Source organism: Garra rufa, chromosome 25 (genome assembly GCF_049309525.1).
Source record: "Garra rufa chromosome 25, GarRuf1.0, whole genome shotgun sequence".
Classification (NCBI taxonomy): domain Eukaryota; kingdom Metazoa; phylum Chordata; class Actinopteri; order Cypriniformes; family Cyprinidae; genus Garra; species Garra rufa.
Genome location: NC_133385.1, coordinates 16,198,497 through 16,270,585, shown reverse-complemented (window position 1 = coordinate 16,270,585; position 72,089 = coordinate 16,198,497). Strand labels below are relative to the sequence as shown.

General features: G+C 34.4%; 2 protein-coding genes and 1 long non-coding RNA gene across 3 annotated transcripts in view; 1 reads left to right on the top strand and 2 right to left on the bottom strand.

Annotated features, from left to right (window-relative positions):
* snrkb (SNF related kinase b) overlaps positions 1-7,283 on the bottom strand; it is a 33,759-nt gene extending 26,476 nt beyond the window's left edge. Inside the window, exon 1 of the mRNA XM_073832078.1 lies at positions 7,071-7,283. The gene's annotated coding sequence lies outside the window, so the exon portion shown is untranslated. The remainder of the gene's footprint in view (positions 1-7,070) is intronic.
* Positions 7,284-16,578: 9,295 nt separating this feature from the next.
* LOC141301768 (probable D-lactate dehydrogenase, mitochondrial) lies at positions 16,579-25,198 on the top strand. The gene is given in 11 exon segments (XM_073831963.1): positions 16,579-16,751; positions 17,036-17,148; positions 18,670-18,811; positions 18,979-19,120; positions 20,092-20,318; positions 20,320-20,527; positions 21,624-21,752; positions 21,867-21,994; positions 22,857-22,947; positions 23,037-23,148; positions 24,572-25,198. Coding segments are annotated over 11 exon segments (1,542 nt in total). The 5' UTR covers positions 16,579-16,667; the 3' UTR covers positions 24,738-25,198.
* A 3,440-nt stretch (positions 25,199-28,638) lies between these two features.
* Positions 28,639-47,558, bottom strand: LOC141302062 (uncharacterized). Its single transcript, XR_012342287.1, has 4 exons — positions 47,462-47,558; positions 33,396-33,501; positions 32,512-32,602; positions 28,639-29,858 (listed from the first exon to the last, which is right to left on the bottom strand). It is a non-coding gene; the product is annotated as an uncharacterized lncRNA (long non-coding RNA).
* Positions 47,559-72,089: the final 24,531 nt, after the last annotated feature.

The following is a 72,089-nucleotide window of genomic DNA, read 5'->3' as shown; positions in this document are numbered from 1 at the left end:
CAAACAACAACCTACAAAACAGGACAAAAAAAATAAACAAATAAAATAAAATCAAATGAAATAAAAACGCACAAAACATAACAAAATAAAATGCACAAATCAGGATAAAATAAATAAAATACAATAAGAAGCAACAACAACAATGTACAAAACACAGGACAAAAAAAATAATAAAATAAAAAAGATAAGATAACAAACAACAACCTACAAAACAGGACAAAAATAAATAAACAAATGAAATAAAATAAACAACATTACACAAACGCAGGAAAAAATTAATTAAAAAAATAAGATAAGAAACAAAAAACAATAACAATGCACAAAACACAGGTCAAAATAAAATAATAAAATAACGCACAAAACACAGGACAAAAAAAAACAAAAACAAACAACAAAAAAAAAAAAAAAAAGAAACAAAGCACAAAACACAGGACAAAATAAAATAAAATGAAACCGCACAAATCAGGAAAAAAATAAATAAAATAAAATAAAATAAGAAGCAACAACAGCAATGCACAAAACACAGGACAAAAAAAAACAAGGCACAAAACACAGGACAAAATATAGTAAAATAATAAAATAACAACAACAGCATTGCACAAAACAAGGGACAAGAAACATAATAAAACAAATTAAAATAAAATAAAAACAACAATGCACAAAACACAGGACAAATAAAATAAAATAAAATACTCACAGAGAGTTAATTAAGGGAACACTAAAAAAAAACGCTCTGATGGATTGGACAAAGAGAAGAGTGAAAAAAGAGGGGAGCGAGAGGAGAGGAGTGCATTTTGGGACCTCGCGTCAGAGGAGTCGGGTGACAGAGGCATAGCACAAATGGTGTAGATCAATACCTGTAATGCGATATCATTATTAGGGTGTGTGTGTGGTTTGATAAAAGGAGCTGAATAGTTAATGAACAATGATAGAGGTTGAACAGGGCACTAATGGTATGATGCTCATGTTATTGTTAACTAAAACCAAAATCAAAACTTATAAAAAAAAAAGAAATCATAAATATTAGGTGAAATGTTGACTTTGCAACTACCTGTAAATAAGCAAAATTACAAAAAAAGAAATGAATAAAATAAAGAAAAAAAATAAATAAAATTGAAATGCCAATTCAAATTATTAATAAATACTACAATAATGCATGCTCACACTCGAGCACACACATGAAAATGAAGTGTACTCAAAGCTTTTCTTGTCTGTTGGAAACAATGCTGCTAATAATAACCTGCCTTTTGTCTGACAGACTGAGAGTTTGCGGTCGATCGGTACACAATTACACACAAAAATGTTATTATTCACTAATCTCTCATATACGCAAATATTTACACTTCGCATGCGCATTCTACTTGGGAAAAGCTGCGTTTATAAATGACATATTGTGTTTTAAAGCAACAGCTCACCGAAAAATGAGAACTTTCATTGTAAGGAAAAGAGCAACATGAACATTCTTCATACAATTTCCTTTTGCGTTGCCCATTTGTAATGCACTGAGGGTGATTTAAATGACCGTATTTTCATTTTTGGGTGAATGATTTATTCCAGAACCAGTTTGGTTTGAATTCAGAGCTTCCTGGTGAGCAAAACTTTGATGTTTTGTCGCCTTTTGTGAGATGTATTTATTTAGTGGTTTAGAGCGAAAGGAAAAAAGAGCCCGAAGACAAATAAAAGAGCAAAAACAGAGTACAAACGATGTAACAAAGACCGGTTGGCCTCCATATTGAGGAAGGATAGGGCTGTCCACCCTTTCTATGTTCAGCTCTACAAAGCATGGCAGGGTTTCCTAAAGGGAGCAGGGAGCACACACTGTGCTTCCTCCTGATAGCGCTCAGGCAGACACCCAGCATCCGCAGTTTAGGACGACTCTCGCAGTTACACAAGACGCATACACGCAAACATACACAGACATGGCATTTCCTCGCCTTCCTGCGAGCGAGGAACTTGCACATCGAGGAGATGGGAATCCAGCAGGCTCAGCGTTTCTAAAAGAAAATGTCTGCTGCCTGAGACGCTGGGGTCTTTTGTCACCGAGCGTCAAAGGCAAGAAAACAGACCCCGACTCATTTGTACGCCGATACGGAACACACAAACCCGTACGAGGGGCTGACAGGAGGCACCAGGGGAGAGGTGTGAAAGGATGAGTCATCCCGCTCTTGCTTTTTAAGGAGGGAGGGCTGATGGACGAGCGAAGTGAAGAGATGTGAAAGAGATGCAGAGTTGGGGAGAATATAATGGGGTTGCCTTTAGATATGATCTCATCGCCCCATGTTCCCATCATGCAACATTCATGGTGATGAGGTCAGCCCGGCGCAGTGGGAGCTTGCGTGCCTGCTGTTCCAAGTGCATTAGCGTGTACACTCACACAAACGGTAAAACATTTAAACCTCTGGTCTATCCGTAAAAGTCATACGCTTGCACCAATATGCGCATATTCAGAACTTTTTTACGAATAAACCATGATTTACGAATTTAAATTTTATAATATTCTTTTAAATAAAAAAAATTGTAAATTAATTTAAAAAAGTACAACTAACACTACCAGTCAAAAGTTTTTGAACAGTAAGGTTTTTAATGTTTTTTTTTAAAGAAGTCTCTTCTGCTCACCAAGCCTGCATTTATTTGATCCATAGTACAGCAAAAAGTCAAATTTTGAAATATTTGTACTATTTAAAATAACCGTTTTCTATTTGAACATATTTTAAAATGTGATTTATTCCTCTGATCAAAGCTACATTTTTAACATCACTACAACATGCTTCAGTGTCGCATGATTCTTCAGAAATCATTCTAATATGCTGATTTGCTGTTCAAGCAACATTTTTTTTAATTATTATTTTTATTATGAATATTTAAAACAGTTGAGTATATTTTTTCAGGAGTCTTAGATGGATAGAAAGATCCAAATATCAGCATTTATCTGAAATAAAAAGCTTTTGTTACATTATACACTATACCATTTAATATACTGGACTTGGAGTCAGTATAATTTTTTGGAAAAGAAATTATAGAAATTAATACTTTTGTTTTATAAGGATGCTTTAAATTGGTCAAAAGTGGTGATAAAGACATTAATATTGTTACAAAAGATTTCTATTTCAGATAAATGCTGTTCTTCTGAACTTTTTGTTAATCAATTAAGAAACCTAAAAAAAATCTACTCAGCCGTTTTCAACATAATAACAACAACAACAACAACAACAATAATAACAATAAAAATAATAAATGTTTTTAAACAGCAAATCAGAATATTATGATTTCTGAAGGATCATGTGACTGGAGTAATGTTGCTAAAAATTAAAATCACAGGAATTAATTACATTTTAAAAATATTCAAATAGAAAACTGTTGTTTTAAATAGTAAAAATATTTCAAAATTTGACTGTTTTTGCCGTACTTTGGATCAAATAAATGCAGGCTTCTTTAAAAAACATTAAAAATCTTACTGTTCAAAAACTTTTGACATAATCTGGGTAGCTTTATAATTATGGTACATCAAAATGAAATTTTATATACAGATAGACAGACTTTCACAGACTTTCACAGCATCATGTTTGCTGATCCTCAAGAAACAAAGTGAATGAAAAGTTGTAACCAATGAGCTAACGTTTTGTGCACAAGACGGCTTTCTATTAATGAGTCGCTAAAGTTAAAGGGATAGTTCACCTAAAAATAAAATTGCCATTAATTAATTATTCACCCTCATGTCTATTAACTAATATGTTAGATTTATATGTAAAATATTTATATATAATATAAATTATATATAAATCCTTTTTAAAATATAGACATATGTGTGTGTATTTATATATACATATAGTATGCAAACATAAACTTATTTTAAATCGATTAATCGTGACTAATCGTTTTGCAGCTCTACTTATGAGGTTCCATGACTAATAGGATGCTTTCTTAAAAGGCAGCTGCCTAAACAGGGAGTAGACAGTGAGGTAGCTTGCTTCGTTTTGTACAAAGCCCATGTGGTGACTTTTTTTATACGCTCTTTTTATTACTTGTCTCTCTCTTTCCACTCGGTTTTAAATTTTAAAGCTAAACCCATAAGCTTAACCCACATAAGTTTCCAGTGACATGCAGTCTGTCTGTAAACACAAATCTGCTGCGCTGCGTGAAAAAAATCTCAGTCAAATGGTAGAAATGTGGTCCCTTCAATGTAACTTGATCTAGGTGACCTGTGCTCCCCTCTTGTCCTGATTCCCTCAGGCCTACCTTGTGATGGAGCTGATGAGTCTTAGGACACTACTGTGACACACACACACACACACACACACACACACACACACACACACACGCACACACACACACACGCACATGTCTTCTCCTTTTTAATCTGAGGCACAAAAGAATCACTGTGAAACCCACAAACTTGGTGGTTTCCCAGCATGCACACACAGCATATTCTTACACATATGCTCACACACATGCATGTACACACAAACAAACACACTGCTGAGTCTAGGGCTTTGGATGCACGCTATATATATATACACAACCACTCAAGTATTTACAGTGATGCAGAACATGGAAGACCATATAGATAAGAGTCTAATGACTTTACCCAGCATCCTTCGGATCGTATTACTAAGAATCTCACCTAGTATTCCATTTAAATTCCACAAAACCTCTCAGTTCAACTATAACAACTTGGATCCTCAATGCATCTTCTCTTACATATCTGTTTTCATTGTCACAGCAGTCCTACAGTTATGGAAGAAAACCTAGCTCATTAAATTTGAATAAAAGATAGACATAGAAATATAAACAAATATATATTATAGCTAATATTTAATCAAATATAATAAATACATTTTTATTATATATTTAACTTATATATATATATATATATATATATATATATACATAATAAAAATATATAATGAATATTTTACATATATTAAAATGATAAAAAAAATACATAATGAATGTACTTATAATAATAAAAATAATAATATTTACATATTTCATGAGCTAGAAATATATCTAATTATATATTATAGCTAATAAAAAATAAATAATAAATGGAATTTTATTAGAAATTTAAATATTTCATGAGCTAGCATTATATAGAACTATATTTCATAACATACATCAAAAATATACAATGAATTTTACACACATATTAAAATTAATAAATTGAGCTAGAAATATTTTATGTATCATAGCTAATATTTAATGAATTATATATTTAAATATTTCATGAGCTAGCAATTTATTTCTATTTCTAGCTCATAAAAAATATAATAAATGTAATTATTATTATCATTATTGTATTTAAATATGTCACGAGCTAAAGAATATATTTAATTACTTATTATAGCTAATATTTAATGAAAACATAAATGCAATTTTTATAATATATAGTAAAATATTTCATGAGCTAGCAATAAATTTCAGCTTATAAAATATATAATAAAAATATACAATTCATATTTTACATATATATTAAAATAATGAAAAATATATTATAAATTTAATTATTATTATTATTATTATTATTATTATTATATTTAAATATTTCATGAGCCAAAAATATATAATTATGTATCACAGCTAATATTTAATGGAAAATATAAATGCTATTTAATTATATATTTAAAAATTTCATGAACGAGCAATATATCTATATAACTATTTCTAGCTCATAAAACGTATAGAATATATAATGAATGTTTTACATATTCAAAATTATTAAACATATATAATGAATGTAAGCATTATTATTTTTATATTTAAGTATTTCATGAGATAGCAATATATATTATGTATCATATCTAATAAAAAATATAATAAATGCAATTTTTATTATACATTTACATATTTCATTAATAAAAAGAACTCTATTTCTAGCTCATAAAATATATCATTCATATTCTACATATATTAAAATAATTACAAATTTATGAATGTTATTATTATATTATATTTACATATTTCATGAGATAGCAATATATAGAACTCTATTTCTAGCTCATAACATTTATAATAAAAACATATGAATATTTTACATATTAAAATTATTAAAAATACATAGTGTAATTATTATTATACTTAAACATTCCATGAGCTAGAATATAGCTAATATTTAATGAAAACATAATAAATGCAATTTTTATTATATATAGTAAAATATTTCATGAGCTAGCAATATATAGAACTCTATTTCCAGCCTATAAAATATAATTTAAAATATACTGCATATTTTACATATATATTAAAATGAAAAAAAAAAATAATAATAATCTGATTAACTTATTATATACAATAAGCCTTTAATGAGCTAGGAAATGCTCTTCGTAAGTGAAAAGTTATGAAAATTGACTAATTTCTATGACCCTAAAATTTCCTTGACCACAGGAACACCGTTTTCTATTTTAATGTTTCATGGGCACAGCAAATCTTTGTACATTCGTATTGCCAAATGCATGCAGTAAAACTATGTAAAACAAACAACAGACATACTAAATTAATACAAAATAAAAAACAATCTGACCCCTTCTCATTCTCTACTCTTGTCTCTGTCTCTTTGTCTTGTTTTCTTTCTCCTACCTGCTGTGTGCCATGCTGTCAGATGCCCCTGGATGTCTCCAGGGCTAGGACTACATAGAGCGGAGGATAGGGTGACTTCCATACTGAGTGTGTGAGGGAGAGAGAGAGAACCGAAAATGCAGGCCAGCACAATGCAAAAGCCTCAGACTCAATGTTTGTCAGCCAGCTACATCTTCCAACTCATCTTTAATCATCCAGTCTCTCTAATAGCAAAAATAACCTGCCAACTATATGGAATGACACGTATAAAACAATAACTACATACCTAAACTAATTAAAATCACCATTATTAACCAGTACACAAACAATAACATCAAACTATTAGACTCTGGCACGCTTTCAATGATCCCAAATGAAACTCAACGGAATTAAACCGAGCATTCATACCCTATATATATATCATACCTAATAGATCACCAAGGACGACTTCAGTAACGTTACTCAATTCAACAAATAGTTAAATACACTAAACGCATTTGTATTCAGTAATAACTTACCATATAAAGTGGTACGCAGCGTTTCATGCGTCTATACGTGAACGAGCATCCGTTGGAAATATTCTCAGCTTCCCTCGCGTATTTTTCTGGAGGCTACGCGAACAGTTCGCTCCTTAACGTCTTCGAACGTCCGCTCGCTGTTGTTTTTATCAATAAATGATGCCCGCTGTCCGACCAGGACGAAGCATGTAGTGGTGCGCGCGTCGCTCCGCAGTGCCCGCGCGCTCACTTGTGCTCTAGCGCTCGAGCGCTCTCCCTCCTCTGACGTCAATGCATTCCAGCTTACCCGGACTTGAGTGAGTGAGAGAGTGAGTTGAGGCAGGGCCACATGAAATGTTTCTGAAGTCTCAAGAACACTATTATGCAACTGGCTATAATTAGGTGAAGGGACTGAATGGAAAAACAGCACTCGGACTAACATTCCGCACATTTATGTGCGGTCTGGATCACTTTAATGTCAGAATGTATATGCAAATAAGCTGAGTCACTTTTGCAGGCTGAACATTCTTCGCAAGTCTGTAATGAGCATACAGGAAAAAGCAAATACAATCAGGGCTCTGAACCGGTTCAAGGAACGAAAACGAAAACCGAAAACAAATGACATTGAACAGGAACAAAAACAAAAACGAAAACAAAATCAATTTTAATCGTTCTGAACAGAAACGGAAACAGAAATTCCAAATTAACCGGTTAATAACGGTATTTTTATCGTTCTCTTTATTATATCAATTTGGCAGACCAAAAACATGAATTCAAATTGTGTGCGCAAATGCGACGGTGACGCATCACCGTGAAATGCCCGCGAAGCAGACATAAGCAGAGCCCTTTCTGATGCGACGAGCTGGTTACCAAGCACCTGGCTGTTTCATGTGCAAAGGTATGTTTAGGTTTAAGTTATTGTAGCCTAATTAAAACTTGTAGTTAAAATTATGCATTACGTTTTCTTTTGCTTTTATGCATTAAATGTAAAAGCATAACTATCTGGAGTTCTGTTTTGTTTGAGTGAAAATAGCCTATAATTGGCTATATTAGGTAAGGAATATGCCGTAGCCAGCTATGAGGTCACCGAGGTCTGGACCTCGGTCATTTTTGTATATTCAAAAATAAAATGCCAAGCTCTCTGAATGATTATTTAGCCGTTTAAACCACCTCATATCACATGAGTGTTTGCAATTCATGTTGATGCGAGAAGCTAGCGCAGTGAACGAGGCTTGAGAGCGCGTTGAGTGAGAGCGCGTATGCAGCCTCCGTTTGTTGCCAGATCCACCTATTATACGTGTATTTTGACTCATTTTTCCAATTTATTGTGACACTTTGGGACGTTTATAAAGTGGAAAGTTGAACGTTAGTGTTACTGATATATTAATCTTATTTACAAAACACAAGATTTGAACTTATTTTGGATATCTTTTTCTTTATTTTTGTAATTGCTTGTTTTTCGTAGCAATATCCGGCAACATTGTACATTCATAAAAAAAATCTTTTAGACAATCTGTAATTTAATTGCTGACAGGAAGATAACACAATCGGTAAGACAAACGCAGCGATCATCGTTAATATCTGAAAGAAATGTATAACACTATCAAAAACAATAGCATAATACAAATCTGTTTGTTACAGAATGAAATAGGCTACTATGACAAATAACGTTACCGTTACTGGCCAGCAGGAAGACGTCTCATGCTCTTTAGTCAACGTTAAGTCATCAAAAAAACATTAATTAAAGCGGTGTTTCTCAACCTTACTTCGGACCTCACTAATTTTCAAACCCTAGTTACGGCCTTCAGGTGAACTCGTTTACTTTCGGTTTTGACAAGAAGTTCAGATGACACGAACACGGAATTTGGTTGAATCATTTGTTAACATAATGCCAAACATGTTATTAAAAGGCACACACTATCTATCTATCTATCTATCTATCTATCTATCTATCTATCTATCTATCTACCTATCTATCTATCTATCTATCTATCTATCTATCTATCTATCTATCTATCTATCTATCTATCTATCTATCTATCTATCGCGCCGTGTAATAAAATAACGTTATTAACCGGTATTTTTTCTAGAAAACCGTTCTCGGAACGTATTGTTTAATGAGGAACGCAAGAACAGAAACGTTATAATATCGATTCTGCTCGGAGTGAACCGAATGGATTTTTTTTTTCGTTTTTAAGCCCTGAATACAATACACTTAAATAGTTTTTGTTCAACTTGCAGTAAAAACATTGCTGTTGCAAAGAATTAATTGCTGTTCTTTCTTTTCATCAGTGAATGCATCACTAAAATGTTTCTACAAAAATATTAGGCAGGACCAGTTTCAGCACTGAAAATAATAATAAATGCGTATTGAGCAGTAAATCAGAATATTATAGAATGATTTCTGAAGAAACATGTGACAAGACTGGAGTAATGGCTGCTGAAAATTCGGCATTGTCGTTGCAGGAATAAACTACATTTCAAAGTTTTTTTTAAAACAGAAAACAGTAATATATTGTAATATTATAAAGTATAATACAGAATCTGTGCAAACTGCTGTCCCACACCCAAATTTTTTTAAAAAGCATTTAAATATTAAAATCTTAGATTTTTACTAAGATCATTTTATTACAGTGCCTTGCTAAAGTATTCATACCCCTTCATTTTTTTCACGTTTTGTTGCAGCATTATGTTAAACTGCTTTAAATGAGTTTTTCCCCACATCAATTTACACTCCATACACCATAATAATGACAAAGCAAAAACCATATTTGCAAATTTTACAAATGTATTAAAAATAAAACACTGAAATAAGCACATTGCATAAGTATTCATACCCTTAACTCAGTACATAGTTGAAGCACCTTTACAGCCTCAAGTCTTTTTGAGTATGATGTGACAAGATTTGCACATCTGCATTTGGCAATTATCTGCCATTCTTTGCCTCACCTTTTCACCTCTCAAGCTCTGTCAGCTTGGATGGGGGCTGGCAGACATTTTCTAGAGTCCTAGTTGTTCCAATCTTCTTCCATTATGAATTATGCTTCTGTGAACCTTCAATGCAGCAGATTTTTTTCTGAACTCTTCCCTAGATCATTGCCTTAACGCAAGTCTGTCACTGAGCTCTACAGGCAGTTATCTTGACCTCAGGACTTGGTTTTTGCTCTGATATGCATTTTCAGCTGTTAGACCTTTTCTGAAAGGCGTGATTTTCTAAATCATACTCATTCAAATGAATTTGCCACAGTTTAACTCCACTCGAAGTGTAGTAACATCTAGAAGCAATATGAATGCTCCTGAGCTAAATTTCGAGTGTCCCAGAAAAGGGTATGAATACTTTTGCAACGGGATCCTTTCAGTTTTTTATTTTTAATAAATTTGCACAAATGTTGAAAACATATTTTTTGCTTTGCCATTATGGAGTAGTGAGTGTAGATTGATGTGGGGAAAAAAGTAATTTAAAGTAGTTTAACGTAAGGCAGGAACAAAACAAAATGTGAAAAAAATTAAGGGGTATGAATAATTCCGCAAGGCAGTGTATCTATTGAATCCACAATAATATTTAAAGCTTAATACATACAAAATCATCATTTATTGGGTACTTTCAATTGGGAGATGCCTGTCCCGAACCCTAACCCCTAAATTTCGATTTATGAAACCGATAATAAAATATTTTTTGCATTTTATTCCATTGTTGTTTTCAAAAATATCTTTTTAAAAAAACATGTCCTGCATTTTCATATCACTACTGAAAGTGTATGTTTTAGTCAACTGGCTGAGAGTGGTTTTAACTACACCCCTACATTTATTATCCGAAAACATTCCTGTGTCACTCGCTCTCATAGCAAGGTGTGAGTAGATAGGCCTCATCATTTTGAGGTAAATATGTTTAAAAGTATGAAAAAAATTAGTGTGTAACTTTAAGGAACGTCGCTACCGAACACCATTTTTCTATAATCAAACACACTTTTTTAGGAGTTATTTTATAACATTTGTTTTTATATGTATGCAGCTGTTCAGAACTGTGCTAGGTAGTCATATGCTGATTAGTATCTTTGAGCAAGGTTCCAAAGTATCTAAAATCGAAACAGTCATGACCGAAATATTAGGTAAAGTTTTGGTAGTGACCAGCAGGGGCGTCGAACAGGGGATAATAGTGGAACAGAGTAACAGGGGCCCTGAACGTGATATTGCGATCATGAATGATTTTGAGGGGGCCCCTTAGCAGAGAATAAATGCTTATTGAGAAGTCAGAATATCAGAATATTATAGAATGTTTTCTGAAGAATCATGTGACAAGACTGGAGTAATGGCTGCTGAAAATTCCTTCCTAGCAATGCCCCTGGAAACCAGCGTTGGGGAAAGTTACTTTTAAAAGTAATGCATTACAATATTGTATTACTCCCTAAAAAAGTAACTAATTACATTACTTAGTTACTTTTTATGAAAAGTAATGCATTACATTACTTTCGCGTTACTTTTGCATAACTTTTTAAATCTGGGCAGGGCTTGCTTGTTTGTTTTTATTATATAAAAAGTTAGATTTTTTAGCAAATGTAAAAGCCCTTCGCCCAAATGTTGTTCAAAAATGAAGCACAAATGTTAGTTAATCTAAAGTAAGTTTTTCTTATTAGTATGGTTGAATTGGATCAACAAAGGTCAGCAGCAAAGACACTGGTTAATAAAATAGGATTAAAAACATTAAGGAAACAAAAAGTAACTGGTGTTACATTTTTGAAAAAGTAACATTTTCTTTTAAATCAAAAAGTAATGCGCTACTTTACTAGTTACTTGAAAGAAGTATTCTGATTATGTAACTCGCGTTACTTGTAATGCGTTACCCCCAACGCTGGTGGTGACTTTGTTTGTTTTTTTTGGGTGTTTTTCCATTAAATTCAGTTTTTAAGTGTGTACAACTGTTCAGAACTGTGCTAGCTAACCTAGATAATTAGCATCTTTGAGGTAGGTCTAAAAGTATCTAAAATTGTCACTACTGTAACAGTCACAACAAAAATATTAGGTGACGTTTCAGTAGTTACAGCTTTGTTTTTTTTGGGTGTTTTTCCATTAAATTTAGTTTTTATGTGTGTACAACTGTTCAGAACTGTGCTAGGTAACCTAGATAATTAGCATCTTTGAGGTAGGTCTAAAAGTATCTAAAATTGTCACTACTTTAACAGTTCAAACCAAAATATTAGGTGACGTTTCGGTTGTGACAGCATTGTTTTTTTGGGTGTTATTCCATAAAATTTGACTAAAAAAAATGACAAATTGGAACACATAATCCTATATTTGGGGGAAATAAACAAGTATTTTAGTATGTCTTCCCTGATAGCACACGTACATCTCAGAGACGTCTATTTGACGTCTGCATTGACATCTGCAAGACACAGTTGTGTCTTGTGTCTCAGCAATTGTCAAATAGACGTCTATTAGATGTCTTTAAGATGTTTATGAATTAGAATGTATGTAAAAGTGACATTTTACAGACGTCTGCTAGATGTTTGTACACAGCAGATGCTTTCCAGATCAAGAGATCTTTAACAGATATCTTGCAGACATACGTGTGCTATCTGGGATTGGACGTTTCCTATCAGATGTCAAATAGACGTCTATTAGATGTTTTTAAGATGTTTATGAACTAGAATGTATGTAAAAGTGACATCTTACAGACGTCTGCCAGACGTTTGTACACAGCCGATGCTTTCCAGATAAAGAGATCTTTAACAGATATCTCGCAGACATACGTGTACTATCTGGGATTGGACGTTTCTTATCAGATGTCAAATAGATGTCTATTAGATGTCTTTAAGATGTTTATGAATTAGAATGTATGTAAAACTGACATCTTACAGACATCTGCCAGACATTTGTACACAGCAGATGCTTTCCAGATTAAGGGATCTTTAACAGACATCTTGCAGACGTACATGTGCTATCTGGGATTGGAGGTTTCCTATCAGATGTCAAATAGACGTCTAATAGATGTCTTTAAGATGTTTATGAATTAGAATGTATGTAAAACTGACATCTTACAGACGTCTGCTAGACGTTTGTACACAGCAGATGCTTTCCAGATCAAGAGGTCTTTAACAGATATCTTGCAGACATACGTGTCCAATCCCAGATAGCACGTTTCCTATCAGATGTCAAATAGACATCTATTAGTTGTTTTTAAGATGTTTATGAACTAGAATGTATGTAAAACTGACATCTTACAGACATCTGCTAGACGTTTGTACACAGCAGATGCTTTCCAGATCAAGAGATCTTTAACAGATATCTTGCAGACATATGTGTGCTATCTGGGATTGGACGTTTCCTATCAGATGTCAAATAGATGTCTATTAGATGTTTATGAACTAGAATGTATGTAAAAGTGACATCTTACAGACGTCTGCCAGACGTTTGTACACAGCCGATGCTTTCCAGATAAAGAGATCTTTAACAGATATCTTGCAGACATACGTGTGCTATCTGGGATTGGACGTTTCTTATCAGATGTCAAATAGACGTCTATTAGATGTCTTTAAGATGTTTATGAATTAGAATGTATGTAAAACTGACATCTTACAGACATCTGCCAGACATCTGTACACAGCAGATGCTTTCCAGATCAAGAGATCTTTAACAGAAATCTTGCAGACGTACGTGTGCTATCTGGGTTAGTTATAGTATGCGAGTTCAATTCTGTAATGTGATATGGTCGCTACCAAAACATTACTGTTACTACTAAAATTGTGCTGTCACAACCAAAACATGGGATGTTTTGTCAAAAATCAAGTATACTGAATTATGAACTAAGATTTTATGATAGTTTTTAGTTCAATGTATACTCAAACTAATGAATCCTTAACTTTGAATTCAGTATGATCAACTTTTTTCCTTTTACAAAGAAAAATTAGATTCAAAATACAACAAATCTCATAAATCACATTGAAATATTATTAAAATTGTAACTGTTATTGATTTACCTCTGAAAACCTTTTAATAAAATAGCAAAAAATATATATTTACAAGGTAGATGTAAGCAAAATCTTAATAGGTCAATATAACCCTTCTTATTAAATTACATAATTGTGTTTTAGTAGTGACAAATTCGGGGAGAGGACAAATGTTCCAAAACTTTCTGAAAATACAATGAGAATTACTAGAAATGTTTACCTTGGATATTATACAACTTGCATACATACACATCTGTGAACAAATAAACATTTCAAGTTGTTTCCAGCTCTGACTTTGGACCAATTCTGTAGAATGGCCCATATTCAGTAAATTCCATACTTTTACTTTTAAAACATAATTTTTCTGTTCTTAGTAGGTAACTTACAGTTAATGAGTTAACTGGCACATTTACATTATTATTTGCTAAAATTAGCATTTTTACAGTGCAGATTTATGGAGCTTTACAGAAAACTCATCAGGTCACTATGTTTGCTTTGTGCACCTCTCAGAAGTACATGCCAGCTTTGTGACACAACAAAGTTTAAAGCTTTAATAACAGCAGTTGAAATGGTTTAATGAGGTCAGAGTAGTATATTAAAAGATTTTAAAAGCGAAATAAAAGGTTCATTTGGGAATTGCTACTATTATTTTTACATAACTGCGGTGTCTGGGACTCTAGACATAAATCGGTCTCAACAGGCCATGAAGGTTAATAGTGGCAAATGTACAAGCCAGAACAGAGGACATTCTTAAGATTCCAGAAGACTAGAGCAATTGATCAAGATTCCGTTCACTCACTTCCTTTCTATGCTGGAACTAAGTGACTGACATCCTCAAAACACTGGAGTCAAGGAGACTGTGATGTCATCAAAACACTATTGGTAAATTGCCTTAGTCACAAAAGGCCTGTCTGAGTCTCATTTAAACAATCTGCAAATCACATACTTGTAACGAATAACTCAAGCCCTTCCATTAATAACTTTTGTTCATCTCTTCATATTTACTACGTCAAGACCAAGCGTTGGTCAAACCACATTCATGGGGGTTTTATTAGAAACAGGTTTGACGATGATCAACTTGGAAGTTCTTTGCAGTGAGTGTACGCTTTCATCTGTGTTAGTCAACACAGGCACAATGTAACTATTAAGAGGAGAGAAAGACAGACTCTCCCCATGGGGAACAAATGACGTTCGTACATGGCGGTGAACACACTGGTTACTATGGGAACCAATGGTGTAACTTGTCAGCTCGATCTACGCAGGTTGCAAAGCCCACCGGATCGTCATCTAGACTTGCATATGAGAGTGCATTAATATGGAAATTCAAAAGTACACTGACAAATTAATAAAGGTCAAATGAACTGATTTAGTTCAACACATCTCACAGTGCCCGGGGGCATTTCTACATTGAAATATATGGTTACACTTGCACAATTTCATCTGCGGGTATGATTATGGATTTATATTACCTGTCAAAATGCTGGTTTGAACAAAGACAACATCCCGTGCGGCTTATTTTTGTTAATTTGCACAAGCACAAGTTCAAAATGGAGCCTAATTTCAAAACTAATTGCTGTTTTTAATTTTGATAAGTTTATAAAATGGTGCAACAGAGTAGGCCTATTACTTTTATATTGAAAGACCAAAGAAACAGCACTTGCTGTTTAAACCATTTGTGACCCTAGGCCACAAAACCAGTCATAAGGGTCATTTTTTTAAAAAAATTGAGATTTATACATCACTTGAAAACTGAATAAATAAGCTTTTGTTAGAATAGGACAATATTTTTGGCAGAGATACTATTTGAAAATCTGGATTCAGAGGGTGCAAAAAAAAAAAAAACTAAATATTGAGAAAATCGTCTTTAAAATTGTTCAGATTAAGTTCTTAGCAAAGCATATTAGGCTACTAATCAAAAATTAGGTTTTGATATATTTACGGTAGTAAATTTACAAAATATCTTAATGGAACATGATCTTTACTTAATATCCTAATGATTTTTGGCATAAAAGAAAAAGTCTGACCCATACAATTGCTACAATGTGCTACTTAAGACTGGTTTTGTGGTCCAGGGTGACATTTTAGAATAAGTATCGACATAAAGTGAGAAATTCTTAAGAAATATGTATCTAAATTGCATTATTTCACACGTTTTTTGACATACCGAGTCCAGCTCATGGTGCTGATGTCTGCTAAATTGTCAAAACAGAGGACTGCCTGTGTGATGTAGTACTGCCATCTTGTGGGTTCTCTAACGATAAACTACATCGCATTAACGGTTTTATATAATACCGTCGCATGTGTTGTATTTGGCCATGTCTGAAAACATATTAGAACATTCCTGAAACTAGAAGATAAACGTATTGTTTAACGAATCTTTGCTAAAGTTTGTCTTAAATTGCTTATTAATATTAATTATGTTAGGCTAGAAACATTTCCAAGTCAAGCTAATTAATATTCATACATATTCCGTCTTTCAGCAAATCAGATAAATGCTACTGTGCGAACGTCACGTTAAATAATTCATATTTATGAGGGGCGGTGCTTGAGGTTCAGACGTAGAGTGACGCTGCCATACTGATCCGGAAGAAAATACATTTATATAAACTCTTAACAACTGACGTTATGTATAAAAGCTTGGTTATTTTACAACCCATTTTGTAAGAAGCAGAAAATGACCTTGTTCAGACGAGCCCTGCGCTGTACTTCCCCACGGCTGCCGTTTATTTGCGGAAGCTGCAGGACATATTCTGCTCAAGTAAGTCTGGCAGCATTCCTGTTCATTGTTACATAATTGTTAGAAATAGAATAAAGACGTGGTCAGCAAAGACTACAGTCTGTTTGCTTGGATAATAAAGGACGAGACATAAAATTCGAAATAGTTCCTCCAGAAGTTAAAAACAATACATAAAAATAAATTAAAATTAAATAAATTATTGAAACATTAAAATTAAAATTCTAAAAAAATAAAAATAAACTTACGTGTCACCAGTGAGTCATGCAGGTAAACATCCTGTATATTTCTTGCATCGTTCATTTTAGACTGGAGCCGTCGAGCGGGTCATTTCATCGTTTCGCTCTGTGAGTGGAGATGAAGGCGTGTCTGTGGGCTTAGCTGTCAGAGAACAGCATGGCAGAGACGAGTCTGTGCACAGGTGAGATTTCACGTCCATACCTGTGTCACCTGCCTCTTAATCATATGCAAACAGTGCAGCTGTAGCTCCATCCACAGTTACAAATAAACTAAATGTAGCGTTTGAGTCAATCATTAAAAGCAGTAAGAAAAATATTAAATCGACTATAGTCTAGTGGTTCCATTCAGCATGCGTGAGGAACTTTATTTTAATCTCTTCTCTTTTCTCCTAGACACAAATAAGCATCCACAGCATAATCAATCAATCACGTGTTACACAACCAGCCAATCAACTCAAAATAAATTTTCCATAAAAATAAAATAAATAAATAAAAATACATTACAATGCACATGCAAAACATTACAGATGTTTTATAATTCATTCTCTATTAGGTTTGCATGTTTTGAAACCTTTGGGACGTGTCTGAAAAACTGATTTAAATAAAGGGTTTGCCCGAACATATTGGCCATACTGGGATGTAAACTACATCATGAATTGCACGGTTAATGTACCACTGAATACGTTGTTTTTGCTAATTTATGTTGTATAAACTATGGAAAAAACATGTGGAAGCTGCTAAATCATATAGAGAAGAACTTCGTAAGCAGAATAGGGCACAATATTTTGACAAACTAAAGTTACTAGGCATACTAGCAGTATTAATTAAGATAGCCTAATATTTAACCTACCTGACCGGAAATGATAAGAACAAACACGAATGTTGTCAAGATTCTTGCCTTTGAAAATTCTGGTTCACTTTGGCCAACCACAAATGCATTTTTTTTTCCTCAGATGGTTTTTTGCACTCTTCTCCTTGATTTGTTATAACTTTTGGCAGTCTAGTACTCCAAATGTTTTTTCCCGGTCCGACCGATCAATACAGCCCAAAACATGACAATAATTGACCATTTTTAAGCAGCAAAAATCAGCAAAATATGCAAGTTTTGTTCGGTTCAGTAGCATTGTTTACGTTCAGTGCAGCCAATAGGCCCGCGTCGTGAAAACACTCAAAATGTGCATGGCGATTCATTTTTACCTCACATTTTTTAATCAAAATGAGTTCTAACGAATCTATGATAAAGTTTAGATTATGAATATTAATTACGTTAGGCTAAAAAACATTCCTGTACATGTCGAGCTTATTAATATTCATACATATTCGGTCTTACAGCAAATCAGGTAAACCTTGGCAATAGTAGAATTTCTAATCTAGGGTCATAACTTGACCTTGCAGTGAATACAACAGACTTCTAGTGACTTATACAGGACTTCTTCAATTATTTATTCCGTTTAAACCCTGCTTCTGCAAACTTTTGTTTATTAGCCTCAATTTTGAAAAAAAAAAATCCAGTCAACAACTGAAGGATAAAACCAAATCCCAACCTTACATTTTCTTTTCTTTTTTTAAAATAAATAATCCATTACACTCAGATGTACGTCAATATGAAAGATAATATTTGTCACCATGATTTTATATCACATTTATACGTGATTTGCATATTGATATTTATATATTCATGGTATTTTGTCTTGCCATGTCAGTTGCCGGCCACCAGATGTGGTGGTGTTTCCTCGGTCTGTAGAGGAGGTCAGTGCCCTTGCCAAAATTTGCCACCACCACCAATTACCCATCATCCCATTTGGCACAGGGACAGGTCTGGAGGGAGGTGTTGGTGCTCTAAAGGTTTGTCCAGTTGAGAAGAATAGACTCAAGTATTTGACAGTGCCAGTGTCAGGCTTTAGGCCTAACATTCATTAGAAGTAGTCTGACCCTATTTTTAATTTTCTTTAGTAAACATTCATGTATACAAAAACGTTCACATATTTAACTTAACTCTGTATGTTTGTTAGGGTGGAGTGTGTTTCAGTCTGAGAAAGATGGAACAGGTCCTTGATCTTCATGAAGAAGATTTTGATGTGACGGTGGAGCCAGGTGTGACACGCAAAAGCCTGAACTCATATCTGCGTGACACTGGCCTTTGGTTTCCTGTCGGTCAGTCAAATTCTTGTGTATTATGGCTACGAAGTAGATCACATATGTGCCCCTGGACCACAAAACCAGTCTTAAGTAGCACGGGTATATTTGTAGCAATAACCAAAAATACATTGTAGATTTTTCTTTTATGCCAAAAATCATTAGGATATTAAGTAAAGATCATGTTCTGTGAAGATATTTTGTAAATTTCCTACAGTAAATATATCAAAATGTAATTTTTGATTAGTAATATGCATTGCTAAGAACTTTGGAACTATTTGGACAACTTCAAAGGTGATTTTTCTCAATATTTAGATTTTTTTTCACCCTTAGATTCAAGATTTTCAAATAGTTGTATCTCGGCCAAATATTGTCCTATCCCCCAAAAAACATACATCAATGGAATACTTATTTAATTATATGATAAATCTCAATTTCAAAATTGACCCATTGAGTATGACTGGTTTTGTGGTCTGGGGTCACATATATCAAATTGACTATGTTAGTATACACAGAATAAATTAAGCCTAACGGTTTGGTCACACCAATAACGATAGCTTTAAAGATCATTTTAACTATATTAGCATCTACACCAACTGACAACAATGTTCTGTCACGTGTATGTGCTGTCAATGTTTTTATTCTTCATCAGCTGGAAAAAAAATAGACGTTGCCACAGTTCTTCTGGATTTAGTCTGTCGCAGTTTGTTCTGTTTCTTCATGTCATTCCAGACAGATCTCATCAGATCTCTGTGTGGAGCGCTGGCTGTTGTCAGCTTTGTGCAAACAAAAATCTCACTGGATTATTACAATTAACGGCTAAATGAATGTTTGGACATGTGAACTGATATTTCCTACTGACACACTACAGCAAAAGATGGAAATAACTGATTTAAAACCATTTTTAGCTGATCAAAATACTAGCGTTCTAATTATTTTGGCCACTACTGTTTGGAAATGATTAATTGTTAAGAAATGTATTTCCACAGATCCAGGTGCTGACGCGTCTCTCTGCGGCATGGCTGCAACTAGCGCATCGGGCACCAACGCAGTCCGCTATGGCACGATGCGCGAGAACGTTCTGAACCTGGAAGTGGTTCTAGCAGATGGAACGATCCTCCACACAGCAGGGAAGGGGCGTCGTCCAAGGTATGACTGGAAAATTACAACCAAAAATTACTTTTCTTGTCTACATTTGATTTTGTTCAATGTAACACTCTTTCAGAAAGACATCTGCTGGTTACAACCTGACAAACCTTTTTGTGGGCTCAGAGGGAACTTTGGGTATCATCACCAAAGCCACGCTTCGGTTGTACGGTATTCCTGAAAGTATGGTGTCTGCTGTCTGCTCCTTTCCATCCGTCCAGTCAGCGGTGGACAGCACTGTTCAGATCCTGCAAGCTGGAGTACCCATCGCCCGCATCGGTGAGCGTTGTTTGAAGCACATGGTCATAATGTGCTTGGTTTTCTGCCTTTATTGGCAAAGGATTAGTTCACTTCCAGAATAAAACATTTCTAATAATTTACTCACCCCCATGTCATGCAAGATGTTAACTTCTTTCTTCAGTTGAAAAGAAAGGTTTTTTAGTAAAAAAAAAAATTCAAGAATTCTTCTCCATATAGTAGACTTCAATGGTGGCCAACGAGTTGAAGGTCCAAACTGCAGTTTCAGTGGAGCTTCAAAGGGCTCTACATGATCCTAGCCGAGGAATAAGGGTCTTATCTAGCAAAACGATTAGTCATTTCATTACATAATATGTGAGTTCGAGCTAGTGCAAGACGAGCATTTGTGGTCAAAGTGTATATAAATTAATTTTTTCTAGAAAATGACAGATCGTTTCGCTAGATAAGACCGTCATTCCTTGGTTGGGATTGTGTAGAGCTCTTTGAAGCCTTTGACCTTCAACTTGCTGACCACCATTGAAGTCCGCTATATGGAGAAAAATCCTGCAATGTCTTTCTCAAAAACATTAATTTCTTTTTGAAGAAGACAGAAAGACATGAACATCTAGAATGACATAGGGGTGAGTAAATTATCAGGACATTTTTATTCTGAAAGTAGACAAATCTTTTATTGTAACAAAAGAACACTTGGTCTCCTGTGTTGTGAACTTGTAAAATCACATACTGTGGCACTCGAAACTACATGCATGCCTGGCTATGCGATTTTAGTGCATAAACTCCATTCATTTCATTCTAATCTATTCACCGAAGCCTCTCGCAATAACATAAACATTAATTCAGAAGGAAACACCATTCTTTATTCATAGTCAACAGTGAGTGCAGTCAAGGGTTTAATGAATTGCTTGGTTCTCAGAACCACAATGTGTTTCTTCTTTTGCAGTCCACTCAGGGAAAAATATTCCACCAGTAGCTCCATCCAATTTATGAGTAATCAGGCATGACCGCTCTCTTAGATTTTTAAATCGAGGCTGCACCGAGGCATCGATTTTTAAGCCTCGGCTTTCTACACACAAAGGCTTCACAAGACTTAATCGTTGCTGATACGTTCCGTTTGCAGAGTTCTTGGACGACGTGATGATAAACGCGTGCAATCGCTTTAACAACCTGTCCTATGCGGTCACTCCCACCCTCTTTCTGGAGTTCCACGGGAGCTCCAAAAGCATGGAGGAGCAGGTGTCCATCACCGGTATATGTGGATAAAACAAACAGAACATTTCTACAAAAATAGTAGTTTACAAAAGCAAAACAATAGATGTGAAAGAACATGTCATCTTGACAGCGTCATGTTCTGTGTGTTTAGAGGAGATTGCAAAAGATAACGGAGGCTCAGACTTCGCCTGGGCAGAAGATGAGGAGACCCGCAGCCGACTGTGGAAAGCCCGTCATGATGCGTGGTACGCTGCCCTGGCCCTGAGGCCTGGATGTAAGGTGGGAACATCATTGCAACTTGATTCTGACTCAGACAAGTGCTGTTTATCTTTTTGCAACTTAAATTTACACTTTATACTGACTTAAAAAGAATGACTGTTATCAAAGAGGTTTCTCAAACACTCTGCCATTGGTCAACCAAACAGTTAGCCCCGCCCCAAACTCACACCATTGGTTGAGCCACTGTTGCTATGCTGGGCTGGTCGAAATTCTTAAAACAAATAGCAGTGTTTTGATAGCACCACAAAGACACATTTTTATTAAAGACAATTAGCCAACAAATGGCTTAATTATAGATATGAATTAATTTAAAGTTATATAATTATAATATAATAGTATTTTTAACATGAAAAGAAAAATGACACATTTTCCAGATATATTCTACATATTTATGAGTGTTCTCTCAACTACTTCATGTTACAGTGAAGACAAAAGATGACCTAATTAGCAAAAATTTACTAAAAGTAATTTAATAACTATATTATAGTTTACTAAAATTATATAATAATGATTATAATATAAATAATACTTTTCATTTCTTACTCCAGTCAGTCTGTTCATACAGTGCATATTTATTTGCTTAAAAATCATGACTGTTTCAAACAGGTTTCCCAAACATTCTCCCATAGGTCAGCAAAACCACTAGCCCCGCCCTAAACTCACATCATTGGCTGAACCAGTTGCTATGCTGGGCTGGTCGGAATGTTTAAGCAAACAGAGTAATGTTATGAAAGCACCACACAGGCACAGTTACAAACTATGTAGAGAAAACAGCCAAATGACTTTTAATGAATATTAAGTTGGAAAAGGAGAACATATTCAGAACTCAAAACTTTACAAAAATGTACTTATTTTCTTACAGGCATATTCTACAGATGTCTGTGTGCCAATCTCGCGACTGCCTCAGATTATAGTGGAGACAAAGGAAGATTTAATCAGCAACAACATTACTGGTAGTTTACCAAGTTTGTCTCCTTTAGTGTTCAGAACTGCTTTTAACTGCTGATATACTGTAATAACGTTAGCATTTTTCCTACTGTAGGTCCTATTGCAGGTCATGTGGGTGATGGAAACTTCCATTGTTTAATAGTACTGGATCCCAGTGACCCAGATGAAGTGCAGAGGGTTCACTCCTTCACTGAGAGACTAGCCAGGTACTTCTATTTATTTCCTTTCTGCAGTTTTGCGCCCTCACAATGATCTTCTAAGGCGTCTGAGAGGGACTTGCTGCAGCTTTTGTGTACATTGTCAGTTTTGTTTTGTGTAGCAATCAATACCAGGATTATTTCTCAAAGCGTCTTCTGCCATTTGGAGAGCGTTTATTGACAATGACAGACATAGAAGGTCTAGTGTCTGGCTTTGGAAACAAGCACAAATAATAAAGGTCCTACCTGCCTTAAGTCATTACGGGCAAAGAGAAGTCTCTGTCGGATACAATGGACGAGTGATCCGCGCTGACCAGCAGACAAAGAGAAGACAAACGCTGCAATCTCATTTGCTCCAGCAAAAACCTGGCTAACCTGATAGGAGCAAATCGAGTTGGACTTGCCCTTTTTGTGAATGACAGACATGATGTTACTGTAAAAGCACCAGTTTATGAGAACTATAGCTGTATTAACTTCCAAAGGAATGTTTGCACATCAAACTTAAGAAGAACAATGTGAGGAAATTGAAATAGATTTCAAGCTTTTTGCCTGGAAGTGTAGAGGAACTTCAATACGACTCTAACTGAACCCAGCACTTTCCTTTAACAGGCAAAGACTGGAAACTAAGCATCTGCTACTTTAAATGACTGAGGACTTTCAAATTGTTCCGAACACAAGAAACGCACAACAAATGAAAACAATCTCTTCTAAAATTGTATCAAAATATTAATCATATTTCCTCCGAATGGATGGAATTGTAGAGTCTGTGCCCATCATAAACAGTGTCGGGGGTTACTTTTATCACATTACTTTTTAATTTACAAATACATATCGGAGTTACTTTTTTAAGTAAATTACTTTGTTTTCTCCTGTGATTGGCAAAAATATAACTTTTGGTTTTTTTGTTATTGAACTAATAAGAAAGCCTAGTCTAGGTGACAACAAGTAATCCAAAAGTAACGTAATGTAATGCAATTAGTAATTCCAACTTGTCCTACTGCATCAAAAATTATGGTTAGAGTATACAAGGTGTACCTTGTCATGTCGAAGAGTGAGAACCTGCATGAATGAGATGAGTAGGAGTTGGATTTCTGCTGCACCGGGGAGCCCCCGAGACTAGTCTTCATCATTCAGTTGGAGAATGTGGAGGCGGAAACACCTGGGAATATGAATTGGACTGGACAGACAGTTCAGCTGCACAGATTCTACTTCCTGAGGAAACTTTGGTCTTTCTGTGGTTGCAGGTTGCTAAATATGTTCTTCCAGACTGCGAGCCACACTGAGGTCTTTTGGGGCAACAATGCCAGATCTACTGATTCCAAGCATCTTAACTCATCAAGATGGCTAGATGTGCTACTGGTTTCACCCTATTTTATTGCCAGGAACAATTTCAGTGGATGAATTCATTCTCTCGTTGTCTTTTCCTATGCAGGAGGGCACTGGCGATGGATGGAACTTGTACCGGTGAACACGGGATTGGTCTGGGAAAGAGGGACCTGCTAAAAGAAGAGGTTGGTCCATTGGCCATAGAGGTCATGCAGGGTCTCAAGGCCACCCTGGATCCCAAAAACCTCATGAATCCTGGAAAGGTGTTATAATGAACCTAAACCAGCACTAAACACTGAAAAATATAGTTTGCACTAGGCTTTCTGACCACTAGAGGTCAGAAAAATGAGATTTGATTTAGATTTTAAGAATGATAATGATTTAAGAGTATTTACAAAATCTGCACGTGCAAAACATTATTTTTGTGAAACGTGCATATGATTTAAGCTCCTTGTGTGAATATTAAGGAGTACATAATTTATTATTTAGTGTTATTGTGAATGCACAGTATTAATGTACAGGGCTGAATGTTCAAAGGGCCTTGAAAAATAAATATTCCTTCCTTTTATTTTGCTTTTCTATGGCTATCTCACACCACTTGAAATGTGAATTCATGTGAAATCATCGTGCCTTTGCAAACTTGTGTTTAGGATGGGCGCTACCCCTTCTATATATCTGTGAATACAGTATGTTTATTTATACTCAAAACTGATAAGCTAAATGTGATGCAGAATTTAAGGATTAAGGATTTAATAAATTGATTACATCAAATGATTTTGTCTCTTATTTATTCTGAAGGGACTGAAGTGAATTCATTTGACCTAGGGATTTGCCAGCGATATTAAGAATTTTTATGGTTATCGGTATCGGTCCTGGCTGATATTAAGCAATTTTTTAGTTATTGGAATTGGTCATTTTCAAAACCGATTTGCAGATTAAAATGATTTAAAAGCATTTAAATAATTTTAGTTGGAGCCCTTGTTATTCTTAATTTTGACATTCATTTTTACACCAGACATATATATCAGTTCAAATTATTGGTTATCGGCATCAGCCCTGAAAAACGCATATCAGTCGACCCCTAATTTGACCCCTTTTGTGTGTTTACAAAATCTGAACATGCAAAACAATTTTTTGTGAAACAAGCATATGATTTGAGCCCTTTATGTGAATATTGATAAAATAATTTCTTATTTAGTATTATTGTTAATGCACAGTATTAATGTGCAGGGCTGAATTTTCTAAGGGTCTTGAAAAATAAATATTCTGTCCTTTTATTTTGCTTTTCTATGGCCACTTATAAAATTGGAATGAATGTGAAATCGTCATGCCTTGGCAAACTTGCATTTACTCTGGCCGCTTTTCCTTCTGTATGTCTGTGAATACAGCATTTAGTTATATTGGTATATTTGTATATATTTATTTATATTGGAATAGAATCTGTGAAGAAGAACTCAAAACCGATAAGCTAAATGTAATGAAGAAAATAAATTTTAATAAATTGATTACATCAAATGATTTTGTCTCTTACTATTTTTGAATTCATTTGACCTAGTGGTTGACCGATTATCATTCTGGCCGATATTAAGCAATTTTTTAGTTATCGGTATCTGTCATTTTCAAAATCGATTTGCCAATAAAAAAAATTAAAAACATTTTAAAGAAAGTTTTAATCAGAGCTCTTGTTAATCTTTATTTTGACATTCATTTTCAATCAGACATATATATATACATATATATATATATTGGTTTAAAATATCGGTTATCGGTTTACTTTATCTGTAATAATCATTAGCGACCCTGAAAAACACATATCGGTTGACCCCTAATACAAAATTTTAACATAATGTACATAATGAACAAAATGAAACAAAATGTCTTATTTAGTATTATTGTTAATGCACAGTATTAATATACAGGGCTGAATTTTCTAAGGACCTTGAAAAAATAAATATTCTGTCCTTTTATTTTGCTTTTCTATGGCACACCACTTGAAATATTAATTAATGTGAAATCATCGTGCCTTGACAAACTTGTGTTTAGTCTGGCCATTTTCCCTTCTATAGAAAACAGTATATTATTTATATTGATATATTTGCTTCTGAAACACAGAATCTATGAAACAGAACTCAAAACTGATAAGCTGAATGTGATGCAGAAAATCCATTTGAATAAACTGATTACATCAAATGATTTTGCTATCTTTGGTTATCAATATCGGTCATTTTCAAAACTGATTCGCCGATAAAATAATGTAAAAGCATTTAAAGAAAGTTTTTGTCAGAGCCCTTGTTATTCTTAATTTTGAAAAAAAAATTTTTTTTACACCAGACATATACAGTACCTTGCAAAAGTATTCATACCCCTTAATTTTTTTAATGTTTTGTTATGTTGCTGCCTTATGTTAAACTTCTTAATGCATTTTCACTGAAAATGCATATCAGAGCAAAAACCAAGCCCTGAGGGTAAAAAAAAAAAAAAAAAACCTGTCTGTAGAGCTCAGAAACAGGATTGCATTAAGCCACACATCTGGGGAAGGGTTCAGAGGAAATTCTACTGCATTGAAGCTTCACAGAAGCAAGTAGTCTCCGTTACTCCTAATTAAGGAAGTTTGAAACAACCAGGAGCTGGTCTCCTGGCCAAACTGAGCAATTGATGGAGAAGGGCTTTGGTTGGAGTGGTGACCAAGAACCTGGTGGTCACTCTAGTTGAGCTCCATGATCATATGTGGTCGTGTGGCCAGACTCAATTCTTTCCTCAGTGAACACACATGAAAACACATTAGCAATTAGCAATAAACCACCTAAAGGACCCTCAGAGTGTGAGAAACAAGATTCTCTGGTCTGATGAACCTCATTTCCAAGCGTTTGAAGGAAACCAGACACTGCTCATCACCTGCAGAGTACCATCCCAAAAGTAAAGTGTGCTGGTAGCAGCCTCATGCTGTGGGGCTGTTTTTCAGCAGCAGGGACTGAGGGACTCATCAGAGTAGAAGAAAAGCTCAACACAGCAAAATATAGCGATAGTCTTAATGAAAACCCAGTCCAGAGCATTCAAAACCTCAGACTGGGCAGAAGGTACAAAGCAAGAAGCACACAGCAAGAGTGGCTTATAGACAACTCTGTGAATGTCCTTGAGTGGCTCAGCCACAGCCTAGGCCTGAACCCAATTAAATATTTCTGGAGAAACCTGAAAATGTGTGTGATAGAGTTTGAGAGGTGAAGAGGTGAGGCAAAGAATGGCAGATAATTGGCAAATGCAGTGTGCAAAACTTCATCGTCAAAAAGACTTGAGGCTGAAAAGGTGCTTCAGCTAAGTGCTGAGTTAAGGGTATGAATACTTATGCAATCTACTTGTTTCAGTTTTTTGTTGTGACAAAAGTTTTTGCTTTGTCATTATGGTGTATGCAGTGTGGGAATGTGGGAAAAAGTCAATTAAAGCACTTTAACATAAAGCAGCAACATAAAACTTCAAAAAATGAAAGGGTATGAATACTTTTGCAACGCACTGTATATCAGTTCAAAATATTGATTATCGGTCTACTTGTTCTGTAATAATTAGTATCAACATCGATCCTGAAAAACACATATAGGTCAGCCCCTAATTTGACCCTTTTTGTGTTTGCAGTGGACTTGTTGATAAAAGAATGCAACATCTGATTTCATTTCATCTTGTTTTAATTATATGTATGATCATCATCATTATTACTCGTCCCACAGATTGCACATCAAAATCATCAGACATTTAGTTGTACCTCCTAAAAACAGGCATCCGTTCATGTCCCTAGAAAAAAAATGAAAAGTAAAACATACAAAATAACAGACTTAAACGCAAAAAAAAGAAAAGGATGGGTTTTCGAGAGTGCCGAGTCACTTTCCGCAGCCCACGCTGCACAAGATAAGATAGTACTACGCTACCTGACTCTGTTTTTATTATTTGTTTGATTTGTTTTACACGGTGAGGCGAACTTGTTATCCATTGTTTTGATGGATGGTGTTTGTATGCCCTCATTTACAGGCACAAAGCAGAAAGAAAAACCTCATCAATGCTCTATTTCTATCCAACACAAAAAGTAATAGGTTGTCAAATATTTTCCCGCAGTTATTTTTTTTCTACCTTTTTCATATTACTCCTTTCTCTTTTTTTAAACTTTGTTTTGCTTTCTTTATTTTTTACAATTTCAGCAACATTATTTTCTAACAGTGCTTGCTGTTTATACAGTAGACAGAGGCATCCTGAAGGTTAAATAGATTTCTCGTGAGGTTTCTCACAGATTTTTCAAAAATAAAAAGTAAATGCAGATCATAGAAATGATCTTGTAATAGATTCACACCAGTATATCTGGGCTTTACATACAGTAGTGAAGCAACATTAGCTTACCAGACGCAAGCTGGTCGGTCACATACAGAAAAACATGGGAGGATGGACAGAAGCTGAAGTCACACACACATACACACACACTGAATACGTACTCAAGGCTTTTACAGGGAAACTGTCCGAATATTACGGTCGGCGCTTCATAACAACTGCCCAAAAACTTGCAGATGAATCTAGGAAAATAGCTTTGAGCTTCAGAATCCGTAGGGGGAAAGACATCAACTGTGAATTGTAAACATTTGAAGACAGACCGAGAGTGTATCTTTCTCTCCGTTTATGACCGTAAACCCCCATCCCAACACACATGCTGATGTCTTGGACTTCCTCTGGCACTAACAGGAAACACAATTTACACATTTCCCCGCCTGTGGACACATGATCACACACATGCACACACAGAATAAGTAAATCTACGTCCACCGGCTGTCCAACACATCACTGACGAGTGAACCCCGCACACGAAACTCCTCCCACGAACCAGGTGTGAAACCCCGCCCCCTGCCACACCCCTCTAATCAGCATCGTTTGATTGACAGGACAGGTATGGCCTCTGGATCGGTTTGCAAAGCGTCTACATCCTACTTGTTTAATGCATGTGCCCCGCCCCTTTTTAATCGACCCGCCCCCTTGTGTTGCCCCGCCCCCTCTTCCCCATCTCCTTCCGTACACAAGGAGAGAGGACCGGGTCAAAATGCAGACTGAACACACACGTCGATAAGAACACAGAGTATGTGGAGGGGGCAAGTAAGCGAGACGTTTTCCCGAAGCCAGAGATCCGGTGTTGGTGGTTTTGGCGTGAAGGGGCCTGTTAGCGGTTTAGCAGTCTCTAGCACAGCGGGTAGGAGATTCTGGGACGCAAGTGGTAATGTGGTGTTGGCTGGATGGACGCTTTTATTTGGTTCAGTTTTGCGGTGACGCATTTCCGTTTCCATAGGTTTTTGATCGAATTGGTTGGTAGGTTGATTTATTTGGTTATTTTTGTGTCAGGATATCCAGGTTTAGGTCCATAAAGTGCCCTACAGTAAGAGAGAAAAAGAGACAAAGATGGAAGATGAGAGTCGTACTGAGCTCCAGGGTGTTTTCACACTTGGGGTCTCGGAAGGTGGTCTAAGTGTGGTTTGCTGTAAGTCAGCTGTGTGGGTGACGTATGAAGTGCATTTATACATAGAAACACAAGCATGTTTAAAGGGGTCCTATTATGCTCTTTTACAAAGTCTTTATTTCGTTTTGGGGGTGTACTTGAACATGCTCTCATGCTTGGTGGTTCGAAAAACGCATTATTTTTCACATAATTTACATTATTACAATAGCTTTCTCCCTAGGCTGGCACAAACGGCTCGATTAGTTCCGGGTTCCGCCTTCCGCAAAACCAAATGTGTTGTGATTGGTCAGCGGTCCCACTGCGTTGCGATTGGAAAACAGCGTAGACCGTGTTCCGCCCTGCTGCGCCCCTTCCCAAAGCAGCAAACTTGATTAAAGTGATTCTTACGTTTTAAATCTGGATATTTTTCTTACAAAAACACATCGGATCGTTAAAGGAGGCTTTTACCGACCGCCCCGGAGCGACTTGTTTTGGACTGATTGAGATAAACACTCGTCTATACCGTTCAGTTCTAAAGCTTGGGAGAGCTAGGATTATTTTTAATGTAACTCCGATTGCATTCGTCTGAAAGAAGGAAGTCATATACACCTATGATGCATGAAAGGTGAGTTAATAAAACGCTACAGTATTGTTGGTCCTATCGTCAGCCTGCGAGATCGCCGATACATGATATTATCATTATTGTGCTAATGTATTTATTATTTACATGCCCGAAACCATAAGGCTAGTGAAGCTATCTACACTGTATGATGAATAAATGCCTTACCACACACTGCACGTCTACGGCACGGCTTCAACGCGTGCACGGATGATCATTAGTCAATGTTCGTGTTTACATCAGCCGCGACTCTGCGTGTGTTTGAAACCTGTACACCGCACGTCAAAATTTTTTTTATTATATATTATATATGCTATATTCAACTACTACTACTAGGTATTACTAATGAATAAATACATAAACAATAAATTGATTACTGAAGCATTATTGTTAATACATAATAATAATAATAATAATAATAATAATAATAATAGGAGAGTTGTCTGAGTTCTAGATGTTTGTGAAAAAAATAGTATTATATTTTACATATGCAATATTTAACTTACTACTACTACTACTACTACTAAGTATTATTAATAAATAAATACATAAACAATAAATTGATTACTGAAGTATTATTATTATTATTATTATTATTATTATTAATAATAATAATAAAACTATTATAATATTAGGAAAGTTGTTGCGTTCTTGATTATGTGAAAATAAATAAATAAATACATAAATAAATAATAAACTAATTACTGAAGTATTATTGTTGTTAGTAATAAATAATAATAATAGGAGAGTTGTCTGAGTTCTAGATGTTTTTGAAAAAAAAATGATATAGTATTATATATTATATATGCAATATTTAACTTACTACTACTTCTACTACAAGGTATTACTAATAAATAAATACAAACAATAAATTGATTACTGAAGTATTATTGTTAATAATAATAATACTAATAATACTAATAATACTAATAAAATTATTATAATATTAGGAAAGTTGTTGCGTTCTAGATTATGTGAAAATAAATAAATACATACATAAATAATAAACTAATTACTGAAGTATTATTGTTAGTAAAAAATAATAATAATAGGAGAGTTGTCTGATTCTAGATGTTTGTGAAAACAATGATAGAGTATTATATATTAAATATGCAATATCTAACTTACTACTACTACTAGTTCTACTAATAAATAAATACATAAACAATAAATTGATTACTGAAGCATTATTGTTAATAATAATAATAATAAATATTGTTAATGTTAATAATAATAATAGAGTTGTAGATGTTTGTGAAAAAAATGATATAGTATTATATATTATATATGCAATTTCTACTACTACTACTACTACTACTAATAAATAAATAGGTAATACATTGATTGCTAAAGTATTATTGTTAATAATAACACAAATATTAATAATAATAATAATAATAATAATAATAATAGGAGAGTTGTTCTAGATGTTTGTAAAAGCTGATTTTTTTTAGAGTACACAAATGTAAAAACGGTGTATTATTACTGTTATTTGTAGTATTTGAAAAATAATCACAAAAAATAATAATATACTATTGAAGTGGTATTGAGTTCTAGACCTTTGAAAAACATTAAAAAAATTTTTTACAGGACTTAAGTGTGAAAACTTTAATTTGCACAATAATAATAATACTAAAGTGGTCTGAGTTCTAAAGCTGTATGAATGCAATTTTATTTTTAGATGACTTTTAGGTGACACTTTTACATTTACTACATGTCTAAAAATGCTCCTGACAAGTGTAAAGGCATGTTTACGATAAAAGCTTGTGCGAAAAAAAAAAAAAGTGTTGCTACTCTGGAAAATGCATTCTATTAGTCTATTTGTAAGTGGTGCACTGAAGTAATGAGATAATGCTGCTAATCACCATTTAATTAAGTCAAAAATTCCAATATAAAATAATCACTTGAAATATCAGATTGCTGAGCACAATGTTTGCATGTGGGTGAATATTTGTGTGCGGATGTTTACCTTCTCAGTGGTAGCAGAAGTAGATGATGGAGGTCAGTCTGAAGGATGTTCAGGGCAGGAGCGGTTGATCTCAAACCAGGAGTCTATACAGCTAATGAAAAAAGATGTCAGTTTAGGTTCTATTCTAATGTCATTTACATTAAGAAATTGACCATTTCCATTTGCATAAACAGCCACAATGACTTCCAGCATTAAATCATTTTGCTGTCCTTTCTAAAAAGTGCTCAAAATGACTAAATCACAACCAACATATTTGCCATTGAATATACAGCTATGTGGAGCAGCATTCTGGACTGAAGCAAGTGTCACAAATGTACGCCGGTTGCAGCTGGTTAGGTCAAAAATATTACGATTAACTTAGAAGTGATAGGATTTATCGGTTGTCACTTTATTGTGCCTCGGCTGGTTAGGACTGAGCGTGTAACTTGCTTGTGGCAAATTTGTTTGATTGAGCTTCAACATCTAAAAACATCTCTGGAAAAGAATGAGAGCAAGCCAATCGCTTCACTCGAGACATAAAGACTTTACAATATGTGTGCTATTCAATACCCAGAAGCCTCCTGCTGAGACACTATATACAGACATGAAATGTCAATCACAGAGTTACATAATCACATAATTATATATAGGACGTGACAAGGTTTGTGTTTCATGCTCAATGTAAACTCTCAGGCAATTTGACAGGCGTTCATTTGACTGGCTAAAAGCTGTAACATTTCCTGTCATGTTTAAGATCAGACTGACACAAGGAGGTTTGTCATTATCACAAGCAATTTACCAGCACTGGTGTTGATTAATAAGACTCTGATGATATAAACTGTGCAATAAAAACGATGGATCTGATAGTGAGGTAGAGGAAAATGTGTTGTTGCTGTTCATTTTACCTTTTGTGATAGATACAGAGGCACGGCAGTCTAGCGATGGTGTCTCCTTGCTGTAGCTCCTCGAGACATATTACACATTCTCCTGCGTCTCTTGACAACACGTCATCTGTAACACACACACAGACACAAAATGAGCACATCAAAACACAAAGCTAAAGTACTGTGTATTTCAATATTGAAATATGAGATATTTCAAAATAAATTACATTTTTTATTCAGTAAGGATATATTAAATTGATCAAAAAGTGACAGAAAAGAACATTTATAATGCTACAAAAGACCGTTCTTTTGAACTTTCTATTCATCAAAGAATCCTAAAAAAGTAAGTATTAGATATACACTACCAGTCAAAAGTTTTTGAACAGTAAGATTTTTAATGTTTTTTAATGAAGTCTCTTCTGCTCACCAAGCCTGCATTTATTTGATCCAAAGTACAGAAAAAAACTGTAAAATTCTGAAATATTTTTACTGTTTTCTATATGAATATATTTTAAAATTATTATTTTTTTCTGTGATTCCAAAGCTACATTTTTAGCATCATTACTCCAGTCTTCAGTGTCACATGATCCTTCAGAAATCATTCTAATATGCTGATTTGCTGTTCAAGAAACATTTTCTATTATTATCACCAATATTTAAAACAGTTGAGTACATTTTTGTCAGGATTCTTTGACGAATAGAAAGATCCAAAGAGCAGCATTTATCTGAAATAAAAAGCTTTTGTAACATTTTATACTATACTATTCAAAAGCTTGGAGTCTGTATAATTTTTTGAGAAAGTAATGATAGAAGTTCATACTTTTATTTAGCAAGGATGCTTTAAATTGTTCAAAAGTGATGATAAAGACATTTATAATGTTGCAAAAGATTTCTAATTCAGATAAATGCTGTTCTTCTGAACTTTCTATTCATCAAAGAAACCTGAAAAAAATTCTACTCAGCTGTTTTTAACAAAATAAAAATAATGCTAAATGTTTTTTGAGCAGAAAATCAGAATGATAGACTGGACTAATAATGCTAAAAATTCAGCTTTGAAATCACAGGAATAAATTACATTTTAAAATATATTTAAATAGAAAAAGTTATTTTAATTAATAAAATAGTTTTTGCTGTATTTTGGATCAAATAAATGCAGGCTTGGTGAGCGGAAGAGACTTAGTAACTAAAAAAATCGAGAAAAAAAAAAAAAATCGTGATTTTTCTGAAAAAATAAAAAAATGTGGTATGATATTTTTGCCATATCACCTATAGCTGAGATACAACTATTACAAAAAAATCTGAAATCTGAGGGTGCAAAAAAATCTAAATACTGAGAAAATCACCTTTAAAGTTGTCCAAATTAAGTTCTTAGCAATGCATATTACAAATCAAAAATGAAGTTTTGATATATTTACGGTAGGAAATGTATGAAATATCTTCATGGAACATGATCTTTACTTAATATCCTAATGATTTTTGGCATAAAAGAAAAATTGATTTCAACCCATACAATGTATTTTTAGCTATTGCTACAAATGACTGGTAATTGAATGAAGTAAAAACTTTTCAACATTTTACTGTTTTTGCTGTACTTTGGATCAAATAAATGCAGGCTTGGTGAGCAGAAAAGACTTCTTTAACAACAACAAAAAAAAAAACATTACAAATCTTACTGTTCAAACACTTTTGACTGGTAGTGTATTATGTTTTTATGCCGAACACAGTTTTTGTGGCTAAACCAGGGCTGCTCAACCCTGCTCCTGGAGATCTACCTACCTGCAGATTTTAGTTCCAGCCCTGCTCCAATACAGCTGTCTGTAATTATCATGTGCTACTTAAAGGAACACTCCACTTTTTTTGGAAATAGGCTCATTCTCCAACTCCCCCCTTGTTGATAAGTTGATTTTTACCATTTTGAAATCCATTCAGCCGTTTTCCTGTTCTGGCGATATCACTTTTAGCATAGCTTAGCTTAGATCATTGAATCCTATTAGACCAATAGCATCGCGTTCAAAAATGACCAACGAGTTTCCATATTTGTTGTATTTAAAACTTGACTCTTCTGTAGTTATATCGTGTACTAAGACCGGCGGAAAATGTAAATCTGCGATTTTCTAGGCCGATAAGATTAGGAACTACACTCCCATTCCGGCGTAATAGTCAAGGAAGTTTGCTGCCGTAATATGGCCGAAGCAGGCGGAGTATTATCAGAAATGAGTTCCCAGCTAGTTTAGCATTTGCACATGTGCTGCGTGGTATTACTGCTCCTGCTTCAGCCTTATTACGGCAGCAAACTTCCTTGACTATTACGCCGGAATGGAAGTGTAGTTCCTAATCTTATCAGCCTAGAAAATTGAAGCTTTGCATTTCCACCGGTCTTAGTACACGATATAACTACAGAAGAGTCAAGTTTTAAATAGGACAAATATGGAAACTCGTTGGTCATTTTTGAACGTGATGCTATTGGTCTAATAGGATTCAATTATCTATGCTAAGCTATGCTAAAAGTGATATCGCCAGAACAGGAGAACGGCTCAATGGATTTCAAAACGGTAAAAATCAACTTATTAACTCGGGGGGAGTTGGAGAATGAGCCTATTTCCAAAAAAAGTGGAGTGTTCCTTTAAGAGATTAATTAGCTGGTTCAGGTGTGATTCTTCAGGGTTGGAGCTGAACTTTGTAGGATAGTAGATCTCCAGGAACAGGGTTGGGCACCCATGGGCTAAACATTGTCTTTATTCAGGATTATTTAATGATATAATTGTAATGTGTATGAAATGTCACACTTTTGCTTTAAATACATTATTTTTGACAAAACAAAAATATATACACTGCTGTTAAAAATTTTAAAATCTGAAATCTGAGGGTGCAAAAAAATCTAAATACTGAGAAAATCGACTTTAAAGTTGTCCAAATGAAGTTCTTAGCAATGCATATTACTAATCAAGATATATTTACGGTGGGAAATGTACAAAATATCTTCATGGAACATGATCTTTACTTAATATCCTAAAGATTTTTGGCATAAAAGAAAAATCAATAATTTCAACCCATACAATGTATTTTTAGCTATTGCTACAAATGACTGGTTTTGTGGCACGGGTCACATATTTCCATATCGTTTTCAGAGAAAAACTCTTTAAAAACACTAACTACAATTCAAAAGTTTGAAATTGGTACATTTTTTTAAAAATACAGTAAAAACAGTAATATTCCCCTTGTACTAAAACTCTGGTTTTACCATATTTTATAAAATCAATGTAAACTGACTTTAAACACACGAGCCGTGTAGATTTTTGCAACACAACTGTGGAACCAACCTGTCACAACTTGGGATGTTTGATACTGCAGATTGATGAAAACACACTGTGCTTTATACAAAACGGCTTGTTTGCCAGCAGGGGGCAGCGGTGAGTAAAGACGCATGAAATGCAGTTCACAGCGTTCCTCTACTTTCTCACTCGCAGTGGCGGCTGGTTGAGTGAGGCGGCTTGGCAGTCAGCATAACTAGTAGTTAAAGACAGTTACTCATGCTTAATTGCTGTGTGTATGTTTGCGGTGGAGAGATGACGACGAGGTGTGAACTCATTTTCTGCTAATAGCTTAAGGGCAACAACCAACACGATTTGACTTGCATGCCCATACCAGCATAATGAGTCACACAAACACACATACATACACACCGTTCTCAGCCTGTTTTAGTTTCCAGTAAAAGTCTTCTTCACAGGAAATGCGCCAGAAATCGAAACAGACCACTTCCTTTCGTATAACGTGCACAGCTTCCCCTGGAAACACCTGTGTGTGTGTCAGTGTGTAAAGGTGAGGAGCGTGGTAAATACTGACAGAAGGTTGAAGAATCACGACAGGATAATGGAGTTCGTGCAAAACGCAGGATGTCGATTGAGGGTTAACCCAGTTTCCCAGAACGCTTCAGGATAAATCTAACAGACACCATACAGAGGTGCGATACCACTTGAAAGACGTGTCACAAATTTGTTTGTGCCGTTTCGTCTTGAATAGTTTAGTTTTAACGAACAATAACAAAACTTTTCTGGCCAGCCATCTGCATTGGCGGAAAAGTAACGCAGGGCACCTGAGGTGAAGATGAGGAGATGAAGCTCTATTGTTTTGTGTCCAGGGAGCAGGCAGACGGGACAAGAGATAGATTGCAGTATAGAGAGGATGTGATGGAGAGAGAGAGAACGACACGGGGTGGAAAGCAAGAAGAGGTGAGCAGGGAAAAACAGGAGATGATGGCAGGAATGAATAGAGAACAGACGGCAGACATATGCTCCAAATACAAATCAGCTTAGCGAGGCGACGCAGTATGAGACACTGGGGGCAGTTGTAACATGCTACATTTCTTCAAAGTTAGGCTGAAATGAAACTTCTCCTCACTAAGCATGCATTTGTTTGATTTAAAGTACAGCCAAAACCGTAAAACTTATTACTATTTAAACGAACTGTTTTCTATTTGAATATATTTTAAAATGTAATTTATCCCTGTGATTTCAAAGCTGACATTTTTAGCATCATTACTGCAGTCTTCAGTGCCACATGATCCTTCAGAAATCATTCTAATATGCTGATTTGCTGCTCAAAAACATTTATTATTGTTATTATTATGTTGAAAAAAGCTGAGTAATTGATCGAAGTAAAAACATTTCAACATTGTACTGTTTTTGCTGTATTTTGGATCAAATAAATGCAGGCTTGGTGAGCAGAAGAGACTTCTTTAAAAAAAAAAAACGTTACAAATCCTACTGTTCAAAAACTTTTGACTGGTAGTGTATTATGTTTTTATGCTAAACATTGTTTTTTTCAAGATTCTTTGATGAAATAATTGTAATGTCACACGTTTGCTTTAAATACATTATTTTTTGACAAAACTAAAATATATACACTGCTGTTCAAAAATTTGAGATTAATGTTTTTTAAAGAAGACTTTCTTGGTCATCGTGGCTGCGTTTATTTGATTAAAAATACAGAAAAAAAACTGTAATATTGTGAAATATTATTGCAATTTAAAATAGTGGTTTTCTATTTTAATATACTTTAAATATAATTTATTCCTGTGATGCAAAGCTGAATTTTCAACATCATTAATCCAGTCTTCAGTGTCACATGACATGCTGATTTGCTGTTCAAGAGACATTTATTATTACTGTCAATGTTGAAAACAGTTTTTGTGGTTTTATTTTTTCCCCCAAGATTCTTTGATGAAAAGAAAGTTTAAAACAACAGCATTTATCTAAAACACAAATATTTTGTAACAGTCTTTTCTGTCACTTTTGATCAATTTAATGCACCCCGAATAAAAATCTGAGTTAAAAATATCTTACTGATCTAACCTTATATACTGTCTACTGTACTAAAATAAAAATGATTTAATTTATCTCAAATAATGTGCTTGAAATAATAATTAAATATCACACTTTTGCTTTAAATACATTATTCTTGACAAAACAAATATATATACACTGCCGTTCAAAAGTTTGGGATGTTTTTAAAGAAGACTTTTCTGCTCATCAAAGCTGCGTTTATTTGATTAAAAATACAGAAAAAACAGTAATATTGTGAAATATTATTGCAATTTAAAATAGTGGGTTTCTATTTTAATATACATTAAAATATCAGTTATTTTTTGAAACCTGTGATACTTTTTTTTAAGATACTTTGATAATTAAAACTTTAAAAAGAACAGAATTTATTTAAAATAGAAATATTTTATAACAATATATGCTACCGTTCAAAATTTGGGTAGTGATTTTTTTTGATAAAAAGTGATAGCAAAGACTCATAATGTTAGAAAAGTGTCTATTTTGAATAAATGCTGTTCCTTTTAACTTGTTATTCATCAAAGAATTCTGAAAAAAGTATCACAAGTTTTAAAGAAATATTAATTTGATTATAGATCAGCATATTAGAATGATTTCTGAAAAATCGTGTGACACTGAAGACTGGAGTAATAATGCTGAAAATTCAGCTTTGTATTACAGAAATAAATTTTATTTTAAAGTATATTAAAATAGAAAACTGTTATTTTTACTTGCAATAATATTTCACAATAATACCGTTTTTTTGTGTATTTTTAATCAAATAAATGCAGCCTTGATGAGCAGAAAAGCTTCTTTAAAAAACATTAAAAATCTTACTGATCCCAAAGTTTTGAATGGCAGTGTATATATATCTATCTATCTAGTTCTTCAAAACATTTTCCAATTTTCCAGACGCTGGTCCCGGCAAAGCAAACAAGCTGCCCTTTCCCCCCCACACATCCTCGGATGACAGCAGGACGCACACCCTCCTGCACTTGAGCTTGTTATCCTCTTAGGGCCGATGGCTTCAGCAGCTCAGACGAGCTGCACTAGTTTACAGGAATGGACAGGTGTGTGTGAGACAGACAGAGATCAGGCGCTGGTTAGGCCTTTTAATTCAAGTTGTTGGTAATCATGTTCCTCATTCTTTCCTCTAGATAGCTGTCAGTTTGTGTCTAGACTATTCGGTCTATTCAGCCCCTGAAATGTTAACGCTATTACTCTGATAGCAGTTTTGTGTGTGTTTCACTCTCTGAAGGGCCCATGTGAGCTGACCAGTGTGTCTTTTCCAAGCCAGGACTATGCATGATGATATTTTAATACCTGCTGTTAAATTTAGCTCTCACATGGGGAGGGGGATGAGAGAGAGTTTTTCAGAGGGCAGAATAACATTTCTGCTACACAGTGTTTTCTTCGTGGTCTCATGGCTGAAAGAAAAATCTATCTATCTATCTATCTATGTACTATCTGTCTGTCTGTCTGTCTGTCTATCTGTCTAAACACTACAAACAATTCAATGGATCAGACAGTGTTGTTTTTGACAACCATCTTAGATTTAGTCTGGTGAGTTCACACCGGACGCGAATGAAGCGGCAAGCGCGAGTGATTTACATGTTAAGTCAATGCAAAGACGCGAATAGCCATCCTGCCAGCTCGAATGAGGCGGCGCGAATGACGTGATTCGCGCAAATTACGCGGCACAAGTTGAGCGTTTCAAGCGTTTGCCGCACCATTCGCGCAAGTTCAAAAATCTGAACTTTGGCGAAAATTCGTGCCTCGTTAACCAATCAGGAGCTTGCTCTAGTAGTGACGGAGGCAGAAATCTGAAACAACAATGGAGGACAAAATCACCGTTGCTGTCTGTGGTTACTCGGAGCTGTACGATACATCTTTGTACTTTTATAGAAACTGAAGAGGTCGGACAATCTGGTAAGTTTTAAAAAAACGCTCTTTACTCAATATGACCTACATATATATACATATTGAGACTACAAGCAAGCTAAAGCTGGCAAATTGAGCTCATTCACCTATTTTACAACTACTTTCCCGCTGACTAGTGGCAGACGCCCCTCCCATGACGCGAATTCGCGTCTGTTGTGAAGTAAATTTCACGCGCGAATGACGCGAGTTTTTACGCGCGAATGAAGCGAGTAAACTAAAATGTTCAAGCGTCCAACTACGCGCGAATAGCGCGATTCATTCGCGCAAGTCGTGTCCGGTGTGAACGCACCATTAGTCTTAGTCTTTTGGACTAAAATGCTTATTAGTTTTAGTCAAATTTTAGTCACTTCTAAATGTGATAGTTTTAGTCCAATTTTAGTCGACGAAAAGTCAAAAAGGTTTTAGTCTAGTTTTAGTCAAAAAAAGGGGGAAAAAGTCTTTTAACAAATTAATGTAGGTCAGTAAGTATTTTGCTGTTTGGTAGTGTAACTTATAAGTTGTGAAAATAGCAGATCTATAGTTCAACACAATGTGAGCTTCCGGATCGACTATTTTCACCAATAATTACAATAATGAAGGAATGGTTTTAGACATAAAAGACATATATTTGAAATTCACCCATAGGTCCTCTCGCTGTTTGCGACCACCCTGTGTGCAAACTGCCGCCATCATGGTTAATCGTCTGTCTGTCTGAGTGACAACAATGTGACGTGTTGAGCGTAACCAAACAAGGATAGAATGCTAAAACGGCTTGCCATACTAGTATGGCAAAGAGTATTTAATGCTAAAACGGCTTGCCATAGCGGCAGATACTTTTTCGGTTGTAATTACCATGCACAATAAGCAAAAATGTCATGCATTTTAAACATCTGACGGACCACCCACTAACATTTTCGTCTATTCTCGTCTCGTCAACGAAAACTCACACACGTCTCGTCATGTTTTAGTCATCAACGAGCCATTTTTATCTCGTCATCGTCTCATTATCGTCATGAAAAAAAGTGGCGTCAACGAAATAATTTCGTCATCGTCATTGTTGACGAAAACAACACTGGGATCAGATATTAAATGTTTAAGCCAACTCAAAAAAAGAGCTTTTACCTTAATAAATACTCCAAATACCAAAAATTCAGTAGGTGTGTTGTTACCACACTAAACGATTCAGTGAATAATAATCTATAATCTATTTATGTGTTTTAATAAGTAATTTCTCATTTTTATTTCAAATAATTTTTTATTCAAATAAAATGAGTTAAAAAATAACAGAAATTGTTTTTAAGATAATAGGTTAGATTCAAATTAAATATAATTTAATTTATACATTAAAAACTGCTAATATTTTATATAACAAGAAATATGAAAACTTGTTTAGATTGATAAAAATAAAATACAATTAATAAAAAACTTAATTCCTTAATGCATTTATTTGATTTATATTAATATATTGATTAATTTAAAAGTCATTAAAAGTGCAATTATTGTCATATTAGAAGAAATTATGACATAAAAAACATAATTAAATAAAATGAATTAAAAATAAAAAAGTATTTTAATAATCAAAATTAGTTTTAAGATAATAGGTTAGATTAACATTGAATACAATTAAATTACAAAAAAAGTAAAAACTGCAATTATTTTTTAAATAAGATAAATATTATTCATTTATATAATTTTAAATAAAAAAAATTATCTAAACATTTTCATATAAGATAACAGGTTAAAATTATTTTAAAACATTTTCATATAAGATAACAGGTTTATTTAAAATAAAATAACAAATAAATGTATTTATTTTATTTGAATTAATTACTTTTTAAATGATTAAAAAATTGCAATTATTGACATATAAGATGAAATGAAACAATAAAATTAATTAAAAATACAAAAAGTATTTCAATAATCAAAATTATTTTTTAAGATAATAGGTTAGATTAACAATGAATACAATTCAATTACAAAATAACCCCTAAAACTGCAATGAATTTTATATAAGATAAAAATAATACAAAATTAATAAAAAACTCAATTATTTAAAAAAAAAAAAAAAAAAAAAAATTAAATAGAAAATAAATGTATTTTATTTATGTTAATTTATTTTAAAATTATTGCAATTATTGTCATACAAGGAAAAAATGAAATAATAAAATTAATAATAATAATATAAATAATATAAAAATAATTAAAATAAATATTTTAATAAATAATAATAAATAATCATTATATATATATATATATATATATATATATATATATATATATATATATAAATTATAATAATAAAATTAATGTTTTATATATTTTAAGAAAATAGGTTAAAATTTAATACGTAATAAACTGAACTAAATTATTTTAAAATAAAAAAGTATTATAATAATCAAAATTATTATTTTAATAAGTAATACATTAATAATATAAAAAATAATAATAAAATTAATATTTTATATATTTTAAGATAAGTTAAAAATTGTACATTTGTAAAAATATTATTACATTTAAATACAATTAAATTACAAAAAATACTGAAAACGGCAACTATTTATTATAAGATACAAAAATATGAAAATAAAATAACATTTAATGAGTTGTTACCACACAAATCGATTTAGTAAACTATAATTAGAATCTACCCCATAGTTAAATGAAGATAAATCTTTCTCTTAGACTTTTGCTTTAAATACATTATTCCTGGTTTAAAATAATTAATACAACAAAAAAGTAATGCCGCATAACGTATAAAGCTATTCAGTAATAAGTATTAATGTTGTTCTTATTATTTTTTAAGTGTTAGAATTGCATTCAACCCCTTTGCAAATTGCTGAGATCTTATATTTAATTCAATATCATTATATTTCACATTATATTGCTATATATTCATATATATTTTTATATATACACTGTTTCTCTTACAGTACAGGTGCCTTTGTTATTTTGCCATCTGCTGAATATTGTTCCAGTGAAATCCCCTTGACTTTAATACCATCTCCTCCGAGGCTGAAACACATATTAGTTGAGGAGAAGTCCAATGTTACATCTAGGGGTATTTCCTTGCCTGGATCAATACAAACTGGGGTGGATGAGAGTTCACAGGCAAATGAAGGGCTAGCGGATACAAACCGTACTCTCAAAAAGCGAGCAAAGTGTACATACTGCATTCACAGACAGCGAGCAGATCTGCTGACGGGTGACTGTCACTGGCTGCAGTTGACAATGGGACAGAGTGCATTGTGGGAAATAAGATTAACTGCAGTGTGTTCTGGTCTGGTAATGTCACTAACTTGAACATGGTGGGGTCAGCAAGGGACAAAATCATACAACGAGGGATTAAATAGAAGCAAAACAGATGCAAATGTAAGGAAAGCGAGTGTTTTTGCTGTTTATGCCTTGTATTGATTTACTTTTAAAGGTGACTGTACATTTACAAGCCTTGTTTTAGCTCGATAATTATTGACAAGTAAAGCAAAAGGCATTAAATGAATGTTTCAGTGAAGACGGATCATGTGACACTGGTAAAGATCAGATGCATCACTGCGGGTCACCTTTAGCTCAAGCTGGGTTGGACAGCTGTCCCTCAGTCAGGTAGCTGTCAGTCAGACGTCCATCCAACCCAACACAGCTGTTACAAGCAGAGAATACGCATGTCATCGGGTCACTACAGCTAAGTCTGCAAAGCTGCACTTGACGGACTGATCCAAAAGCTCTCAGAATAGATAGGGAGCTAGTGTTGCTTGTTGTATCGCTATCACTTTAAAAAACTTTAGACTGCTGAAAATGTAATTAACAATTAACATTGCATAAAACTCAACAGTCCCTCACACTTTTTTAGACTGCTGAAAACGAAATAAAATGAATAAAAAACAATTTATTTAAAACGTTTCCGTGTAAGTTAATAGGTTAAGATTAAAATAAAATAACATTTTAAACATAAATGTATTTATTTTATTTATATTAATTTATTATGAAAAGAAAAATGAAATAATAAAAAGAATAAACTAACAAATAAAATATTAGGTTAAGATTCAAATACAATTAAATTGAACTATTTATTTATTTTATTTGTATTAGTTGAAATTTAGTTGTATTAACTGAAATTCTTATGAATAATTATGATGAAAAGTAAATGAAATAAAACAAATGAGCTTAAAAAGATCTTAATTATTTTAATAGTTAAAGATTAAAATAAAATATTAAAATAAATGTATTTATTATATATAAATTAATATAAAAATGATTTAAATTGCAATTACTGTCATATGAGAACAAAATAATGAAAAGGGTGATGAAATGAAATAATAAAATGAATAAACCAAAATTTAAGATCTAAATTATTTTAATAGGTTAAGATTTAAGTAAAATAATGTAATAATAAATGTATTTATTCTATTACTATTAATTAATTATGAAATGATTAAAATGCAATTATTGTCATGTAAGAAAAAATAATTGTGAAAAGAAAATGAAATAAAAAAGCTAAATTATTTTAATAGGTTAAGATTAAAATAAATAAATATTATTATATATAAGTGAATTTTAAAATTATTAAAATTGCAATTACTGTCATATAAGAACAAAATAATGAAAAGAAAATGAAATAATAAAAAGCATAAACTAACAAATAAAATATCTTAATTATTTTAATAGGTTAAGATTCAAATACAATTAAATTTAACCATTTATTTATTTTATTTGTATTAGTTGAAATTTTGTTGTATTAACTGAAATTCTTATAAATAATTATGATGAAAAGTAAATGAAATAAAACAAATGAGCTAAAAAAGATCTTAATTATTTTAATAGTTAAAGATTAAAATAAAATATTAAAATAAATGTATTTATTATATATAAATAAATATTAAAATGATTCAAATTGCAATTACTGTCATATGAGAACAAAATAATGGAAAGGGTGATGAAATGAAATAATAAAATGAATAAACTAAAATTTAAGATCTAAATTATTTTAATAGGTTAAGATTAAAATAAAGTAATAATAAATGATTTATTCCATTACTATTAATTAATCATGAAATTATTAAAATGCAATTATTGTCATGTAAGAAAAAATAATTGTGAAAAGAAAATGAAATAAAAGATCTAAATTATTTTAATAGGTTAAGATTAAAATAAATAAATATTATTATTATATATAAATGAATTTTAAAATTATTAAAATTGCAATTACTGTCATATAAGAACAAAATAATGAAAAGAAAATGAAATAATAAAATGAAGAAACTTAAATTTAAGATCTAAATGATTTTAATAGGTTAAGATTAAAATAAAATAAAGTAATAATAAATGTATTTATTCTATTAATATTAATTAATTATGAAATTATTAAAATGCAATTATTGTCATGTAAGAAAAAATAATTGTGAAAATAAAAAAGATAAAAAAATAAAAAAAAGTATTGATTTTATATATATTAATAAAAAAAACAATTATTGTCATGTAAGAAAAATAATTGTGAAAATAAAAAAAGATAAAAAAATGAATGTATTGATTTTATATATATTAATAAAAAAACAATTATTGTCATATAAGAAAAAATATAAAAATAAAATTAAAAAATAAAATATATGAACTAAAAAAAGATCTAAATTAAATTATTTGATTTATATTATAGTGAAATAATGAAATGAAATTATTAAAATTGCAATTATTGTCACAGAAGAAAAAAGAATATAAAATAACTAAAAAATACAAGATCTAAATTATTTTTATAATTGCAATTACTGTCATATAAGAAAAAATATGAAAAGAAAATGAAATAATAAAATTAAACTAGACAAAAATGTACAGATCTTTTTTAACAGGTTAAGATTAAAATAAAATAAATAAAAATATTATTAAAATTATTACAATTTTATTTATAATAATTAATTTTCAAATGATTAAAAATGCAATTTTTTAATTATATTTTTTTTTATGAAATAATAAAATGAATGAATTAAAAAAATATTTAAAAATGGTAAAATAGGTTTACAGTTAAGAGATAATAGGTTTAGATTCAAATTAATGAGGTCATTATAATTATTTTATAAAGTATAAAAATGATATAATGGCTTTTTTTAATAAGGTCTTTTAAAAAACATATTAGAAATTTTCAGAGATGTTAGAAGTCAGTTTATTAAAACTCAGGGCTCAGTTTTAAATAAATTAACCAAAGCATAAAATATAAAATTGTAATCAAAGTCAATCTTTTTCTTAATAAAAAAATGTAATTGATCACAATTCATCAAAGCTCTAAACTTCTTTCTAAAGAAAAAGTTCATACAGAAAAAAAGTTCTCTGCCTCTGAAACAACCTTTCATCGAATGTAACCATGGGGAAAATACCATTAATATTTAATATTTAATACAGCCTTACATTTAACTCTGGGATGATTGATGAAAGGATTCAATGAAAACCCAATAGAAAAAAAATTAAATATCACCCTATTTATTTCCCACCGAACATTTAGTTTTACTCGGATATCCATCATATTACGAAACTTTAATGCGATGCAAATTCAGTAATATCTTAAAGACAATATGAGTAGTAATAGCAGACATACCTGAAGTAAAAATCCATAGAGAAATATTTAAAAAACGTGACTGTAATTTGACAGCCTACAGATGACATTAAACAGCAAATAAGAAGATGGAAGACCTAAATTAAGAGGTCATCCACAGTTCACTTTTTTTTTTATCTCCGAAAATAGAGAATGAAAAGATAAACTAATACAGCGACACCAAAAAGGAGAAAATAGTGAAAAGGATAGATATTAAGATGACACAGCTGAAGTTAATAGAAATACAAGTGGGCGGGGTCAGTGTGGGCGTGTCTTACCGTTGTAGGAGAGGCGGGGCTTGCTCAGACACATGATGAAGTGAACCTCCATCTCATTGGATGCCACTGATTTGGAGCAGACAGGACACTTAAATCCTGGAGAGGAAGAAGAAAACAGCATTGTCATAACTCTTGAAGCGACAATAAGCCGGCGAAGGCGGTGGAATGAGCTGTGACAGTGATGCAGCAGTCTGATAACTGCCAATGCCATAATCCTGCGCAACATGTTATGTTTCTATCGCCCTGCTGCAAATGCATTAGCTCGGCTTTTAGTAACTTCGGTGATGCAAAGCTTTTTTAACTTAAACTCACACTTTACAAACACATACATCAATGCCACTTGTTCAGCAATGCCATTATGACAGCGGCAGCTACATAAGGCTCACGTTAGGCCGGTATCAGCAAATAAACATTCAGTTTTCTGGTTAGTTTCCTGTATCTCACCTGCATCATAAGAGCTTCAGTTACACAGTCCAATAATGCATAAATGGCTGATATTAAATTTCTATATTATTTGGGGTTGGTAAGTTTTTTAAATGTTTTTGGAATTAGTTTCTTGTGCTCACCAAGTGTGCATTTAGTTCATTAAAAGTACTGTAAAATAGTACAATTGTGAAATGTTATTACTATTTAAAATGACTGGTTTTTATTTGAATATATTTTCAAAATGTAATTTATTCCTGTGATACAAAGCTACATTTTCAGCATCATTACTCCAGTCTTCAGTGTCACATGATCCTTCAGAAATCATTCTAATATGCTGATTTGCAGCTCAAAAAACAGTTTTGGTGATTAATAATTTTGTGGAAACTGATTTTTCTCATGATTCTTTAATGAACTTACATTTCAGAATTTATTTGAACTAGAACATTTTTGTAATAAATGTCTTTGCTGTCACTTCTGAAAAAGTTTAACGGATCCTTGCTGAATAAAGCCTTGCATGTTTGTATTTTGCAATTCTGACTTTTTCCTCACAATTGCGAGTTCATATCTTGCAATTCTGACTTTTTTATCATAATTGTAAAATGCAAACTCGCAATTGCGAGCTATTAAGTCTAATTCTAAGGGGAAAAGAGACATTTTTTAAAATATTTTCTCACAATTGCGGGTTTTTATCTCACAGTTCAATTGTGTGTTCTAAAGTCAAAATTGTGAGATATAAAGTACTTTTTCTCAGAATTGCGAGTTATATCTTGCAATTGTACCTTTTTTCTCAGAATTGCAAGTTTTTATCTCGCAATTGTGCCTTTTTTCTAACAATTGTGAGTTTATATCGCAATTGTACCTTTTTTTCTCTTAATTGCTATTTTATATCTCGCAATTGTATTTTTTTCTTAGAATTGCAAGTTTTTATCTCCCAATTGTACCTTTTTTCTCAGAATTGTAAGATACAAACTCGCAATTGCAAGCTATAAAGTCCAATTCTGAGGGGAAAAGAGACATATTTTTTAATATTTTCTCAGAATTGCTGGTTTTTATCTCACAAATCTGACTTAACTCGCAATTGTGTGTTCTAAAGTCAAAATTGCGAGATATGAATTACTTTTTTCCTCAGAATTGCTTGCATCTTGTATTATGTTTATATCTTGCTATTGCACCTTTTTTCAGATTTTTAAATTTGGCAATTGTGCCTTTTTTTCTTAGAATTGCGAGATTTTTATCTCGCAATTGTGCCTTTTTTCTAACAATTGTGAGTTGATATCGCAATTGTACCTTTTTCTCTCTCAATTGCTAGTTTATATCTCACAATTGTACTTTTTTCTTAGAATTGCATGTTAATATCTTGCAATTGTACATTTTCTCTCAGAATTGCGAGTTTATATCTTGCAACTGGGCTTTTTTTTCAGAGTTGTGAGTTTTTATCTCCCAATTGTACCTCTTTTCTCAGAATTGTAAGATACTAACTCACAATTGTGAGCTATAAAGTCCAATTCTGAGGGGAAAAGAGAATTTCTCAGAATTGCAGGTTTTTGTCTCACAATTCTGACTTAATAACTTGCAATTGTGTTCTAAAGTCACAATTGCGAGATATGAATTTGCAATTCTTATTTTTCTCAGAATTACAAATTTATATCTCGCAATTGTGCCTTTTTTCTTAGAATTACGGGTTTTTATTTCGCAATTGTGCCTGTTTTCTAAGAATAGCTAATTTTTTTCTTGCCATTGTACCTTTTTTCTCAGAATTGTGGGTTTATATCTCGCAATTGTGACCTTTTTTCTCAGAATTGCTAGTTTTTATCTCGCAATTGTACCTTTTTTCTCAGAATTGCTAGCTTATGTCTTGCAATTGTGATTTTTTTCTCAGAATTGCGAATTGTACCTTTTTTTCTCAGAATTGCAAGTTTATATCTTACAATTCTAGCTTTATAACTTGCAATTGCAAGTTTATATCCTGCAATTCTGACTTTATATCTTGCAATTCTGACTTTATAACTTGCAATTGTGAGTTTGCAAGTCAGAATGGGGAAGTGTGAACTCTGAAAACAGTCTAAATTGTGAGATAAAAAGTTGCAATTACCTTTTTTTTAATGCAGTGGTGGAAATGGGCTTTCATACAAATGTTCCTTTCAAAACTGTAAAGCAAACTTAATAGTTATTAAATAATATAAACAAATGTAAACTACTGTTTTGGGGTCAGTATGTAAAAAAAATGACTGACACCAAACATGTAATGTACATTAAAAATAACACACAATTAAAATCAACTGAATTTAAGCTTCACAAAATCATAATGTACAGTATGAAACATGAATGGCTATTCAATTTAACATTGGCTGAAGATTACATTACATTTTTAATAACACATTAGGAATGCACTTATATCGAAAATTTGTACTGTACAATTGTAGATTATGAATTTTTTTTAAATTCTTTAATATTAGCAGATATGGCACCATTAGATCCAGATCCAGGCCTAAAATTCCTTTCTTCTATTTATAATTTTTTGAAAATATTTAAATTCGTTTCGAAATTTTATGTTTTGTATTGCAGTGGGGCATTTATTTATAGGCCTGTTTAGTCATAGTCTGAAGCACCATATTTAAAGGGATAGTTCACCCAAAAAGGAAAACTCTGTCATTAATTACATACCCTCTTGTCATAGAATTGTGTGTTCTAAAGTCAAAATTGCGAGATATAATTTTGTTTTCCAGAATTGAAAGTTTATATCTTGCTATTGTACCTTTTTTTTTTCAGAATTGCGAGTTTAAATTTGGCAATTGTGCCTATTTTCTCAGAATTGCGAGTTCTCGCAAACCAGTTTTATATTCAAACCAGTAAGACCTTCATTTATCTTCGGGACACAAATTAAGATATTTTGGATGAAATCCGAAAGCCTTCTGACCCTGCATAGACAGCAACACAACTGATACGTTCAAGACCCAGAAAGGTAGTAAGGACATCATTAAAATAGTCCATGTGACATCAGCGGTTCAACCGTAATTTTATGAAGCTACAAGAATACTTTTGTGCACAAAGACACACTTTTCATGTTCCGAAGATAAACGAAGGTCTTACGGATTTGGAAAGACATGACGGTGAGTAATTAATGACAAAATTTAAAAATAAAACTGTCCCTTTAACTTTTGACAGAAATAAAAACAAGGCTGTGAAGGCGGGAAGTGTGTTCAATAAGTTGTTCAGCTGATGAAATGTCTGTCTATCCCTCACAACCTCATTTTCATCAGCGTTAAGTTCATAATGGAGTCTAACCTATTATGCCTAACCAGTCTATTGTGCAATAAACCACAACACTGGCATCAAATCAGCAACCAAAGGAAGCTTCCACTAACACCCTGTCCTCTGACATCAACCAAAGACCCGTAGGGGAAGATAGAAAGAGAGAACCATTCACACATTGAGTCCCACAGAGCCAGGTTGTGTCCTTCATAAACACAGACGCAGCGGCAGGTCATTGAGACGCTGTTTGGCACCTCACATCCCATCATGAAGCCCACAGGCCTTGTTTTAAACAGACAGCCTTTTCGCATGATTCGTGTCCATGTTTCCTAATGCACTGAACTCTAGGGTGAAAAGTGGCAAGCTAAAGTGTTGTTCCTTAGCAGACTTTGATGAATGAATTCACGTTCACAAACTATATAAAATAAAAACTCGCCACGTCAGCAGGGCTATATAAAACACAGGCGGGTGAGTTTGGGGACTTCCATTGGAGAAGGTGCAGGTGTGATTTTGAAACTGTACTGTACATGAGGGCACGGCCTTGGCGAAAAGACTCGAAACCAAGCAAATTATAGTTCTGTGCAACTTACAAAACTGGTATATTATTGTGAAGCTGCTCTCAGTATTTATCAAGGAATGAATACTGAATAGGAAGCCGTTTCACAATTGCCTGGAGGGGGGGTTATTAGAAATTGTAAACATAAGAGAAAAACCTGATTGGATTTCTGCCGAGAGAAGCTCTCTGTGTTCATGATGTGGAACCTTGGTTTGAGGGGAATATTGTAAAATCTAATTAACAGCAGTTTTACACTATTTCACTGCTTATGTTGATAATTACTTAGGGTGAAGACAGGTTGTTTGCCCTGTGGGAGCAGCCTGAAACATAAGCTGCAAAAGATTTCTGGTTAACTCTTGAGTTTTGAGTATTTTTTGTTTTGTTTTAAATGAGGTAGAAAAACAATTAATCTTAATACATAGATTCTGTTGTTAATTATTCAAGCTTGTTTCGCTGAAAAGACTTGTAAAAAGAGTCACACAGTCATCAGTAGGAAAGTACAAATCAATCAGTAATGATTCGCCTCATGTCACTGTTTTTATGCAAAAGTGTGTTTATGAATATATGGAGTTACATTATAGCTGTTTAACTTCCTGTGCATGTATGAAAGCCCATTTCTGCCACTGAATAAAAACTTTAGGTAATTGCGACTTTTTATCTAACAATTCTGACTTTTTTCTGAGAATTGCATGATATAAGCTTGCAATTGCGAGAAACAAAGTCAGCATTGTGTGATATGAACTCGCAATTGTGAGTTATAAAGTCCAATTCTGAGGGGAAAAAGAATGATGTTTTCTCAGAATTGCTAGTTTATATCCCGCAATTCTAAGTTTCAAACTTTCTTTTTATTCTATCTCAAAATTCTAAGAAAAGTCAGAATTGCTAGTTTGAATAATGCAATTCTGAGAAAAAGGTCAGAAATGCAAGTTTGTTTCTCACAATATTGAGAAAAGAAGTCAGAATTGCACGTTTGTATCTCACAATATTGAGAAAAAAAGAATTGCAAAACTGTATCTCACAATTCTTAGAAAAGAATTGTGAGTTTATATCTCAATATTGAGAAAAAAGTCAGAATTGTGAGTTTGTGTCTCACAATATTACAAAAAAAAGTCAGAATTGCAAGTTAGTGTCTCACAATATTGAGAAAAAAGTCTGAATTGCGAGTTTGTATCACGCAGTTCTGAGAAAAAAGTCAGATTTACGAGTTTGTATCTCACAACTCTGAGAATAAGTCAGAATTACGAGTTTGTATCTCACAGTTCTGAGAATAAAAGTCAAGAATTGTACATTTATATTTCACAATTTTGAATAAAAAGTTAGAATTGCTAGTTTATATTTCACAATTCTGAGAAAAAAAGTCAGAAATGTGAGTTTATATCTCAGTTCTGAGAATAGAAGTCAGAATTGCGAGTTTGTGTCTCACAATATTGAGAATAAAAGTCAGAATTGCAAGTTTGTGTCTCACAATTCTGAGGAAAAAAGTCTGAATTGCAAGTTTGTATCATGCAATTCTGAGAATAAAAGTCAGAATTGTACATTTATATTTCACAATTCTGAGAAGAAAGTCAAAATTACGAGTTTGTACCTCACAATTCTGAGAATAAAAGTCAGAATTGTATGTTTATATTTCACGATTCTGAGAAGAAAGTCAGAATTACAAGTTTGTACCTCACAATTCTGAGAATAAAAGTCAGAATTGTACATTTTTATTTCATAATTTTGAGAAAAAAGTTTGAATTGTAAGTTTATATTTCAAAATTTCAAATTTATATTTCAAAATGAGTTTTAACTCACAATTCTGAAAATAAAGTCAAAATTTTAAGTTTATATTTCACAATTCTGAGAAAAAAGTAAGAATTGCTAGTTTGTATTTCACAATTCTGAGGAAAAAAGTCAGGATTGCGAGTTTGTATCATGCAATTCTAAGAAAAAAGTTGCGGTTACCTTTTTTATTTTGATTTATTCAGTGGCGGAAATGGGCTTCCATACAAATGTTCTTTTCATGAAGAAAAAAAAAAAGTACACAAAACTGAACTTATTACAAAAAAACCCCAAAACTTTAAGTTAATAACTTAATAGTTATTAAAAAATCTAAATCTAAAAAACTGTTTAAAAATTTTGGGGTCACTACGTTTAACTTTTGACATTTTCTTTTTTTAAAATAAATGAGCATTTCAGCAATCTTTTATTCAGCAAGGACGCATTAAATTGATCAAAAGTGACAGTAATTTATAAGTAATCCTATTTACAAAATATTCCTATTTTAAATAAATGTTCTTCTTTTTAACTTTCCATTTATGAAAGAAACCTGAAAAAATGTATCACTGTTTTAACAAATATATTAAGCAGCACAACTGTTTTCAACGTGGATAATAATCAGAAATGTTTCCTGAGCAACAAATCAGCATATTAGAATGATTTCCGAAAGGATCATGTGACACAGAAGACTGGAGTAACGATGCTGAAAATTCAACTTTGCATCACAAGAATAAATTACATTAGAAAATCTCACTGAATGGCAGTCTAAATATATAAATACGTATAAAATACACTGTTGGGGTCAGTATCAATGTTGGCAGGCCACACAAAAATCTAAATTACTATCCCAACCAAAGAACTGTCTTTAAAAATGACTACTATTGAAGAATCCGCAAATGAGTTTGGAACGACATAAGGGTGAGTAAAAAAATAATAAAATTTTCATTTTTAGGTGCAGTTCAGTGAAAGAAAGCAGGTGCAGACAGTCTAATGAACAAAAGTAGCCATGCCAAGAAAACAAGTGAGACTGAATAAGAATCCAAACAGAGCCAAAATGCAAAGTCAGTAAAAACACGGCACAAAGTAAATGTAAGGACGAAGACAGCTCTATCTGTCAATATAACCAAGGTTCGATTCTCTCCGCCCTCCGACTCTTCACTTAGCGCACGCCCCAACCTCCAAATCCCACCCCAGGAACCCATGATGATGCCTGACCCAGTTTTCCCTAGGCTGCTATTTTCAGGCATTCCTTGGGGACAGATGGAGAGGGAGAGAGAGAAAGAGCGAAGGAAAGAAGACTGAAGTGGAAAACGGAGGTGTGGAAATCTCTGACGGGGATGTCCCATCTCCTAAGAGGTGTGATTCACTGAAACAAAGCTACTAAAGGGGGGCGACGGGGTTCCATCTGTCAACACGCAGAACTCGAGTCGCACATGCGAGAGGCCAACTGTCTCCACTACCACACGTATCACATGGCACCGAAAATATCAACAGCAGCTCAACCGCAGCAACAAACAGACCAGACGTCTTTCATGCCAAACCGGCCATAACGACAATGAGCTTATGAGATCAAGTCATTAGACTTATTAAACTTATTTGTAAATTACCTCAGTTGACCTCGTCCAAGTGGACTGCTTTTCATGTCAAAATCTTATCATCTTAACTTCATGTTGTTCTGAACTTGTGTGACTTTCTTTGATCTTCGTCTTGATTTTCGTATAATAACAATAAATGACGACTGAAGCTTTCAAGCTTCGAAAAGGATAAAAAATTTCACAGAAGTGGTCCACAGGACTTCTACAATATTATTAAGGTTTTCTGAAGCAAAACAATTGCTTTTTGTAAGAAACTGGCCGAAATTGAAGTCATTTTTCATTGATAATCTTTCTCCAGTGAGCTATTAACTTGCTGAGGCTGATTTGAGTCAGTGAATTAAACTCAAGAGCCAAATAAGTCCAAATAGTGAATGAATCGTTCAAACTGACTTTGTGAACTCGATCAGAAGTCATTTGACAACTGATTTAGAGTATACAGCACATTTAAAGCAACAAAAGTTGCTGCACAATGTAAAGAAATAAAGAAATTGTGTGGAAAAAATGATTTAATATCATAAAAAAGAACAAATTAATTAAAAAAAAAAAGAGATTCATAATACAACATCTGACTATATGTCAAGGCACGTACAGGAACGGGAGTAAAATGCAAAGTCTTTAATAAATACTAAGGTAACAACAGCAGACAAAGAGACTGAAACACAGGAGGTAACGATGTTACCAGAACAAGAAACGGGAAAACAACCAACTTATAAAGGGGAGTAATAGACGACAACAGGTGGGGCGAATAACGCTAATGAACAGGAAACACCAAATATGGGCAAAGGAGAAACCAATACAACCAGAATAACGGGGGAGACAAAGGAAAAAACCAAATCATACAGTGCAAGAAGGGGAAACACAGGGAAGAACTAACACAAACAGTCCATAAACCAGACACTATACAGGGTCAGAAAGCTCTCGGATTTCATCAAAAATATCTTATTTTTTGTTCTGAAGATGAACGAAGGTCTTACGGGTTTCGAAAAAACAAGAGGTTAAGTAATTAATCGATGAGACTGATTCATTGAGTCAGTGAATTGAACTCAAGAGCCGAATAAGTCCAAATAGTAAATGAATCATTCAAACTGGCTTTGTGAACTCCATCAGAAGTCATTTGACAACATATTTGAAGTATACAGCACATTTAAAGCAACAGAAGTTGCTGAACAATGTAAAAAATTAGGAAATTGTGTGAAAAAAATGATTTAATATCATAAAAAAGACCAAATTAGTAAAACAAAAATTGAATAAATAATACAACATCTGTCTATGCAGGTTCAGAAAGCTTATCTTAATTTGTGTTCCGAAGATGAACGGAGGTCTTACGGGTTTGGAATGGCATGAGGTTGAGTAATTAGACGCTGAGACTGATTCATTCATGACTGAGACTGATTCATTCATGACTTTTGAAGACCTTTTTAATACCACCTTATACGAAATTTAAGACCTAAACCTGTAATGTAAATACACATTATATTACATACATATATGTAATATTTAAAGGAACCGTATGTAGGATTGTGGCCAAAACTGGTACTGCAATCACTTTCAAAATACTGTAGAACGGTGTATCCCCTCCCCCTCCCCCCTGACTCGAGGTTGCCAGCTAAGCTTCCAATGGCAAGTGACGAGTCCTACACAGTATTTTTTCTTCTTCTGTTAATTATGTTTATGCTTCACGAGAGATGTTTTGCGAAGTAATTATGTATCGCAAAAATTTACTAATGGCGATTAGCCAAATATTTCGTAAAGATGTACTGTAATACCACATTTCAGTCGGAACATAGATTGTTTTCATACCCTGCTAGTGGTGCGATATAACGCTTTTTATGAATGCATTTAGCACGGGCGACCGTGGAAAATCCACTGTGTACGGAAGCAAAGTTAGCCAAACATAGATGAATCTTACCTGTCCAGGAGAAAATTAGCAACGTTGGCGTCTGTCTTTAAATTCTTGTCTGTTTTCAGCCGTTTCCATCTTTCAAAGGCATCTCCTATACAAATTCTTGTTTTATTTCGGACTTTGTCACAACGTATTTCGGATTCATAACGAGGTCTTTTAGGTTTCGTAACGTTATACATGTTTTCGTAGCTGCAGCTGTAACTAGAGCAGAGCTGGCAACCCGGATGACGAAACTCTACTGACTTCGTGATTAGTCGATAGCTGGAGGGTGGAGCCTCAGACCAAAACACAAAACGACAACAATAACATCAGTCGTGGGCTGCAACTCTCACTTTTAAATGACAATATCCTGGCCGGACCACTGCTGTCAGTGATATAAGTATTTGAAATGAACATGATTTCTTAATGTCTAGTGACATGTCAGGGCCATTTTATGATTAACTGAAATAAATTTCTTACATACGGTTCCTTTAATGTCAATGTAAAAAGAAAACTACATTTCATCGCTGTCATTAATGATATTTATTACTACAATATGCAGTGAACTTTTCTTTCTCCACACAAAATATCCCCACAAAAGTACCACATCACTGAGATTTTAGTGGTGTAAACAATTTATTCTGAAGCAATATTTTCATCAGTGTTCTATCAGCTTTTACATAAATCAGATTTTTTTTTTTTTTTTACATTTATAAAGACCAATTTTTAAACTTTTTAAATGTATGTTTCACCTTTCATGTCAAATTATTACAATTTATCAAAAAATTCTACAGAGCGGTTACCAGTCAGACTTACAATAAATTACTAGTTACAACTGCAATAAATAATGTTATGAGATTAATGTTTTAAATACATTTATGTATATAGAAATAAAAAATGTTGGGGGGGGGGAAGCATACTTTTAGACATACTAAACTACCAGTAGGTGGCAGTAAGTCACTTAACGAGTGAGCATTAAGTGTTTCATACAACTGATTCCTTCAAAAAACACTGAATCATTCAGTAACATTATTCAGTGTTTAAACAGTCATTAGGTCCATCAGACTTAAGGTATTTTAGCGATAATGTGACCAAAAATATTTAAGACATTTTAAGACTTTTTAAGGACCCGCAGAAACCCTGCAAGAGCTGAATGAGTCCAAATAGTGAATGAATCGTTCAACTGGCAAAAAAATCATTTAATATAATAAAAAGAGCAAATTAAACCAAAATAAAAATAAATAATACAACATGCAGGGTCAGAAAGCTCTGGGATTCCATCAAAAACATCTTTCTGTTCTGAAGATAAATGAAGGTCTTACAAGTTTGGAACGACATGAGGTTTAGTAATAATGACAGAATTTTCATTTTTGGGTGCACTATCCCTTTAAATATGAATTCAGGTGCCAGGCAGCATGGTTTGAACCTTTGTAATCAGGGTTGAGGCTCTGATGAGGGGAAGAGTCTATGTAAAAAGGCCAGAATAGAGCCATGGGCCCCTCGGTCAGTGAGATCCTAAAGGCTGCTGGGAAGACCAGCTGCTTGCTCTCACTGTGCGTGGCTTAATTAGACACTCTATTGGTCTTAATGAGCTCTGGCTCAAGTCAGGACATTAATGGGAGACTGAGCGTTTGGAACTTTGTGTGTATTTGTGGGTTAATTGTCACTGTTGTGTGTTTTAGTGGTCAAGGGGGACAGCTAATGGTCAGAAAGACACTTTAACTTGAATTTAGCCTTGATTACAATCAGAATACACCTTAAAAACTTTGTTTCTTTTAGTTTGGGAGTTTTTTTTTTTTAAATCAAAGTTGTTCCCTATGTCCTTCACTTGCAACACCAACCAGTATCCGTTTACTTCAGAAAATAATCCAGGCTTGAGACTCAGAGAGCAGCATCTTGTCGTGCCGTGTCTCCTCACGAATCTGAAATAGAGCCGTTACGCTCTGCACCTGTTAAAGTGTCCCCTGGCTCTCGTCCTTCGAGCTGACGCGCTCCTCAAGCAGAGCCGACTGCTCCGTCTGATATCCATGCATTTTTGATGAAACCTCTGCATATAGTTCTTGTTCCGTTCCCCACGGCCGAAGATGAAGAAGTCAAAAAACTTAGACAGACACTCATGCCAGACTCTGGCTAACCAAAATTCCCAAGACTCACCGACAGTGTTGCACTGTACAAAATACCAATTTTTTCTTCAAAATTGCAAACCTTATTCAGCACATCAAGTCGAAGGAAAGCAAGCAACAGTAAACATTCATGAAAGCAATTCAACACAAAGGCAATACACAAAAAACTGTAGTGTCCTGCTTTTTAAATTAAAAATGTGCTATTTTTAAATATATAAAACTGCTTCCTATATACAATGAAAACAATTTGCTATTCGTTACAAAACAATAGATGGAATGATAGATAGATAGATAGATAGATAGATAGATAGATAGATAGATAGATAGATGATAGAACGACAGAATAACAGAACAATAGAATGACAGAATGATAGACACAGCGATAGATAAAGACAGATAGATGATAGATAGATAGACAAAATGATAGACAGAACGACAAAACGATAGATAGATAGATAGATAGATAGATAGATAGATAGATACAAGACAAATACATCTGAATGATAGACAAAGCGATAGAATGATAAAATAATAGATAATAGATAGATGATAGAACGACAGAATAACAGAACAATAGAATGACAGAATGATAGACACAGCGATAGATAAAGACAGATAGATGATAGATAGACAAAATGATAGACAGAACGACAAAACGATAGATAGATAGATAGATAGATAGATAGATAGATAGATAGATAGATAGATAGATAGATAGATAGATAGATAGATACAAGACAAATACATCTGAATGATAGACAAAGCGATAGAATGATAGATAATAGATAGATAGATAGATAGATAGATAGATAGATAGATAGATAGATAGATAGATAGATAGATAGATAGATAGATAGATGATAGACAAAATGATAGACAGAATGATAGCTAGACAAATAAATAGATGATAGAATGACAGATACAGCAATAGACAGAATGGTAGAACAATACGTAGCTAGATAGAAAGATAGATAAAACGACAGAACGATAGATAGATAGATAGATAGATAGATAGATAGATAGATAGATAGATAGATAGAATGATAAAACGACAGAGAGCAATAGGTAGATAAAACAATAGAATGATAGAATAGAACGATAGATAGAATGATAAAACGCTATAGAATGGCAGAATGATAGAGTGATAGAATGATAGAACAATAAAATGACAGAACAGTAGAACAATGAAACAAAGACAGATAGCTAGATAGAACAATAGAACAATATATAGATAGATAGATAGACAGATAGATAGATAGATAGATAGATAGATAGATAGATAGATAGATAGATAGATAGATAGATAGATAGATAGAACAACAGAATGATAGATACAGCAATAGACAGATAGAACTGTAGAACAATAGGTAGATAGACAGAAAGATAGATAAAACGACAGAACGATAGATAGATAGATAGATAGATAGATAGATAGATAGATAGATAGATAGATAGATAGAGATAAATACAACAACAAATAGAATGACAGAATGATAGATGGACAAAGCAATAGATAGAATGATAGAACAATAGATAGATAAAGCAATGGAACGATAGAGCGATAGAATGATAGATAGAACAGTAGATAGAACAATAGACTGATAGAAAAATGATAGATAGATAGAATGATAAAATGACAAAACGATAGATAGAATGACAGAACGATAGAACGATAGATAGAACAATAAAATGATAGATAGATAGAATGATAAAACAACAGATAGATAAATAGATAGATAGAATGCTAGAACGATAGAGCGATAGAACTATAGATAGAACGATAGATAGAACAATAGATAGAACGATAGAATGATAAAACGATAGATACAACGTCAGAACGATAGAGCGATACAGCATAGATAGAATGATAGAACAACAGACCGATAAAACGATATAGATAGATAGATAGATAGATAGATAGATAGATGATAGATAGATAGATAGATAGATAGATAGATAGATAGATAGATAGATATATGATAGATAGATCATTTAATAATATATAATTTTTTGCTGTAATTCTGTGTAGTTTTATATACCTCCATTAACAACAACAACAAACTATTTTGCACCTTTGTTTTCATTTGCGATAATAACCCTAGTCAACACTCAATCAAAGTATTGATCTGTGTCTCTTCACACGTCGGCTTGAAAGGATCAGTGTTTCCTAAACAGTATGCAAACAAACCGGTTGATTACAATGAGGCCATTTACAGACACCAGCGATGCTTAATCAATCAGCAGCAGCACGAGCCTGTAAAGGACTCAACAATTACATCACAGAACCGCATCACCAAAAGCCCACAGCACGACTCACAAACTGTTTGACATGTCTTCAAAAATCCACCAATTGAGTTCGCTTCGTAGACAGCTCGAACATTACATTAAAAAAGCACTGATATGAAGCAGATAGCAATACATTGTGATGTTTCAAACAAAATCTATGCACCAAAGACAAACAGGCCGGTGTACAAGCAGGAAACACTGCATGACTCAGCAGAAAACCACATACAAAAACAGGTCAAACCATTAAAAGGTGTTAAGCGTCTCAGGACCAACTAGAAACCGCAACTGGCCAGACAACGGTGACTTCCTGTGACCATTCATTTGTCATAGCAGGCTACAGCTTAGCGCAGTACACACATCCATCACTGCACGCCGAACCTTAAAGCTCGGTTTCACTCGCCAGCCTCTTTCATTACAAAATATCGATCTGTAAAATATATAACTACTCTGGGGACATAGTGAACCATCTCTAACGCCGAGGGTCTGAGAGCTCGGTGTTTAATGGCATTAAAATCCCCCCTTTTAGTTAATGCTTGACAAGCAGTGCTAATTTCTCCCAGCATGACCTTCATTGGGGTTTAGAAAAGGATGACACGCATCGGCTGACGCACATCTGCACCGATACAATGGCAGTATTTCATTGTCTGCTCTTTTTAGGTGAGGTTGCTGTACATTGTACCTCATACAATGACTCTGGCAGCAAACAGAAAGAAGAGAGGCCATTTGAACAGATGCAGAGAGAATATCCAGCAACAACATATTTTTTTCAACTAAAGAATATGTACCCATCTATTCAAACAGTGTTCGGTAAGCAATGAGTGTTATTATATCAGAGCAAATAAGTGCGAGCAATAATAGAATCTATATTCAGACATGAGCTTTTATGATGTAATGTTTACAGAAGGATTTAAAAGGCTAAGACGTCATCATAAATCATTTTTTAGAAATGCAATATGTGTGATTTTATGGTCAGCGGTATAATTGCCATATATTACAATATATACATATAAAAATAGATAAATTATAGAATATAGAAGTTTACATACACTTTGCAGAATCTGCAAAATGTTAATTATTTTACCAAAATGAGAGGGATCATATAAAATGCATGTTATTTTTTATTTAGTACTGACCTCAATAAGATATTTCACATAAAAGATGTTTACATATAATCCACAAGAAAAAATAGTTGAATTTATAAAAATCACTGTTCGAAAGTTTACATACACTTGATTTTTAAAGAAATTCTTTGGTTTTTCAGCATTTTTCTGTATTTGAACCCTTTCCAACAATGACTGTATGATTTTGAGATCTATCTTTTCACACTGAGGACAACTGAGGGACTTATATGCAACTATTATAGAAGGTTCAAATGCTCACTAATGCTTCATAAGGAAAATATGCTGCATTGAGAGCTGTATTAAGATGCATTAAGGGTGAAAACTTTTGAAATTTGAAGATCAGGAGGATAAATGTACCTTATTTTGTCTTCTAGGAAACATGTAAGTATCTCCTGTAGCTTCTGAAGGGCAGTACTAAATGAAAAAATATGATATTTAGGCAAAATAAGAAAAATGTACGCATCTTCATTCGGTTCAAAAGTTTTCACCCCCGCTCTTAATGCATGTTTTTCCCTTCTGAAGTATCAGTGAGTGTTTGAACCTTCTGTAATAGTTGCATATGAGTCCCTCAGTTGTCCTCAGTGTGAAAAGATGGATCTCAAAATCATACAGTCATTTTTGGAAAGGGTTCAAATTTGTGGGACCTGATGGATTTTTCTGAAGAACAGCAGGCAGTTTAACTGTTCAGGACAAACAAGGGACTCATGACCAACTATTACTAAACAAAAAAATCATTGGATCATTTAGGTAACAACACAGTATTAAGAATCAAGTGTATGTAAACTTTTGAACAGGGTCATTTTTATAAATTCGACTGCTATTTTCTCTTGTGGACTATATGTAAACATCTTTTATGTGAAATATCTCATTCAGGTCAGTACTAAATAAAAAATAACATGCATTTTGTATGATCTCTCTTATTTTGGTAAAATAATTAACATTTTGCAGATTCTTCAAGGTGTATGTACACTTTTGACCTCAACTGTAGATATGAAAAAAATAACATTCATTTTAAACACAAAAAAAATCAAGTGCTCAAAAGTATTTGAAAACTTTTTGCTCTAACCAAGTTCTGACCAAATGGGTTAATTATTCACTAAAAGCCACACAATAAATATTGTTAACTTATGCACAATTAATCCATTCTGCAATTATGAGAACAGTAAATGGGATTTTGTAATTTGCTGGTTGGTTTCTATATCACTTCCATCAATGCTATACTTGTATTATTAATCTAACCACACTCTGAAAGGAAAGAGCAGAGGGAAAAGGGGAGGAGTGCTGGAGGAGAGCGAGACAAGGACGTAAACATGGTGACACAGCACTGTCGAAGGAGGCAAGAGAGCGAGCGAGCGAGTAGACAGCATGACAGCTTCTTTTAAAGCACTGCCCATCAGGACAGTATTCCTGCATCTGCATGCCGCCTCATAACAAGCAGCTTTGCCGTTTGAAGCCTTGGATTCGAGAGCAGACGAGTCAAGGGCATTCCCTGTCACCAGTTGTGAGGGCGTTGTGTATTAGCTTATTCAGCGCAAGTGTGTTTGTTTGTGTGCGCGCGAGTGCCTCCATATCACTTTGTAGGTTATACACCAACATATCAATTTTAAGTGTTTATGCTATACGCTCCCAGAGGAAATCTGAATTGCTCAACGGCGGCTGTTTCACAGCTCAGGAGCGGTTTCATTTATATCAGCTCCACCTCAGATGCTTCTCCTAAAATATTTGACACAAATTAATTATACATAAAAATATGGATAGAGCTGTGAAATGTTTGTGAATAGCATTGATCTGACCATTTGGTCCTGGAAGAATATGATCAGAAATGTCTGAATTGATATTATAATTGGTATCTTAGCAATATATAACATACAATATAATAATATATAATATATTGTGGTTTCCACAAAAATAATAAGCAGAACATAAGCTCTTTTCAACAATGATATTGAGAGTTTTTTTCCTTAACAGCAACCCAGCATTTTTGGAGTGTACAATATTTTCTTAAAGGAGACATATCATAAAAAAAAAAAAAACTTTTTCCATGTTTAAGTGTTATTATTTGGGTCCCTGGTGCATCTACCAACTCAGAAAATGTGTAAAAGAACAACCCAGTAACTTTGTTTTGGTAAGCATTTCTCTGCAAGCATGTGAAAAAACGAGCCACTTAGATTTAGCTCCCACTGTGACATTGAAAGGGGATTTTATTATAATATCACAGGCCCTTAATCTGCACGTTTCCACGCCATTTTGTTTTTTGCAAGCGACAACGCTGTACCAGTTTTAGCGCCATGGCAAAAATTTGAGCAAAGCATGCTAACTGTTCAGTCATTGGGTGCACAGACAAGCACAGAACACTATTTAGAGTCCCAGCCTCAGAGGAGACAAGAGAGCAGTGAATTTATTGATTTATTTACTGTATATTACGTTGCTGCCACACAGATCAAATATAAACATGATATTTATTTTTCAGCTGTTTACCTTCACAGATATAACCAACTGTTTTTGTAAATCCTGCATATTTTTAACATAAACTTGTGTGTATGTGACAGTTTTAAGCGCAATAAGACGTGAAAGAGAATTTAGTTTAATACTAACATGTCGCGAGACAGCCGCTTTCTGTGCACGTGCTTCGGATGTGTGCGCTCAGAAAACCTTATATCAGAAGACATAACAATCAAAACCAAACAGGTGTTTTGGCAGAATATCTGAGGTACGGGCTGTAAAGGCACAACTCTGTTCTGGAAAACGGGGCGGGGAGCAGCAGCCCATTTGCATTTAAAGAGATGCACGAAAACAGTGTGTTTCTGCTTCCACTTAAAATAGCCATTTTCAAAATTATGTAATAAATAATCAGTGAGGTATTTTGGGCTAAAATTTCACAGACACATTCTGGGGACACCTGAGACTTATATTGTAAAAACAGCATAATAGTTGTCCTTTAAAAGTTTCTAGAGCTGCAAAACGGTTAGTTACGATTAATCGATTCAAAATAAAAGTTTGCATAGTTTGCATATTTATTATGTATATATAAATACACACTTATACATGTATATATATCAATAAAAAATATGCTAGCTTTATATGCAAAATATTTATATATAAAATAAATTATATACAAGTGTTTAAATACAAATAGATACAAATAATTTTTTAATATACACATATATGTGTGTGTATTTATATATACAGTACACAATAAATATACACAGTACACACACACAGTATGCAAACAGAAACGTTTATCTTGAATCGATTAATCACGAATAATCATTTTGCAGCTCTAAAAGTTTCCAAAAAAAAAAAAAAAAACTTGGATAAGTTCCATAAATTTGAAAGAATTTGAACGAACAGAACCTGTTTTGTGGTGTTTTCCTATCCCACATGCTCTATGTCCTAGTTTCCCCCTGTGTTTCTCTATGCCCATATTTAGTTTTTCCTGTTCCTGTTCCCATTGAGTTCTATTTGATTCACCTGTGTTCCCCTCATTAGACTCATTAGATCCTGGTTTATACTGGTGATGATCTAACCAGCCATGCTGTTCAGCACAATAAATGTTGATGACTAAATAAACATTGCTAGTTATGCTAGACAGGAAACTGGGTCAGGGACACCAACACAATATGCAAAATGTTCCATATGTGGATGACAATTTTTCCATATTTTACAGTCAACCTTTCTGCCAGTCAATCTGACACCAATGACAATCTCACATTTATCAGTTTATCACTACATAATATACTCCAAGAAGGTTAAAAGACACAAATGCATTTAAATGCAAAGCACAGAGAGATACAGCCCATAAAAGAAGCCGAAAGCAACAACAAAAACAAATCAATATTGCATGTTGTTTTCACCGCTTATCAGCTCTCAAAGTACACTGTCTGCAAGGAGGCTTATTGTGTCTTGACATCAGCGGCAGCGGCAGCGGCCATCGGAGGGCCTACTGAATCACAGCCTCCGAAGCTTCAGAATGAAACGGCCAGGATGCCCATACATGGGCGTAACATGTTCACATGACATCAGAACGAACTCTCAACTAGTTTCAACTTATTACCTTCAGTGGGAAAAGAACAGCTGTTTCCATGGCAACAGCAGAACGAGAGGGAGGTAATGACATGGAGAGGGAGAGGAGTGTCTGTGAGTGTGTTTATGTGTGTATGGTTATAGATGCAGACATACTGTTTTCCTCAGTAAACTTCCTGATTACAGGATGTTGTTTTGGCCCTTGAGAGAAAAGACGGGGGTATATTTTTCTCATCGCTAGCGTGCGAACAATCACGTAACAATGTGTAAGGTCTCGAAAGACGAGGAAGTGAGCGCACAATGGCGAAAAACCATTGTAAAACTCCATCGCAAAAGTCCCTGGGGCGACACGAGCCGCCCTTGCGCTTGTCACAGGTTTATCTTTAGCCGGTCTCTACTGTATAATGACAAGGTTTGGTCGCCGCTCCATGGAAACTGTTGTCATGGCCTCTGCTAGGCGCTGTTAATTGGCCAGTCATTTGCACTGGCGGCTCCTTCATTGAAGGCGCACTGGCAGCTGTCATTCACAGGAGCCGCTACATGCAGGAAGTGTGAGTGACGGGGCGGGGGGAAATGTCTCTCTCTTTCTCGCGCTCGCTCTCCCTCCCTCTGGGTGTCGGTGAAATGAGTGTGCGAGTGTTGTGGGGGTGGCAGGCTTGTTGAGGCCGCATGTAAGACTGCAGCCTGAAAACAGCGGTGGCAAGCGACAGGGTTGTCACAGCAACAGCCGACCTCCTTCAACTCTGTTGTGTGTAGCTGCGTTCCGATTCACAGGGGCCCTATGTAGTGTGCACTGCTACCTGTGCACTGAGAAGGGGATATGTGTAGTTCAAAGGCAACATCATCAAAGTTGAGTTCAGCAGAATAAGGGTTGAGTATGATGACAGAATACACACACATACACACATATATATAAACTATTAATATATAAAAAACATGAATTTTACTATATATATATATAGTGATGTTATATTTAGTGCTGGGCAATGATTTCCATCGATAATTGCATCCAAAATAAAAGTTTTGTGTACATAATCTATGTGTACTGTGTAGGGATGCACGATATTTATCGGACAGATAAATTATCGACCGATATGGGTAAAAATTACGTCATTTTTATTGCTCCGATAAATAAATGAAATCCGATCTGATAAAGTACTTGCTGGTAAATCAATCAATCAGTCTGGTTTATCTGAGATTCATCTGCTTTCCGAGTGCAAGTGACTGCAGCTGAAGACTTTGTCGCGTGTAATACGTCATCATCTGTGTCGTCGTCATCATCATCTTCGCCGGTCTGGAAGTTTTTCGCGGTGGCAGAGGAGGACGATGCTATTGCTATTTGCAACACATGTTTAGCAAGGATTCTGAGAGGAGGTAAAAAGCCGTCAAGTTTTAACACAACAAATCTCACTTCAGAGGTCGTCATCACGGTGAATCTGTTTTAGGGGCCGTTCACATGTCGCACCTAAAAACGCGTGGAAAACGCTAGACGTGCCGCTTTCTCTTTGTTTCCAAACCGCTCTGTAGCCTGCTCTGCTGTGGCGTCTGCCGTTGCTAAGCAACCATGACCTGCGCTCTCCATAAAGACGCGGAAGTTTCAGCAAAGGATAAATGGATTTTCAGCATTAAAAATCGCTTGCAGTAGCTCTGTTATTAAATTTATTTAAAAATGGTTATTCCTGTACAGCTATGATAAGCTGTTTCTCCACCTTGGCAGTGCTTTCAATGTTATTAAAGGAACGGGTGAAGCTGATTGGTTGGTTCATGTCATATGACCTGCGTTGGGCTTGCGGCATTCTGAAAAGTTGATGTTTTTATCTCGATTCTGATGTTTTATTCCCCACCTTGTACGATTTGGTTGCTGCACACATTCATAATATGATCAATAAGAAGCTTTAACGGACATTTGGACATCTGACGTTACTCCATGATGCACTTTTCATTTTTTCCAGGTTGACAAATGTCAAAGCATTTTATTTATTTAGAATTGTGGTGCCTTACACAAAAAATAAAAACATTTTTGAAGAGTCAGGACTGATGTTTGCTATGATTGTTAGACCCAGATATATACAGTAATATACATTTCAGTAGTTTATCTCAGATTTTGTATTCTCCTGGGTGCACAAAATTATCATATAAAAATATGAACGTATCGGTATTGGTATCGGCCACAAGAAGGACTTAATTATCGGCTATCGGTAAAAATTTTTCATATCGTGCATCCCTAGTACTGTGTATATTTATTATGCATATATACAAATTAGTGGTGGGCCGTTATCGGCGTTAACGTGCTGCGTTAACGTGAGACTCTTATCAGGCGATAAAAAAAATATCGACGTTAATCTATTCTCAAAGTTGGGTTGGGAGCTGGCTCTATACTACGCAAGCTATGATGACTTTCACCTTGATATTTTAGCGCGGATGTATACCTAGCCGAATTGCACTGTAGGGGGCGAGAATGAGTCTTCGAACCTGTGTGTATGCCTACTATCAAATTACCACATCAAACGAGACGTGCTAACATGGATGCAGCTATGAAGCCGCCGGGTTTGCTTCAGTGCAGACGCGTTGCTAGACCCTTACTGGGGCACGTGCCCCAGTGAAAATTTGCTGTGCCCCAGTAAAATCTCAAATTTGAGTTATAATTTACTTTGAAAATCCCGAAATAAGACATTAAACTATATGCAACAACTGAATTGACGCTTCTAAAAGCAACGCAGTTTAGATATCCATGCCCATGCGAGTCTGTGTATTTAACTGCAACGCGCACGTCGCGCAGCCTTTTACGCAGAAGTACATGCAGGGTAGGAATTAGTGTTGTCAAAAGTCCCGGTACTTCGGTACCAAGTCGGTACTAAAAAAATTAAAACGTTACGGTACCAGGTTTTCTTAAGTACCGGTGGTACCGACTATCCGGTCAACCCGGTTCTTGATACGCTACACAAAAGGTGCGCACTGCGCGGCTGCGCTCTCTTCAACTGCCGCTGCTGATGCCGTGGCTCTGAATCCACTTGTTGACAAAGAGCCAGGCTTGCTCCAATTAGTTTGGATTTGCGGCTAAACATGGCGAACATCATAGATCATCAAAAAACTATTTGCAAAGGATGTCGTCTAGCTTCTCTCGAAAGGAGGAAACACATTAAACTTAAAACACCTCAAAGACCGACTCAGGGATCAAATGAAAGAGTTCAAGTAATCAGAATCAGAATCAGAATGAGCTTTATTGCCAGGTATGTTTACACATACTAGGAATTTGTTTTTGTGACAGAGCTCCACAGTGCTACAGAATGACAGTGACAAGACGATACATATTATAAAAAGAACAATATACAAGTATACAAGACAGACAATGTGCAAAAATAGCAAGACATTTTAATGGAAGTATTATGTGCTTTAAATAAATAACGGAAAAATGAGTAAAGAGTGTATAGTGTTGTATAGTGTATGTTCCACGATCAAGTGTTCATGAGATGGATTGCCTGAGGAAAGAAACTGTTTCGGTGTCTGGTCGTTCTAGTGCTCAGTGCTCTGTAGCGCCGACCAGATGGTAACAGTTCAAAAAGCGAGTGTGCTGGATGTGAGGGGTCCAGAGTAATTTTGGCAGCCCTTTTTCGTACTCTGGATAAGTAGAGATCTTGAAGGGTAGGGAGGGTTGTACCAATGATTCGTTCAGCAGTCCGGACTATTCGACGTAGTCTTCTGAGATCAGAATTGGTAGCTGAGCTGAACCAGATGGTAATTGAAGTGCAAAGGACGGATTCAATAATGGCAGAGTAAAACTCTTTCAGCAGTTCCTGTGGCAGGTTGAGCTTCCTCAGCTGGCGGAGAAAGTACTGCCTCTGCTGGGCCTTTTTCACAATGGTGTCTATGTGAATGTCCCACTTCAGGTTCTGGGAGATGGTATTGCCAAGGAACCTGAATGACTCCACTGTGTTTACAGTGCTGTTCATGATGGTGAGTGGGGGGAGAGCAGAGGGTTTTTTTCTGAAGTCTATGATCATCTCCACAGTCTTGAGCGTGTTGAGCTCCAGGTTGTTATGACTGCACCAGACAGCCAGCTCTTTTACCTCCTGTCTGTAAGCAGACTCGTCACCGTCCTGAATGAGGCCGATAAGTGTGGTGTCGTCTGCAAACTTCAGGAGCTTGACAGAGGGGTCTTTGGAGGTACAGTCATTAGTGTACAGGGAGAAGAGCAGTGGGGAGAGGACACAGCCCTGAGGGGCGCCAGTGCTGATAGTACGGGTGCTGGATGAGAATTTTCCCAGCCTCACTAGCTGCTGCCTGTCTGTCAGGAAGCTGTTGATCCACTGACAGACTGACGTGGGCACAGAGAGCTGAGTTAGTTTGGGCAGGAGGAGGTTTGGGATGATAGTGTTGAAGGCTGAACTGAAGTCCACAAACAGGATCCTTGCGTAAGTCCCTGATTTATCCAGATGCTGCAGTATGAAATGTAGACTCATGTTCACTGCATCATCTACAGACCTGTTTGCTCGATAAGCAAACTGCAGGGGGTCCAGTAAGGGTCCGGTGATGTCCTTCAGATAAGCCAGAACCAGTTTTTCAAACGACTTCATGACGACAGATGTTAGCGCCACAGGTCTGTAGTCGTTAAGTCCTGTTATTTTGGGTTTCTTTGGAATGGGGATGATTTCCGAGCGTTTCAGAGAGGCGGGGACTTCACACAACTCCAAAGACCTATTGAAGATCTGTGAGAAAATGGGGGCCAGCTGGTCAGCACAGGTTTTCAGACAGGCTGGTGTCACACCGTCAGGGCCTGGTGCCTTTCTTCTTTTGTTCTTTTTGAAGACCTTGCGCACCTCATCTTCACTGATTTGAATGGGAGTTGCAGGAGTGGGGGAGAGGGGTGATGTTGGAGGTGTAAATGGTGTTTTTTCAAACCGACAATAGAACTCGTTCAGATCGTCTGCCAGTTGCTGATTCTGCAAAGTGCTGGGGGATGATGTCTTGTAATTGGTGATGTGTTTTAGACCTTTCCACACTGATGAAGAGTCACTGGAATGAAATTGGTTCCTTATCTTTTCGGAATAATTTCTCTTTGCCACTTTGATCTCCTTTTCCAGTGTGTATTTGGCCTCTTTATACAAGACTTTGTCCCCTTTCCTATAAGCATCATCTTTGGCATGACGGAGCTGTCTGAGTTTTGCAGTGAACCATGGTTTGTCGTTGTTGTAAGTTAAGCGAGTCCTGGTAGGAATGCATAAATCCTCACAGAAACTGATATATGAAGTAACAGTCTCTGTAAGCTCGTCCAGATCCGTAGCAGCAGCTTCAAAAACACTCCAATCAGTACAATCAAAACATGCCTGTAAAACCTGCTCTGTTTCGCTGGTCCATCTCTTAACAGACTTTGCTACAGGTTTAGCAGATTTAAGTTTTTGCCTGTAGGTTGGTATAAGATGAACCAGGCAATGATCAGAGAGTCCCAAAGCTGCCCGTGAGACAGAGTGATATGCATTCCTTATTGTGGTGTAACAGTGGTCCAATATATTACTATCTCTGGTCGGACATGTGACGTGCTGTCTGTATTTTGGCAGTTCACGGGAGAGATTTGCTCTATTAAAATCCCCAAGAATGATTAAAACAGA